The sequence below is a fragment of the Anguilla rostrata genome, chromosome 4, assembly GCF_018555375.3.
Source record: "Anguilla rostrata isolate EN2019 chromosome 4, ASM1855537v3, whole genome shotgun sequence".
Taxonomy (NCBI): domain Eukaryota; kingdom Metazoa; phylum Chordata; class Actinopteri; order Anguilliformes; family Anguillidae; genus Anguilla; species Anguilla rostrata.
Window position 1 is genome coordinate 23,715,882 of NC_057936.1, and position 62,148 is coordinate 23,778,029.

At 40.2% G+C, this 62,148-nt stretch overlaps 5 protein-coding genes across 7 annotated transcripts; 2 read left to right on the plus strand and 3 right to left on the minus strand.

The window, feature by feature from the left end:
* Positions 1-548: 548 nt before the first annotated feature.
* lmnb2 (lamin B2) lies at positions 549-12,647 on the minus strand. 2 transcript variants are annotated; one of them, XM_064331587.1, is made up of 12 exons: positions 12,215-12,647; positions 10,054-10,190; positions 8,493-8,649; positions 7,691-7,816; positions 6,591-6,761; positions 5,986-6,111; positions 5,403-5,623; positions 4,163-4,394; positions 3,804-3,911; positions 3,286-3,409; positions 3,017-3,111; positions 549-2,606 (listed from the first exon to the last, which is right to left on the minus strand). In XM_064331587.1, the coding sequence occupies exons 1-12, from the start codon at positions 12,434-12,436 to the stop codon at positions 2,565-2,567; spliced, it is 1,761 nt and encodes a 586-aa protein (XP_064187657.1). In that variant the 5' UTR covers positions 12,437-12,647; the 3' UTR covers positions 549-2,564. The 2 variants fall into 2 exon arrangements, with proteins under 2 accessions (XP_064187657.1, XP_064187656.1); XM_064331586.1 differs by having other exon boundaries at positions 3,017-3,115; positions 3,290-3,409; positions 12,215-12,646.
* Positions 12,648-13,241: 594 nt separating this feature from the next.
* On the plus strand, positions 13,242-15,431 carry rpl36 (ribosomal protein L36). The gene is made up of 4 exons (XM_064331593.1): positions 13,242-13,395; positions 13,980-14,074; positions 14,250-14,384; positions 15,296-15,431. Exons 2-4 carry the CDS (start codon positions 13,982-13,984, stop codon positions 15,383-15,385), a joined length of 318 nt encoding a protein of 105 aa, XP_064187663.1. The 5' UTR covers positions 13,242-13,395; positions 13,980-13,981; the 3' UTR covers positions 15,386-15,431.
* A 911-nt stretch (positions 15,432-16,342) lies between these two features.
* lonp1 (lon peptidase 1, mitochondrial) lies at positions 16,343-25,081 on the minus strand. Its single transcript, XM_064331585.1, has 18 exons — positions 24,411-25,081; positions 23,801-23,889; positions 23,584-23,703; positions 22,795-23,059; positions 22,521-22,582; positions 22,246-22,375; positions 21,195-21,278; positions 20,811-21,031; positions 20,443-20,581; positions 20,017-20,195; positions 19,832-19,919; positions 19,366-19,488; positions 19,164-19,280; positions 18,730-18,870; positions 18,290-18,455; positions 17,782-18,002; positions 17,351-17,515; positions 16,343-16,941 (listed from the first exon to the last, which is right to left on the minus strand). Exons 1-18 carry the CDS (start codon positions 24,987-24,989, stop codon positions 16,792-16,794), a joined length of 3,039 nt encoding a protein of 1,012 aa, XP_064187655.1. The 5' UTR covers positions 24,990-25,081; the 3' UTR covers positions 16,343-16,791.
* A 1,012-nt stretch (positions 25,082-26,093) lies between these two features.
* larp6b (La ribonucleoprotein 6, translational regulator b) lies at positions 26,094-28,726 on the plus strand. 2 transcript variants are annotated; one of them, XM_064331588.1, is made up of 3 exons: positions 26,094-26,338; positions 26,847-27,060; positions 27,314-28,726. In XM_064331588.1, the coding sequence occupies exons 1-3, from the start codon at positions 26,232-26,234 to the stop codon at positions 28,448-28,450; spliced, it is 1,458 nt and encodes a 485-aa protein (XP_064187658.1). In that variant the 5' UTR covers positions 26,094-26,231; the 3' UTR covers positions 28,451-28,726. The 2 variants fall into 2 exon arrangements, with proteins under 2 accessions (XP_064187658.1, XP_064187659.1); XM_064331589.1 differs by having other exon boundaries at positions 26,097-26,338; positions 27,332-28,726.
* Positions 28,727-28,823: 97 nt separating this feature from the next.
* vmac (vimentin type intermediate filament associated coiled-coil protein) lies at positions 28,824-33,873 on the minus strand. Its single transcript, XM_064331592.1, has 2 exons — positions 33,022-33,873; positions 28,824-32,484 (listed from the first exon to the last, which is right to left on the minus strand). The coding sequence occupies exons 1-2, from the start codon at positions 33,210-33,212 to the stop codon at positions 32,133-32,135; spliced, it is 543 nt and encodes a 180-aa protein (XP_064187662.1). The 5' UTR covers positions 33,213-33,873; the 3' UTR covers positions 28,824-32,132.
* Between the last annotated feature and the right edge of the window lie 28,275 nt (positions 33,874-62,148).

Consider the following 62,148-nt stretch of genomic DNA (forward strand, 5'->3'; position numbering starts at 1 on the left):
TTTTGTGACCTAAACTTTACCATCTTTAGAGAACAATTTGCAAAAATACTCACATTTATGTAAACACATTTTGATATACCATAATTCTATTAAAGTCATTTAAGAATGCAAAGCACTGCATTTGAAGACATACAAAAAAAGAAAGAAATTCTGTTTCCCAGCCCAATGTTGGAATTATGAAGAAAAAGAAAGCTGCACTGCATTCATTTTAAGGTTAAGGTTTTGCTACCTGCAATAAACAAGTTCAATTATGCATCCAATTTGTAAAGTTAAAATGAATGGTCCTGTTCACCCATTTAAGTCAGTTGCAGCCTCATTAGGATACTATATACTGTGGAAACAAAATCCCCAGTTTCTTTCAATTTTCAAGCCCTGAGGTCTTATCCTAAAAGGTCTTGTTTATTGCAAGCAGGATCCAAGGCCCATGACATACTGGTGCAGCTGTTTGACAATCATATACCATTTTCTTTGGACAATGAAAAAATACAACCATGCTGCAACCCCAGTTATCTACCATGATGATGCCATTATAATTGTATGTGAAAATATTAGCCTTCATTAAAGGTCCTTTATTCAAACTCTAGGCACAACCATACATTCATAGATGCAAACCTAAAAAAAAGTATTAAATAACCCTGGATCTTATTTTCAGGAACGTACTACTGAAAATTACAGCCAGATGTTCATGTTTTTGTCCATTTTCAAAAAAAAAAAATATTCTGTGCATAACTGCTTGTCTGAGAAACACAATTTTACATTTACAAAGATATAAATTCATGATTAATTAGAACAGAGAACATACAAATGTTAGCATAAACAGGGTGGAAAGATGCATTTACTGGGGATCTCCTCCCTAAAATATGTCAAGCTAAGTTAAAATGTTGCAATAGTCAAAGCAAATCTAATTCCATACTATGTACTTCATGAGTCGTTTATAACACTGGCCTATTCAACTGGATTAAAAACAACCAACCCAACAATGCATTTTATAGAGGAGGCTTATGTGCCATTAACATAGATCCAAATGGCCTTTTTAGACTTTCTACCAGCACGTGGGATGAAAAAAGCAAGATGTGTTGCACACTAATCAGAGCAAATTAGGACTCTTAGTCAGGTTAACATTCTTGTAAAATATAAAAAGCATTAATTATACCCATGCACTTAATTCTGCATTGATTAATAATTCAATGTTTAAGTGGGATCTTTGGCATTAAGCCATGTTATCACATTTATAGCAGTATCTTTTTTCTGATATATACCACTGTAGCCAATATGAAGCACTGCCTCAACATATGCGGTTGGCATTTTAGATGCTTTAGATTTTTATATTAAAAAAGCATTTTAACACTGCATTTTAACATTTTAGAAAATGTTAAATGTTTTGTTAAAAAAAGCATCTTAACATTCTGCTTTAGAACAGAAAGTGTAATTTCAGTCTTAAATGTTACATTTGGAGTGCTGATATAACAATTACAGGTTGATCAAATCTACATATTCAAGTCTGCATTATGGTTGTATTTGAATCGCTGAATGAATGGAAATATGGAACCTGAACAAAATATATATTTTAGTTAAAATTTCAGCCAATCAACCATACACAGACTGCCTACTGATGATTCCACCCTGTTTAGATGAGCAAAGCCAAACTAATAAGACACTACATTGAGCTTCTATGTAATGGCTGTCAGTTAAAGTCCGCAAAGTTTAAAGAACTAAAATAAAAATTAAAAAATATATCCCTAAGCCACCGTTTAAACTGCCCAGTGCTTTCATCTGCTCCAGATATGACCACATCCTTTAAGAAAGGAAACTGACAAGAACTGGAATGTTGTGAACTTAAAAACCCCACAAATGACCAAAATTTCCCCCTGAAATGTGACTTTTAACTGAAGGGGGAAAAAAATAAGCATTTTACAGCTGTGCTGTCAGCATCTGCTATATCCAGACTGCCTAGAGGCAAACTGCCTTGCAATGCAGTGTTAGAATGCTTGACATATTTGAGACACAATGTGGAAGTATGCCTTCATTATAGAAAGACATTTACAATAAAAATGGCCTCAAGGACAACCCGATTGCATAAGTCCTCCAACTGTAAGCCTAGGAGAAAATATTTAACACCACAAATTTTGCAGTGCTTTTCAACGGTGTCAGTCGCAGGGGTCCTCTGAATGGGCCCGGTCCTGTGTAGAAGGCAAGCTCAACGGTTTCATTCACTCTGTCCAGCTTTCCTTCAGATGTCCCAGAAGTCACTTCTGTCTAATTAACGTTTGATTGGTTAGAAATGACAGCTGAATGCAGTGCCTAGAGGTAAACTAATTCCTTCAGGGGGGTGGGGTTAAATCTGGCTAAAATCTTTTAAATTTAAGCATAGCTACCATTCACAATTAAAAGACTGTTAAAAACAAGTCCACTCAAAAAGCTGGGCAGATTAATTTGCTTTGGAAGAAAAAGGATTTTAAAATATCCCCAAAACTGAATAAAATGTTGAAATGTACAAAAATATTTAGGTGGCTCTCGAGGTGGGGGGAGGGCAATTGTAGAAAAACAATGCTGAAGATCTGCTTTCACATGATTGAACATTCTCTGGATGATGTTTTTGGATCTCCCTGAAATAAGAAAAAGCATAGTATTTGCACACAGCCACAAAAGCATTACTCTTCAAGGCATAAAGGCATTTTAACAATGTGGCGTAAGAGGTGAATAATCCTTGTAAACATGAAAAGTACCTAATTAAGAAAAATTAACAGGTCATTAAAACTCGGGGGTTGCAATTGTGGTTGGAATAAGATCCAGCATACACAGAGGAGCCCAAGGACCGAGTTTTAAAACCACTCATTTAAGTGTTAAACAGCACAACCAATTAATCAAAACGCACTATTTGAGAAAGTAAGATGGGAGACAAAAACATTCACGCAAGACCTTTAAGTACAAGAGTTAAACATTTTCAAGTGGCATGAGAACCCGAACAGCAGGCAGGCCAACTTAGGGAAGTCTGCGCATCAAAAGGAGGCTTTACCTGCTGATGGAAAAGATCTTCCTCCCCAAAGTCTGCATCCTCATCATCTCCATTCTCCACATCCACCATGGTTTTACTCACAAACCTCTTGGCCACTTCCTGGAACAGTGCAAAAACAGCCACCATTGACCAGAGGTTCTCAATTTCCTGCTTCCAGTATGTTCCACCTGAAGCCACATGCTGGAGAACATTCCCCCAAGAACGGGAACACCAGCACTGTGCTATATTGCCCTGGCTTTCTTAAAAGTTGGCTCTGCATTGGTAGGGACTTGCCTCTCCATCAGAGTTGACCAGGTATGTGAGGATGTCATCTCCTGTGCCCCAGGAACTCTGACTTTTCCACAGCAGGTCTGTGGGGGGACTGTGGGACACTCCAGCATCTGCACTCCAGACCTGGGAAAAAAAAAAAAAGTGGTGGGGGGGGGGGGGTGGAGTTGAGAGTATGCAAGTCTATATGTATGCATACATGTAAACACACACATATACAAACACTGTATACTGTATATATCAGTATGCTATATAAAGGCAGTAGTCTCACAAAATGTGGAGGGAACAACAGTGCCGGTTTAATAATTACAGCAGTAGGACAATGCTGTTCGATATTTGAGCAATACACATTTGTATGAACTGCTATTGATGATATCAGTATTAGATAACATATCATACTTAGCCAATAAATACTGCAACACATCCAGAGGCTTTGTACAACAAATAAACGTGCAAATAACAGGATGCATAAATCATGTACAGAAATAGAAGTTCATTCACACTAAGTGCGTTTGCTTACTGTGACAGTCTGGCCAGCCTTCAGGACATATTTAGGACTGAACTTATAGGTCACTTCTTCTCCTTCTCCAATCTGCCTCTTCAGTCTCCAGTTGCCCAGTGGCTGATCCTGCATCCATAAATAAACAAAAAAAATAAATAAATAAAAATGACATAATCAAGGTCAATGGAAGCAGGGAACATAAAAACACTGAGGTACAAAGTAGTTCATTTTCCTGCATATTTTCTTAAATCAAGCTGGCATCCTAATTACACCCTAAGGCCCTGTTACTTTAGCAAAGGGTCTCTGCTATGAAAACAGAATGCACGTCTGCACTTTCAGCAACCGCACTCGTCCCAGGAGCGATGCCGATGCCGCACCTTCTCAGAGTCGTTCTTCAGGGTCACAGACTTTCCCTCCAGGTCGATCTCCTCGATGGTGATGCTGCCGGTGGCCTCCGCCTCCTGGCTGATCTGGATCTTTGGGAGACTGATGGCCGCCGCCTCCACCTCCACGCGCTTCCTCTTGCTGCGCGAGGAGCGCAATGAGCTGCTGCTGGCAGAGGCGCGGGATACAGTAACGCGGGAGGAGGGGCTGGGGCTCAGCTTCAACCTGAGAGAAGGGAGGAGAGGGGGCATGTCAGTCTTCACCATTCTGCAACCTGTATGACGGACTCAACTGTGTCCATCTCTACAGATCTAATGAATCTCTATGAAGACAAACTAGCAGATGGCTTACTCAGAAACTTGTATGATGACACCATTCAACAATACGTGAAATCGGACACGGAGATAATAAAAAGAAGGAAAGAAAATATCTGTGGCAAACAGGTTGGTCTATATGCCTGCTGCCAACATCTTCTCTGAGTCTGACCTAATTAATTATTTTGTCACTGTTCAATGATGAAGCTGCATGATCATCACTGCATGATGCTCAATCATCACCTTTGGTCACACACCCAAGCAAATTTCATCAAAATAGTAATATGGACTCCGTGGTGTTTTTCAAAACTTGCCTTTTATAATATACTGAAGTCAGTAAAATATTCCTGCAACAAAGTTTTAAAGCATGTGATAACACCAATTGGGCTGATACACTATGTTGAATTATATGCATCTTCTTGACCACTGCAATTGTGTGATCAGTGCAGACTGCAAAATTGTCTCAACAGGACAAATTCTCAATGTGACAAGGGAACAAAAGACTCATGACAGGACTGTCAGGCTGACATCGTGCTAATCTGTGTTGAGAGTAAATCACAGATGTTACAAGACCAGGACATTCCAAGCACACAAACAGGTGCTCGTTTCCATGTCATACCACTGAGACATTACACCTACTCCACAGGACGATGTGAAAATTTGTACTGTACCCAGAAATGAAACACATAAATATACATTTAAACAAGACTGAACAAGTACAGTGCATGTGCAGGAATTTGAAAACGCTGACACACACCATAAGGAATGTGTGCTATTCTAACAGGTGGACCTGCTAGAAAATGGCATTTTCACATGCATTAACCTGACAGCTACCGAAAATTGCACAACTGTCAACCGCCTCGGTTTGGTGAGAGGTGACTGATCCTCACTGACTGCGAGTATGCAGACCCTCCCTCACCTGTCCTCCTCCCCCTCCAGCAGCTTCCTGTAGGCATTGATCTCCATGTCCAGGGCCAGCTTGACATCCAGCAGCTCCTGGTACTCGTTCAGCTGCTGCTGCATGCAGTCCCTCATCTCGGCCATCTCGCGGTCCTTGGCGTCCAGCTGCCGGCGGTACTTATCCCGGTCGCTGGCCAGCAGGTCCTCCAGCTCGCGGATGCGCTCGTCCGCTGCGGCGGCCTGCAGGCACATAAATGCAAGGAAACAGAGGCTTAGATGCCACACACAACAAAGAGGCCATGAAGGGCAGCTTATTCAGAACAGTAAAACGATTTACTTTGCACATTGTCTTTAGTGGTGAGGGCTAGCTAGTGGAATTTATACATACATAAAATACAGGAAACAAGTCAACATCCTTGCTTACATGAACCCAAATGTAAGAGCTTGGCAGTTATATAAAGGTATGGTGCAGTATACAAACACAATTTGTCATTTCAGATGTTCTCAGTCAAAACGACTTACAAAAGAACATTTCACACTGTGAGCAAACACCTCCAGAGCCACAGACAGGAAGAAAGCACTCAAACCCCGGAGGGGCGCACCTGTTTCTGCAGGGCGGACAGCTGGTAGCCCAGGCTCTCAATCCGCACGTGGGCCTCCCGGAGCTCCTCCCGCGTGGTGCTCACAGCCTTGTCGTTCATGTCCGACGACACCTTCGCATTGTCCAGCTGGGGAGAGCAGGGAGGTACAGGAACAGCATTATACATGTGTGAGATTCACTCCTCTGCATGGAATTAATGCCAATATGTATACACAATCACAAGGAACACCACCTTGTGCACAGTCTAAGCATGAGATTAGCAGTTACAAATGACTATGCAAAGCGCTTTTATCTAACTTCTGTTATAGCTTGAGATATGGATATGTCAGAGGCACAATAAAATGTTTGGTGTAATTTAAAGCCTGAAATTAACTTTCTTAGGCTTACATGGTTACAATTCCTATCTCTGATATGTGGAAGACATTACAATAAATTCTTCCTGTTTCTGTTTGTTATTGTCAAGAAACAGTGGGCAGAAGTTTGTTTGTGTGTGTGTGTGTGTGTGTGTGTGTGTGTGTGCACGTTCAAATCTATTAATTGTATGTACCTTTACCTGTTTCTAGGAACAGTACAAATTAAAAGCCTTCTCCTGGCTGTTAGCAGTACCTTAGCCTTGAAGGTACGCTCCAGCTCCTCCTTGTAGATGGAGACCTGCTCGTCATGCTGTCTGCGCAGGTCCTGCAGTGCCTGTGCAAGCTTGAACTCGTAGTCCTGCTGCATCCCGCTGTCCACCTCCACCATGCGCTTCTCCTTGTGACGGCGGGTCTCGCGTACCTCCTGCGGAGGGACCCACGGTGTCGCCGAGAATTAGTAACTCAATAACACCCATAAGGACCAGAAAGGCTAATCCACCCCCCATCTGAATGCTGCCTTTCAAAATCACGAAAGTAATAGCCAAGTGCACTGCTTATCCAATTAATCTGACATCAATAATACACATTAAAGGGGTTAATTAACATACAGTAATGCAGTATTAAAATACAATATCTGTGCTTCACTGGAGCCCTGAGTGGGATTTTTTTTTTTCTGGCACAGAACATTTCCGACTGTGACCACAACATACTTTTTCCTGTCCTGTGCTTACCTGCAATAGCCATCTGGGCTCAGCATTAAACTACAGAGCTAATTCCTCTTAAAATCCCACAGTTAACGCAGCTACTTCTTTTCACAATGTAAACATTTCCCAGAAAGGGTGTACTGCCATTCATTATATAACAAGGGAATTTTCATAACATGTGGAATTACACTGTTAAGAGTACATCAACAGCAAAATATTCTTAAAGGCTGATTTGTGTTAGTTTTACAAATATCTGTCTAATACAAAATGGGGAATATGCTAAACAATTGTTGCTAAAGAACACAACATTAGTTGCATAATCTAATTATAAGTAAGCTAATACCTGAATAGAGTGGCATTTTCATGTATTTTCCTCAACCAGCTCAATCTCAATCCAAGCAGAGTAACAACTGTTCCCTAACTTGTACGACTGCAATTCCTCAGCTTTAATCCAATGGTACCACACCATCCTACACTCACCTCCTCACAACACAAAATGAACAAGAAAAAAAAAGTATTTCATATTCTCACACTTCAACATTGCACATGTTCCAGTTATGTCACACAATGGCCAGCACTCTCAATCTCAAAACCATCACATGGTACCGTCATCTGATTCCAGGAGACTCGCCACAAATTAGACACAAACCTCCTCAAACATGCTTTTCCTGAACTGAAGCTCCTCGGACAGGCTCTGACAGCGGTTCTCCAGGTCCACTCTCATCAGAGTCTCCGCCTCCAGCTGCTTCTTAGCAACCGCATGCGCATCCTCAGCCTGTCAAAACATGTGACATCAATACAGCCATTGATAAACATACAAACTGAGTCACGTTTCACCAAGCGTCATAAATAACCGGGCTCGTGTGTGAAAGCTCCCCACTAGAGGGGTGTGCCGAAACACTGATGCATCAATGCATCGCAACGCAAATGTTACAATACAACCACATTGATGTGACTTGTATGAATCGATTCGCATGCCGATATATCGCAAACTTTCATTTAGGCAGACTTACGTACTGAAGTTAAAAAAACGTGTTAACTTTAAATGTTACACTGTTTGTTATTTCAATTATCTCTTGAATGTCGGTTCAGTGGGGAGGAGTGTGGGGGGATGTAAAATCTAATGGGCACATTCACATCACAGATAATCATGTCGCGATTTATTGTCATTAACTATATCATATTTTTATAAATTAAGATAAATCATATTGCATCATATCATTCACAGCATCTCTACCGTGTCATAATCAAGTTGTATAGTAACACCACCACTTATGAATACTCTTGCTTTAAAAATTTAAAATAAAACTCGTAACGGTATACACCCAGTATCCAATTCTTACCATGGCCATGAATTTACTATACTGTTCTTTATCTACCCTATAAATCTTTCCAATGCCGCACACCCACAAACTCAGAGAAGGAGGCCCGATTAAAAAAGCAGCCCATACCTTAGCGAGCTGGGCCTTAAGGTCAGCCAGTTCGGCCTCCAGGGCTCCATTCTCGCTCAGCGCGGTGTTGAGTGCGGCCTCGCTTTTGTTGTACAGAGCCTCCAGCTCCTTAATGCGAGCCTGGGCAACGGCCAGGTCCCCATCTTTCTTCTTAAAGCTGGAGAGTTAAAGCAGAGTAAGAGAAGTGTGTCCTTGACTGATTGCATCACAGATTAAAAAAAAATAAAAAAATAAAAAAAAACCAAGGCAAGTGTTACAAAGACCTGAAGCACGTTTACAGTTTATAAGAACCACCATCACCCGATTTATTCGTGAAATGACTACAGCAAAGACGGAGGTGCCCCAATTAGTCAGAAGATGTGATTCAACACAAGCCCTTTGCATGTCACCAGCCTCACCACATCCTCCAACCAACTTCCAACCATGCACCCACACAACCTGACAAACATTACAGACAATGCACTACAAATGTCTTTTTTTTTTTTTAACGATAAAAAATACCATGGATATGGCACAAACGCATGGATACAACACGAGGATGTTTATTTTCGATGCATTGACTTTACTACAGCAACCATACATCTAAAATGCAGCACTTCAAGCCACACTTCCTGTCTGCAGAGGTTCCTAAGCAACAAAGTAAACAGTGGTAAACACAGTCAAGCTTTTCCCTCCAATTCATTTTATCACTGTACTCCATGTTATACTTTCAAAGCATTGTCACACATTCTGTTTAATTCAGTCCACAAGTGCTTTGCCTCCAGCCACAAGTTCAATTTGAAATCTGAATGTCATTCAACACTTCCATTTACACCACCATCAGGAAGAATGAAGAACAGTATAAAATTAAAAAAAAATTTTTTTTTTTTTTTTTAAACCCTACACCACTCAGATTCATCACAAGTTTCAAACTGACTTCATATTCAGGGTGCATTACTTTCAACACCAAAGAATGTGACACTCTGAGAACACTCTGACCCTCGCAGACTAAATTTATGCATTCCACAAATTGGAATTCCAAGTCTCTCCCTCATGACTTCCGTCAATGAGTCCGGTGTGTAAAACAATAACCACATAATTTGCTTGGGAGAGACATACGGAGTGCACTCTTCCACAATAACAGAGCAATCCATATTCATATTCAAAACCAGAACCATTTTTACATGGTTACAATCACAATATAAAAATAATACAGAAATGTATTATGGCATATCATAAAATTCAATATAAATAAATATTAAATTCATCAAATTTGTTAATATTTGGTTATTTACACTGCATGCAAAAAATGTTAGAAGTCACAAATACTAGATTATACAATTGTAAACAATCTATGCAAGTACACATAGACCATGATTTCATAAACTATAAAAACACTGTACTGTATGCATGCATCACTGTGCCCTTTATCCTGCACAAGTTATATTAGTTTCTCCTGAACGGAAAGGGCCACCATGTTGATTTCAGCCCTCATTCCATGGGCAGAAGGGGGTAAAATGGGGATCAAAAATGGACCATTTCAAAAGCCAAGCCTGCAGCTCCAGATGAAGACATTACTCACTTCCTTTTGGCCTCCTCCAACTCAGCATTGGCCTTTCCAAGGTCAATCTGCAGCCTGGCTCTCTCCCGTGCGGTCTCATCTAGGATGCGACGAGCATCCGCCAACTCAGACTCGTACAAGGCTTTAATCCCAGTTACCTGGAGGGAGGGGACAGAGCACCAATCAGTTAACTGTCATGTCTAGTCATTTGCACCACATGCCCCTCCCGTTCGGTCAATTTGCTGCAAGGTTAAATTTCCTCACATTAATAAAATGCCCTCTAAAACACAGAAATTAGTCAAGAGAAATGCAACCTTTCACTCAAAAAATAAATAAAATAATAACAACAACCTTTTGATTCAGATACAAAGAAATTAAATGGGAACTCTGGTGAAATTAAACTTAATAAATGTGGATGTGTTCGAAAAAGATAATAATCCAGTATAATCTGCAGCTGAAACACCAGCATGCAGCCATGTAGAGACTTTCTAAGCATGACGGCTTTCATATACTGACAATGTGACATCAATCCAAAACAATATCATACATCTGGTGCATTTAAATCAAATGGAGATCTCAGCAGAGAAATTATAGACTGGCGAGTTTGAGACAAAGGTTTGGTCAAAGGAAACAAATACTACTATTGCTTTGATGCACAGGAGTTCGATCAACAGTCCAAAATTCAAATTTTGAATAATGCCGCCCCCTTCTCGGGCAATGCGCCTCTCCCCGTCTGCTCACCATTAACTAAGGCCAACCCTCTCCACCACTGGAAAGTGGGCTGGGTCTCTCTCTGGCCTCCGTTTTCACAGTCAGTGGTGAATCCCAAGTATCCCAGACTCGGGAGACCAGATTTAAAAGTGAAAGCTTCAGTTCCCATCAATCGCGATTTGTTTCCATTGCATTTTCTCTACACTGTGCAGCAACGTAAAACTCCCGCAAGGAACTTACGCCACCGCGTAAACAATTAGGAAGCAATAAGCTAAGCTCACCCAATCTTTGATTACTTTTATTAAAATATATTCCATTATTATTAATAATAATAATAATAATAATAATAATAATTAATATAATAACGTAAGTAAATAATATCAGGTAAGTTACGTTAGTCCAGCAAGCAGGGCATCTGGTTACCAGACAAGCGACAACAGAGTTTTCCGCAGAGCTGGAATTGATATACGGAAGTTAAAAGTTCTTAAATTAAAATTAAGGAGACACTATCAATATGTAAACAAACAAACATTGACCTTTTGTATTTGGATTTAAAACACCAATAGCTAATTTCCTTTTAAAACAATTTAATTATAACTGCACTGTTATACTGTAACGCTACGTTAGTTTGACATCTGGTTACAATGAACACCACATGCGGAATGAAAACCAACGAAATAAGATATGTTAACTAAGCTTGGGTACTAATAACTAGTATCAGGAAAATTAATAACGCCATCGATACTGTTCCATAAATAAGCTTGGAAAAACATAAGGAAAGCAAAAACGTTAATATCACCCAACAATAAAATCCGACTTGTTTTCAAACAACAGTAGAAATTAAGATGTTGGCTACCCAGTTTGCTAGCAATACAATGAACAGTAAAATGCCTGACGAAGTGCCGACTATCATCGCCCAACGATGCCGCGCAATTTCGAACAGCGTTCATGAGTGTCGTGTTAAGGGTAACGCAAGCCGGCCATGATATAAAACTTACCGTCGCTTTGGTAGTGCTAACTCCCGACACGTTTAACGGCTAATAAGCTACATAGCTAGTATATCGCAAACTACGATTAGCGAAATACATTACCTGCCTATTAGTACCGTTAGCGAGCGACCAACGCGGTATAACGCACGGCCCCAGCAAAGGGAAGCAATGAGCTAACCAAGCACAGCAGCTAACGTAATCAAGTCGAAAGTGTTACGAAAAGCTACAGCTAGCCAGTTTCAAAGTTAGCCAGTAACGCCAGGCGAAATATGGGGCTAGCTAACATCCAGACATAAATAAGCTTGAATCCAAGTAATAGATGACACCAACTGACGGAAGCTGGCTAACGTATCTTAGCTGAAGTAGCTACATAACGCACAATCCCAATCGGCTAGCGCGAACAAACTCGCAGCAAGGTCAGAGCATGTGAATTAGCCAGCTAACAAAAAGTACCGCTAGCAAGGTAATACCAGCGAAATTACCTCTCGGGTCGTGACCTCTTCCTTCTCGGAGACTTTCACCATAAGACGGTCATTTTCCAATTCCAGCGATCGTACACGGTCGATATAAACAGCCAACCTATCGTTTAAATGGCTTAGTTCCTCCTTCTCTTGCAGGCGCGAGATACGCGTCGGGGAGAGCGGGGTGGTCGCGGCCGCCCGAGCACTCCCGGTGGCTGAGCGGCTGGGTGTTGCAGTCGCCATCACAATTTTGTACTAAATTTTAAGTATAAATCACGACTTTGCTTCCAACTAAGCAAATAAAGCTGTTTATCTGCTAAATGTACGTTTTAACGTGAAAAGCAGTATGACTTCTTAAAATCTTAATTCATTCGTTAGCCGCCTGCTCAACATAGGGAACCTAAACTCCGCCCGCGCTGTGTAAATTCCGTCTACTACATTTGAAAGAGCTTGCCAAAGCAAGATGGCCGTTAATCACGCCTTCCGCGCCAAAACGCGCTGCCCACATTCTCTGGTAGTTGTAGTCCTCTCACAATTACCGTAAAGATATGAGGCGGAAGAAAGCCACTAATGAAATATATGAAAATATCCATTGTTTCACGAACATCTACAGACATTTTACAAAATGAATTATTCTTTATACTGTTAATTGCATTAAACAAACTCTTACCCATCATAAGCATGTTTCTAAAGAATTGACCTTACATAACTATTCAGAGTTTCATATCAGCGCATGCACTTTGGCGTCTGTTATTTGCCAGAATTGTGTTTTTTATACATAGATCTTAATGAATTTAAGTCATATGTTATTGAAGGAAAGCTTTCTGATAATAATTCAATTCACACTTTGACAAATACTTGACTTTGACTTTCACATTTTAACAAATACTTTTAGGATACAGACGTGCTAAAACAAGTGTGTTTTACTAAGTCACAAATTGCAAAAATATGTTTAATGCATACAAGCGTTCATTTGCATGTAATAAAAAAAAAACATCCAGACAGAGATTTAACGAAATCGTTTGTTTTAACACAACTCCAATGCCTCTGTACAGTTTGGGGTTTATGCGCTTTATTTAATCCCAACCAATAGAAGGCGCTGTATGCCTTTCTTTCTTTTTTAAACACTCCGAAAAACCCGGATTACCCAGCACGCAGGCTCTGTACGGTCCTTCCGGTGAATCCGCCATTAGAGAAAGCAGGTAAGAAAAATGGGCGAGCGATTTTAAATTACAATCTTTCTAAAATCAATGGCATCTTCTCAGTTTAGTGCAAAATAGCATTGTTGCTAGAAAGCCCGTATTACAAAGATAAATATTAGCCTAATATATCTTATAATAATCACGATACGACTTCAGTGTTTTCTGTCCATGAGAAACATCAGCAGGCTTTTGCTAGCGGCATTAGCCATTCTTGCACCATGTCGAATTTGTTCCTGAAATGAAGTCGTTATTAACTTAATATTTTAGCACAAGAGGCTTGGATAAGAAGCATTTCTGTGCTTCCTTTTAAATCTGTATTATCACATTCGTGGTGTAAGCTGTATGTCCCGGCCAGCTGGTCTTAGGTTAATCAGTCTTTGGTAGACAACGTTATAGTTAACCAATTACCATTGCTAACTGAAAGCATCGAAATCATTTTGTGGTTGTGCTCTTCATTTTATATGCCATAGCTATAGTCCTCGTTGGTGTCTTAAGTTAGGTGTAGTCTATGCTAGCCCCAGCTTGTTTCTGGCTTTGTGGTACTGATGGCATTAAGTTAATGTTGTAAAATTTCTCGTTTTTAGGCATGGCAATTCGGTACCCTATGGCCGTTGGCCTTAATAAAGGCCACCCAGTAACTAAGAATGTGGCCAAGCCCAAACACAGCCGTAGGAGAGGGGTGAGTATCTGGCATGGGGCTCTAATGGGAAATCTTAAATGTATGTAGTGAAATCATTGTCATGAAGTCCCACTGTCAAGGCCAAATACTATCATGTCTTACTCACTTTTTTCATAAGAACAGCAAAAATCAAATCTAAAACTGTCAATTGACTTTTGTTTATGTTGTTCTTCAGCACCTGACCAAGCAGACCAAGTTTGTGCGCGACATGATTCGTGAGGTGTGTGGTTTTGCTCCATACGAGAGGCGGGCAATGGAGTTGCTGAAAGTGTCCAAGGACAAGCGTGCACTGAAGTTCATCAAGAAAAGGGTATGTTACCAACTTGATTCCTTAACCACAGCATCAGATGGCTGATTTTAAACTGTGAAACCCTCAGATTCAATGATTTTTATGGTTTTACCTGCCTAGCAGTATGGTCCAGCAAGGCTAGACCATGTCTAAAATTCCTGTGTCTAGTTCAATGGTCTCCAACCCTGGTCCTGGTGAGCTACAGAGTCTGCTGGTTTTCATAATGACTCTCCACTTCTTGAATCAATTAGAGCAGTTGACTGTTAACTCAACTCACCTGGTGTCTTGGGTCTCAATTGGGTCCTGATTTTAAGGTGAAAACAAAAACCAACAGACCCTGTAGCTCTCCAGGACCAGGGTTGGAGACCCCTGGTCTAGTTTTTCTGGGAAGCATTTTTGCTCATCGCCATGGTTTCGCATTCGCTTGTCTAATTTGGGAAAGTATACATTAGCTATCTTGCTTCAATTGGATTTTATATATGTGGTCAAATTCTATTTTTGTGATCAGGAATAAGTTTTAAGGACTAAGATGATTGATATAAATGGTTTTGCATCACCCTGTGTTATCGCTATTTTAGGCACAGACTTAAGTGCATATAACACATCTTGCACATGCTAAGGTTTTATTTGTAACTGGATCTCAAACTATCAGTGTTAACGGCATGGAGGCTTGGGACCCAGGTTCAGTTTGCTTTTTTTTGCGATGGGAGGGTGAGGGGTGCAATTCTTATGCATCAGAACAGTAACCTTTACAAAATGTAGTGCTTGTTGCTGTCAGAGGGTGTTTGGGGCTCTAAACAATAAGGGCACAATGCAGGTAGATTTAAGACCATAGAGAAGTGCATGCTAGCGGACCACAGCTTTTTAAAAGTATGATGAGGGGAATGGAGAATACATCCTGTCTGACAGTTTGCTCATCCTTGAATCTGCAGGTGGGAACTCACATCCGTGCAAAGAGAAAGAGGGAAGAGCTCAGCAATGTCCTGGCTGCTATGAGAAAGGCTGCTGCCAAGAAGGAGTAAGCCTGTTGTACTGGGGAAAAAATAAATATTTCTATTTCAAAAACAACTGTGTTCTCTATATCTGTGATTGATTTTCATCTAGAAAGCATTTTAAGGGGGACCAGGTAATGTTGACATACTTTTATTGGATGTTCATAGCAATGCCAGTTGTATATCAAGTTTCACAACAAACCGCAATTTAAAAAAAATAATGGTAATTCCGCAAAATTAAAATGCTTAACCATTAGTATGGCCTGCCCTACCTGTGCATGATCCTCTGTATTTTGGAGATTAGAACCAACAGATGCCACTTACAGCTGCTGCAGGCAGACTCCATGTGCCTGGTTAACTGAAGAGTTTGTCTTATGCCATTAAGCAAGGTGCACCTGATTCAGTTCATTTCACCCTACCTAGAAGATACTACAGGCAGTTAGATAGCATGCACTACCGAGCAGGGCAAATTTCTAATTGGCACTGGTATGGTCCTGAGTTTTGGGGCGCTTAAGCTGGTCTGACAAAATGCCCACTACATTTTAGGTAACTCAGTCTAGTCATAACCCAGCAGGGAAAACAATTTACAGGGCACAGGCTTTCTGGAAAGAGATGTTCATTTTTTGAACTGTGCATATGGACAGTGTTGGGTACATTTATAGTCTTTGTGGAGAACAATTAAATTGATGTGTAAGCTGAAGATGAAGACAAGATGTGTATTTTAGTGACCTTAAATTTAAGACCTTTTAGACCATTTAACATTTTAAGGATCTGCGGCCACACATTTGGATTGGATTCTAACATGTATGAATCAACTTATACAAATTGCACTTGTGACACCTGGACATACATTTGAACCAGAAAAAGGTCTTGATACCCATTTACACAAAATACAATGGTCAGCTTTTAAAGTTCAAAAAGTGGAGGGAGGGGGGAGTACCAAGTTATATGTTTGTTCAGTTCTCTAAAAATAAACAGCATCAGACATTACATTTAAAAAAAAGTTTAATTCTTCGTTAATTTGGGCTGCTTAGCAGCAATGCCTTGATCCGTAGTACTTCTGGATCCATGATTTGTGGTCTTCAGAATTAAGCAACCCTCCCTCTACAGTCTGCTCATATACACATCTAAAGACGGTTCTCTTCTTTACTGTGGTCCACTTTGGCTGTCCACATGCCCAAGCTCAATCAGGCATGGTGTTTTGAAGCCCACCAATGGTGTGGAACCACAAGCAATGGAAAAAAAAACTGAGCTAATGTACACCCTGCAGAATTCACTTGGTGGCAATGGGAAGCGAATACACAGTGATCCAGTTCAAAGTACTGGATCTCCAGGATTCCTTCCCTCCAGGTGATTCCACTGAGCACCATAGGCACAGAGTGCCTGCTCAAGCCTACATCGCATCAGTACTGGTGACATACCAAAGACCATAGGGGTCACTGTCTGGGGAAAACAATGTTGTAGATCTGGTGGTATTGTTCCACAAAGTGCACCTCCAGGCCCTCTGTGATGAAGTCCGGGAGATCAGAGAAATCCTTCTTGTTCTCTGAAGGCAGAATCATGCAGGTCACACCAGCTCGCTTTGCCTGCAAAGGGAGAGTGTGACGATTTGCAGGTTAGTAAAAAAATAAAAATAGACAAATACCTTTAAACTGTTAACCCATTTTCCCCTGACAAGATTTGCAACCAACTTAAATTACACTTTGTTAAAAAAAAAATTCAAACAGAATGTGTAAAATGACTTGTGTCAGAAAAAAATAACCCAGGGGTACAACCTTTTACAATAACACATATAGTGAATATTCTTAATGTTACACTGATTAACCCAGTATATACCAATTTACAGAACTATTTTCCTCATTCAATGAGAAAAACTGGAAGTGTACAGTTCCTACTGAGCCTGTTACTACACCTTTGTAGTGTGTCACAGGAGAGCTCCAATTAGAACAGATACCAACTGTTAGCACCACATCTTTTTTCATCCCACTGACTCACAGCAATGGTCTTCTCCTTAATGCCACCCACAGGTAGTATCTTGCCAGTTAGAGACACCTCCCCTGTCATGGCCACGTTTTGCCGTGCTGGTGTGTCGGTGGCCAGAGAGAGCAGAGCTGTAACAATTGTGCATCCTGCGCTTGGCCCATCCTTAGGAGTGGCACCCTGAGGAGACAGTGACATCACACACTTGGACGAGCAGAAAGGTGGTAAGAGTCATTAGGACTGATCTCAATCAATTTTCTTGTTAATCAAAGGAACAAGGACAACAGTCCGACATCCATTCACATTACTGGAAAGAAGGTAACATTTCTATAAGTTGAATAAACAGACTTTAAAAAACCCAATTGTGAGCCTGTTGTCACAATAGCATCCGAAAGTGTACCGAAAGCACCAGTGTTGTAAAAGTATACTCCATTCATGTTCCTCACCTCAGGCACATGCAGGTGTACGTGGGATGCCACCAGGAAGTCATTGTCAGGCTGCTCCTTCATGAAGAAGGCGCGGGCGAAGGTGTAAGCGATCTTGGCGCTCTCCTTCATCACGTCTCCCAGCTGCCCCGTAAGTTCCAGCGAGCCCTCCCGGGGGCCATCTTTGTCCCGCATCTCCCGTGGGCGCCGCAAAGACGTCTCAATGAACAGTGTGGAGCCACCTATGGGGGATAGAAAGCAGAGCACTTGAAAGCTGCAGTTATGTATCATACAATTTATATATCCTCTAGTAAAGGTATGGGTATTATTTAGAGGTTGTTATCAGAACCTCAAAATCTGCAATACTAAAACATGACTCATGAACACGACTTCGACAAGAATGCAACATGTAGTTTTGGATATTTTAGGCACTTGTCTGTCAGCTTTCATCTCTCACAACGATGGCAGTTTGACTGATTTAACAATAAAAAATGCTTAATGAACTCGATGTCATTCACTGATCTCTCACCCATAGCTGTCCATGCCAGGCCCATGACCACTCCAGGTGGTGTGACATCATACATCCTGTCCACAGTGAAGATGGGTTTCCCCACATAGTCCTGGAGGTTATTAACTGTGACCTGCACAGAGCTCTCCTCACCATTCACAATGCGGAATGCCGCCTTTCTGAACACCTTTGAAGAAGAGAAACATTAGTGCGCTATAAACTTGTCCAGAAGGTGCCATTTGGGTCCACTGGGATTTGGAAAAGTGTAAATGTGTATGTAGAAAGTACAAGTGGCACTTTTATTTGAACCCACATTCAGAGAAATGGAAGGAAGTTCAAATGCACTGTGTGAAAATATATTAAGATGTACGCCGTTAGAATTAAGCCTGAAAGCTTTTTCTTTCACAACGGAAAGATTCTGATTCTGTCATGTATAATTACTCCTGTGGGGCTGTTCTGACCTTTTCCACTTGTTTCTGCAGGTTCCTGACACCACTCTCTCTACAGTACTGTCTGATAAGGACGTTCAAGGCCTCAGATGAAATGCTGGTCTTCTGCTCATCCAGCCCACAGAGAATTCGCAGCTGGGGTACCAGGTACCTCTGTCAGATAGATGGGTGAGGACAGAGATGGGACACAAAAGCAACACACTGGACCCAAAATGTGTTACTGACACGTCAACATTCTACATACAGTAAAGCCGGTTCACAAATGAACTGCATATGCAACTAATATATGTGGATCGACCAATCCAGAATTTACTCATTATGAATCTGCATTGCTAGAGGCCTTTTCATACATTTTGACATAGCACCCACAAAATGTAAACTTGCTTATACGTCTATAGAGCAGTGCATGTTGGAAACACAGTCCTGTCCTCCTCAGTGAACTTTACCTCGGCGATGGCCAGTTTCTCCTGGGCCACATATCCAGACACATTTATCATCTCCATACGGTCCCTCAGTGGCTCAGGGATGGTGTCAGTCACATTGGCAGTGCAGATGAAAAGTACCTGGAAAAGACCGGTTTTGATTTTGTGTGAGGTGACTGCCACACTGTCTGCTCACGGATGAATGGGGACTATGTGGACTACACACCTTAGACAAATCAACAGGCACGTCCAGGTAATGGTCAAGGAAGTTTGCATTCTGCTCTGGATCCAAGAGCTCCAGCAATGCAGACGAAGGGTCACCCTGGTAACCGCGACCGATCTTGTCAACCTGAACAAACAGACATGCAGCCCACGGCTCTTCTCAGACTTCATACTTTCATAAGTTATTCCTGCATTGCCCTAATGGGCACTGAAGTACTTTAACCTTAAGCCTTCAACTCCAGTAACACACACGAAGAACCAACCAAATACTTAAGAGCTGTCAACAAACGACAATGACTACTTGAATCGCAATATCCGTGTTAATCTTTGTCTGCCATGTTCATGTTAGACATATTATAACCTAATGTTATTTGCTTGACTTTTCTCAACTTGTCTTCGCTAGTGTGTCTAGTCTTGTCAGAGAAAGGAAATTTCCCTTGTGTCCTACCCTTCTGTGTACCAACAATTACCTCATCAATAAGCACCAGGGGGTTTTCAGTCTTTGTCTTCTTCAGGCACTGAATGATCTTCCCAGGCATTGCACCAACATATGTTCTCCTGCACGTCACAAAGAAATAAAAGCAATACCCCAAATGATTCCTGATAAAATCTGCATTGCACCTCTTTTTGATAGTGCACCCGAACTAATACACACCTGTGGCCCTTTATTTCGGCCACATCCGTCATGCCACCAACGCTGAAGCGGAAGTACTTTCGGTTTAGTGCTTGAGCGATGGAGCGAGCGATGCTGGTCTTTCCAACGCCAGGAGGCCCGTAGAAGCACAGGATCTTGCCCTGAGTGGAGCCTCGCAATTGGCTCACTGCAATGAATTCCTGTGTGAAAAGGAGATGCAGGACATCACTGGACCACTTTATCATTTGGGTATGTTTTCCTACAAATATATTTTTGAACTTCTAATACAATATCCCTTAATGAGTTCAAACATAGTGACTTCAATAATAATTCAATCCCGTGTTCCAGTCTGACAGGTACTGACTAAGATCTTGGCTTAAAGATAAACAAAATTCACTTTGTTAATTTAATCAAACTGAAGCCATACCAAGCCCAAAACCTGCTCACCAGGATGCGCTTTTTGACATCATCCATCCCATAATGGTCTTCTTCCAGCACCTCCTTTGCCCGGCTCAACTCTAGGTTTTCCTCACTGTTTTTGCCCCATGGCATAGAGGTCAGCCAATCCAGGTAATTCCGCGTCACACTGTTAAAATCCAAGAACCATCATGGAAGACAGAAGGAAAAAAAGCAATATTACTAGAAAGTAATATACATTTGGACAGTTTGGTGTAATTAGTGCCTGAAGTGAAATGTGACCCAGTAAAGCTTATAACCTTGAGAACATGAATAAATGACCTGCTTGATCAAATATATTATCTAGTGCACAATACGAAAGCAGACAGGAAAGAAGGGGGGAGGGGAAGGCCACTGACTTGAACTCTGAGGAATGGCTGTCCAGCAGGCTGAGTTTGTTCAGCTCCTCGTTGATGACATCCATGACATGCTGTGGCACCACACCGTCCTTCAGCCGCTCCCGAAACTTCTCCTCAATGGCATCCTTGTCTTCCTTCTCCAGACCCAGTTCCTTTTTGATGATCTTCAGTTGCTCTTGCAGGAGGTACTTCCTGTGGGTCTGCTTGATCTTCTCTTCCACCTGAGGTACACAGGGATAACATAACATGAGGACCAACCAACAAACAGTTGCCTTTCATTGATCCATCACAAACAACCCAGTAAAAAGGGGCATTACCAAACCTTGAAGATATCCACTGAGGCTCACTGAGGAAAAATCAGAAGCAGCGACAATCTGCACATACCTCTCTGCCCAGGCGTTGTTGTAGTTTACTAAGCTCATACTCCTTCTTCAATAGAGACAGAGCCTTATACAGCCGCTTGGGAATCTACAGTGCGGGAGGGAGAATATTCAGACTGTGACTCGTAAGGCTGGCTTTACATGGTGAAACTTTCGTGCAACAAGTTGCATATAAAAAAGTTGCATAAAACTGAAATCGCATGCAATTTGACAGTTACACAATACGATTCAAAAATAATTAATAAATAAAGTCTCATGCAATATAAACATTCCACACTGTGTTGTCATTTTGTATCATTTTGATGCCTCATTCACCAGAACAGTGAGGGGTTAGGTGTCTTGCTCAGGGACACTATGACACGCCCAGGGCGGGGATCGAACCGGCAACCCTCCGACTGCCAGACAACCGCTCTTACCTCCTGAGCTATGTCGCCCCCCTATATAAATGCAGTCCATTTACCATTCTATTACTTGTATGAACTTCTGAGTTGTTTATGGCTGCACTGGAAAACCAGAAGAGGGCTATTTATGCAATTTCGCCTGTTGATTTACAACAAGATGGTGACTACGTACAGTCCAAAACAATTAAGTGTGTGAGGGTTAATGATTGCTTGCTCAAAAGAGACCAGCGGTTCATTTCACACTTTATTCTTTTGTAGCTTCTGTCCATTCCTTTTTTCAACGATTTCAGTGTAAACGTCTGTCGGCTCTGGGTCGGCTCTCTGTGACAAGCTTTGATGCAATACGTTTTCTGTATTTATATATTTGGCTGTTGCATAAAACTAGCGTCACAGAGTTGAAATGTTTGCAACTTGTTGTAAACAAGCTTAAAGTGAGTTGGAGGGGGCAAGTCAAGTCACAATACAAGTCAAATGCAGCAAAAGTTTCAAGGGACGAAAGCTGTACAAAAATTGCACCGTGTAAAGCCGGCCATGCATACAGTGCTTACATGCCATTACTTCCTTGCCTTTGTTATTCTTCGATGTGGGGAAAAACAGATATTTCATAGTTTAAAAAGTTTAACAGTCATAAGGGTACCCCCCTGGCTCACTTACATTAGTCTCTTCCAGAACGTCCTGCAGTTCATGCGATTCTGCTCCAGTCAATGCAGCTCCCATGTCACTCAGGTAGATGGGATTATCTACTACCCTCTGTCCAGCCTGCATCATCTGAAGAACTGACTCTCTGGGAACATGCAAATTACATAAGTTACATAAGGCTTAGGATGTACAACTTAGATTCTTACTGTTCATGCATACTGTATTTATTTACTTATTTATTTAAGTTCAAGTACAGAATAGAACTTGAATTCATTTATCAAAAATAGTACCTGTAAAGTGGATTAAGGGCAATGATGTCACGAATGGTCTTGACAATTTCTGCAGTCAGAGCCTTGGGAGATAAGCAAAGCCAAATATTATTTGGTTAACCTTCACTATACAGAAAGTAAAAAGGAAAGTCAAAATCAGAGTCTATTTATTTGCTGAAGTGAAATTTAGGTACCATCCCTGTATGAGTTATTACATATTGGAGGAGTTACTTCAGAATAAAACAGAACCATAAAATTATAATTGGGACTCGTATGATTGAACGGCAGGCAATACCTTGACCTCTTCTGTAACCTGGAAGTCCTCATGCTGCACATTATCTACTTCCACCATGAGTATCTCAGGAGATGTGGGGGGCACAGTCACAGCTTCAATCACAAGCTCCGCCTCCTGCACACGCTCCTCCATGGTATCAGTCAGTGACGAGCCCTCCTTACGTCGTTTTGGCTTGCGGCGTGGAGCCTTGGACTGCTCGGCCTCCAGCGGGGTCCCAGAGGGGGGTTCGTCAAGGTCAACCGCGAGTTGCCTGGTGATGCTGATTCTAAGAAAAACAAAACAGAGTTAAAGACAGCTCCACTAAGAAATTTAAAATAGATAAGACAATGACACCCCATTCCTAAACTAGCTCCAGTCCCAGCATCATCCTTAATCCCAAGTAAAAAACGTCAACAAATGGAATTGTGGATGCATTACTCCACAATTAAATTGATGGTTCATCCTTTTTTTGCTATCTTGCCTGCTCCAAAACACCAATTGTGCATTAATTGTTTCCAGAATTTTGTGCCCTTAAATTTGAGCCCTTTGTATTTACAAACGTGTATCTTTTATGGACATAAATAAGAGACCTGTCTCTACTTCGTCATGGGCAAAGCATAATCTGCATTGTGTTCAGGCATGACAAGTTGCTAAAAATTTCCCCATAAAGCAGATGTTGACACAAAATAAAGTATGTTGTAATATTAAAGTTAAATATACGTGTGTTCAAACTTGCAGTGCTACTTATACATGTGTACTACTAAGATACAGTATGAACTGTACCCCTCCAGTCCATCTCAAAGTATCTACCTGCGGTGACCCATGACAATCATCCGAAGTTTATCACCCAAGTCCTGCATCTCATGGATCTGCACAAAGGTACCAGTGGTGTAGATATCATCCAGGCTTTCCACCACGTCGGACTCGTTACTGAACAAGAGAGAAGGAATAGGAGATGTGATGGTAAAATTAATCAACCTGAACAAAGCAAGTTACTAATAGACGAATGAATGCATAATATCCTTACGCATCGTCCCTCTTCAGGAATACTCCTGCGTAGGGCTGGGCTAGACGGACTTTCCTTCTGAGTAGGTCCACCAGTTGCTTATTCTTCACCTGATATAATTGCAACCAAAAAGAGATTGTATCCTTAGTTTTCCGATAGTATATGAATGTACACTTACGCATACACAGTTTTTGGAAAAGTAAGAAATGTTTGACAGTCCAATTACGGTAGCTCTAAAACGTAAATAATAATAATAATAATAATAATGGCCACCCAATAATGTCAGAAGCTCGGATCATTGCAATACGCGAATTTGTCTTATTGGTGCTATGCTAGAAGAGAATATTATTCTTGATACAATACTTGTTCATAAGCTTGCAAGACACCTTGGCAAAAGGATGATGAAATGTGCAGCAATTCACAGCGGTTTGAATATGCCGGTATGGACAGCTAAATTACCTTATGCTGACGACATGTAGCCGGAAAATATATTCTAGCCATGGGCTATTACCCAACAAACTTTATGTTACATCAGTTAGTGTGTTGCACGAGCTAGCTCCCAGGTTATGGCAAGTTACCCTTTGCTAACTGAAAAAAGGATGAAACGAACTCATGCAGCAGGTCTCATTACCTCGATTATTTTGATGAAACGAGGGAAAACCGGATTTCTGCTGACAGCGATCAGTGGCACGTTGGGGAAAACTTCAGGTACCAGCATTGGTGTCAGAGCCGTCATTTGTGGGGGCGCGTATGCGGCTCCTCCATCGCCACCGTCCCCTGCTTCCTCTCCCCCAGAACCGCTGCTCCCTTCTCCGTCTTCCCCCGGAAAACTACTGCCGCCGCTCCCTCGGTTGCCAAACAGATACCTTCTCTGGTTAGAGTTTATTAAATTTCTACATCCTATATCTGTTTCCCCAGCCCAAACACTTAAGACCTTGTACCATTTACTAGGATACGCGAATCTCCTCGCTCCTGTCAATGATGCAATACTGTTACCAAACCTGCCCCTGCCTATGGATGGTTTGCTAGAAGCCCCATGTGTAGAATACAAACGTTTTGCCGCCAACTGCTCGCTGGTAACGAAAACATCACTCCGGAGAAAATGTCTTGTGCCTGTGTTTAATGCCCAGGGTTTGTTTCTAAATAAAGTACCAGCTCCGTCCCTATACCCTTGTCTCCACGCTCCCAACATTCTCGTGCAGGTGGCCATATTGTATCTCGAGTTTTCCACGAGAAAGAGAAACTTCCGGTAGTACTTGCTTACGATTACACTAAAACCCAATGAACTGTCAGTTCAGTGCTAAAACCCCGCCCCTCTTACTCGCGGAATACACACCAACTCATTTTATATGGGGGAAGCACAGAACGGAAGTTGGTAACTATTGGCGACAAGATTGATTTTTTTACCTCCGTAGGACTACATTAGCGAATTTCGAAATAAAATAAATATAATTATTTTCACATTTTGGATTCCATTTTGCAAACAGAAATTGTATTGTAAATATAAGAAAATCCTTGTTGTTTATTCCCCCATTTTTGGATTACCAAATACATAGCCAACTCTTTCTTGCTCTTCGGGACTGTTCTAGAATAACTTATTAGGGTTAGTTAAAGGTATAACGGTATATTTAATAAATTAATATTTATAATATACATTTTTTCTGGTTTCCATTCAATAAAAAATTTATTTTCTCTTTTTTGGAAGCATGACATTTATGGGTATAAGTGCTACAAATGAAAACTAGCCATTTAGCTTAAGCTGGCACTCACAGTAGATGACATGCAGAAATCTTGACTATCGCGCAGAACGTTGCATAAACATATTGAAATAAAAATAAATGCATAAAAATGACGAGGATATAGGCTACAGCAGGGACGCATATAGCATACAGCTGTGCTATAACTCCAGAAATAAAATAATTTCACCAAGGATACTTACAGCTGTCTGCAGCTGTCACTCATAAAAAGGTCACATTAAATAAATTATTCGAGATTAGAGATCTCAAGTTGGCATGAATTCCAGAAACAAAACTTTATCACGTTTATTACAAATACTACTGCACAATTAAAGCCAAACCCACATAAGCACAACATTAACATAAAGCTAGGATAATTATTTAGACAATTCATAATGATCGATTTCATAAACGAAGTATTTCTCAAATGAAATAAATACAGTAAGGTGGTAGCTTCATATACATAAAATGTTTCCATGAAATGGTATGCACCAATTGACAGAAGCTTATCAGTGACTAATCAGGATGGGAACAGCTGGTTTCGTTCACTGAATTAATTATGGACACCATTAACCAATAGTATACATTTCAAAATAGAAACCGCTTGTGCGGAACTTAATATCGTAGGTCTACCAACCTGGAAAAACGCTCAAGAGAAACGGTAATGTGAAGAAGCATCCATCTCGTCAAGTTATATTTGTCGTTCCCTAGTCCCTATGTTCTCAGGGTCGGAAAGAGATGTCCTGTGCGCCGGGATGAACAGCTCCGAACTCTTCAAGCCACACTTATTTCCCGAGGACGGGTTATACGACAGCATGGATGGGTGAGTGATAGCCTACGCAATATTTAGTTATGTATGATCACGGCTAAAGTGGCAAATGAATGTCGAACTTAATGCAGAGATCTACAGTCCTACATTACCTACCCGTGACCAAAATGTTCGGACGTAGGAAATGTACAAGTATGGTTATAGATGGTGGACGGAGAAAATTGTTTGGAGTTTAGTTTTTGAACTGACTAGTTTTCATTGCAGTATGAAGTGACTATAACTTTGATGTGCCTTTCTGCGCCATTTGGGTGTTTGTGGATTTGAACTAAACTGGACAACTGAAGGAATGGTCATTTGGGGCCTAAAAACCGCACTTGAACATTTATTACATAACCTACTTAATCAGATCTGAATTCACCAGATACGTTTTGTTAGATTTAACATGGTTAATGCATGTAGAAGGATGATTAGAAAATCTTGAAACATTTAAATACTGAATTCTTGTATCCATTTTGAACAAGCGTCAACTAATGTAGTCTGTGGGTTTTGTTCTCTCTTGTAGAAGTTCCACTGAACTAACCGACATGTTTGAAGAAGATTGCCATGAAGGTGAAGCCTGGAGTCTACCAGTTGCAGATTTGCAGCATAAAATTACAGCTCAGTTGGAGAGCTACCTTTCCAATGAGAATTTGGCTGAGGATGCCTTCCTCCTTAAACACGTACAGAGAAACAGGATGGGTTATGTTAGCCTTAAATTGCTAACTTCTTTTAAAAAGGTACGGCTTGATATTTAGTGTTTATATTTAGAATAAAATATGAGTAGGGCTGCCCCAAAGGCCTAAGATGTTCTGCAGTTTCATTGTCAACATCCTGTTTGCATGTCCAAATCTAATGAACAACCAGTGTTGCCAGATTTGAAAACGATGAATCTGCCCAAAGTCATTTTACCTGCACAGTAACGTGAATGGTGCAAATAAGGCTAGTCAAACCGCAGCATCGGTCAGGAACAAGATAATCTAAAAAACAAAGTCTTTTCATGTGCTACAGATTCGGGAGCTGACACGAGATTGGCGCATCACCCTAGCAGCAGCCCGAAGCTCACAGCTGCTGGAGGTGAACGAGGAGGGGACAAAGGTGTGCCGGAAGGAGCCTGTGCCAAATTGGCTGCTGTGTATTCCCACCACTAAATTGCTGTTGGCCTGGAACCTGCTGGGTGAACACTCTGCTGAGGAGTCCAGTCGTGGGGTGGAGCAGCAGGGCCTGATGGAGACTGCCATGAAGCTTTTTGCCTGCTACGGAACCATCTCCTCCCTCCGCATCCTGCGTCCTGGCAAGGAGTTGCCTGCAGAGCTGAGAAGATACAGCAGTAAACACTTTGAGCTTGGTCGCAAACTCTGCGCAGTGGTGGAGTATGAATATTTGGAAGGGGCCCGTAAGGCTTACGAGGCCCTGCGGGAAGAGGGCCGGTTGAGCGCAGGGAGAGGAGTGCGAGTGGCTCTCCTAGGTAACCGGGGCACACGGAAGCTGAGCTGCAGCCAGGACCCCACAGAAGAGGAGTCTGAGGACCCTGAGGACGAGAAGATGTCTGCCAAAAAGCCAAACCGAAAGGCTAAACGCTACCCATACACCTTGGAGGATTCTGCTCTCTACAGCTCCTCAGAATCAGACTTTGCCCCGGCCTCACCTAAACCAAACCGCAGGGTCACCCGGCCAAAGGCTCTATATGGCAGCCCCCTTACCATCCCACTAGTGTCCTCATATCGCTCAGATCCTTACAGCAATCCCTTGGTTAGTCCCCTGGGAAGCCCACTCCTACCCCGCAAGCTGTTTGTGGCTGGCCACACTCCCTCTCCACTAGTTACGCCAGAGTTCAGTGGCAGTCCTTTGTCAAGTGGCCCTGGTAGCTTCGGTAGGAGCAAGTACTCAGGAGACTGCTCCCAGGACAGTGCCATTGCAGGGAGCCCTTGGGTCTGGCGCCGAAAGACTGCTGCCCAAGCTTTCTTCCCTGAAAAATTCTACCCCCACTCACCCGGACAGCTGAAGAGGCCCTGGGCATTGGTGGAAGTGGTGCGGCAACCAACTGGACCTGATGGCTCTAGGGGCTTCTACAACCATTTTAGAGGGGGAAAAACTGTTGCGACCACACTGACGTCTCAAACTTTTTAGATTTACTTTTGGTTATGGTGTCTCTGTCTCCAACACTTGTGTAATTAGATGGAGAAGTTGGGCTTTAATTGCATAACTCACTGTGATGGCACTTTTAGCATTAGGCTAGTTTCACTGTTGTTGTAAATGTGAAATGTGACATTAGAATTTGGGGTAAGAAGAATATGTATTAAGGGTCCAATCAGGAATTGCAACCATTGCTTGGCCTTGTGTGAAATGCCAATCAAGATTTTTGTACGTAAACAAAAAATAATAAAGATGACTTGATTCTATGCAGCTCAGCATTCTAAATTAACCCTTATTCATAGGGTGAATATTAATCACAGCCCTCATTAGGAACAAGAAAAGTTTGAGAGACTTAAAGCACACAAAATAAAGAATCACAATGTTCTTTATTTTATTATTAAAGCCAGTGTTAAATACATGTACAAATCATATCAAAGACAAAGATATGTCTTCAGCATGAAAAAATACCAGACCCTTTATCCAGATTTATCAACAGAAATTTTTTTTCTCGTATAGCTTTGGCTTAACGGTATTAGGGCTGGAATGTTGAAGTGATTTGTTTTCATTTGAACAATAACGTGAATATACTGTTGGAAGCCAACTTTTATTTGGCCAGTCACTGGCGGAACCATGATCAGTTAAAAAAAAAAAAAAAAAATCCCATCTTAAATTTTTATTTTTTTCATCTGGAGGTTGTATAACATTGCACACTCTCCCACTGTATGAATTAAGGCAAAAGGAGCAAAAACCAGCCATTTGACAGTTAAGTGATTACTAACATCCTGTGCTTGTGAGAATGTTGCCTTCAAAGTCATAGGAACTACATGGTTGCCTCAGTATGTCATGGAACAAAATCATTTGCCTAAAATATGAATGAGAAAAAGATTTGCATAGAAGGCGGATATCTTGGACTAATTTAAGTGAATTGCGAAATGGTGTCCTCATGAGCAGCACCAGGAATCATTCAATGTAGATGTTCAGAGATTGTAAACACTGGTAAAGAACCCAATTATGTTTCAAATGCTATGTAAGGTTTGGAACAAAAGTGTACAAAGTACAGAAAATGCAAATACTGCTCTATCAGATTATCCAAAGCAATTGCATGTTTGGTTAATTTTTACGAGGCAAGCTCGCTTCACAAAAATGTAAATACTGCAGTAGCAAACAAAATGAATCCTGGGATTATACCTAGCCTGTCCTTTAACACAACCTGGAAAAAACATTCTCCATTACTGGCAGTAACATTTTACTCACATTCAGTATCTTGGTAACATGGAACCATACTTGATATTTGCGAAAACAGACTAAAAATTGACAACACCCAAGGTTGATACAATGTTGTTCTAAAAAACAAAAAAAAAACAAAAAAAAAACAGGCAACTCTACAAATGACCTTTACACACACTGGTATTTTGTCGGTGCTTGCTTTATCCTGCAGCTGTATTATCTAACAGCCCGGAAACCACAGGAAAATAGATACCTTCTGCTTCCCAATGTGGAATTTGAGCCACGATGAAGCAAACTGCATTGGCTAGGAAAAAAAGCCACATACTGTGCTGAATAAAAAGATTAAATAGCTTCCTTTACATAAACAGTAGCTGAAGAAAAAGGCATCAGCAATTCATTTTCAACCCAATTCAAATATGTTTAATTGGTCTCCCACTTTATGCTGGTGGCATCTGAGCAAAATCATGTGTTTATACTATAGCTGAAAAACTGGCAAATGTATCATTTGCATAGACTGCTTCACCGAAGCAACTTCACCTGCTGGATCACCTGCATGAAGCTGGATGCAGGTGATCAGAGACCCAGCTCACACGCAGGGCGGCTGCAGGGCCCATGTGGTTGCCTTAGAGCTTGGTCCACATCCCCACTGATGCAAAGATAAATTGAAAATTGATTGAAGAAGATAAAATAGGACATGCGTCCTCTTGTTTAATATGTGGCTTGTATTTAATAAACTTTGAAAGTTATAAGATTCTATTCATTGAGCACCTTATTAATCTCACAAAAAAACTAAACAGACCTTCATTTCACAAAAACGCTTTGACTAAAGCGGAGTGCACATAATGCATTTGTACAAAAAGTGGCACAAATAATGTGAATAATACAGCCAGACTACATTTCTATATTCTTGCTTATACATCTATTAACACTATACATATAGCCTAATCACATCTAAATCATTGTGCTCAACAAATAAATCCTCACTGAGTGCCTATAAATAACAGCAACTGAATTCTGTAACTGCCAGACATGTTAATTAGAACAGGAGATAACTTTTTATGAGGGATTTCTGCCTTTTTAAACTGATTTGGACATTCTCATCCCTCATACTGTTGTTGCAAAGACAAAAAAAGGACAAAGCTTCGCTTTCCTTATGAAATCTTTAATTAACATATTATTCTTTTTAACCATTATTTTAAGACAACTGTAAAGATGACCTGGTTTTAAATTAAAGCTTTGGTGAACAATGGTTCTTGTCTCCCTGAAAAGAGCATGTTCATAAGAGTCCAGCGGATTGTTCTAAATAAATTCACGGTACCATTTTGTTTCTGAAGAGGGTCACTAAATGTTAAAAACTGTACCCGTATATCACAGCTTCTGAAAAGGCCTATGGTAGTTGCTGAAGTAAAGCTCCTGTGTCAGGCAGCACATGACATTTAATAAAGAGGATCTGCTTCCCTACATTCATCGTCGTCATCACCATCATTATTATAGTGGTTCAAGTTTACGTTTAAAGTTGAGAGGTTAAAATGTTTAAATATAGTCCCTGAAAAGTGCTTCAAGCTAAGTTTAACTTTTAAATCAACAGCATGACTAAAAATGAATGTATCTATAGTTAAACTGTTTATGTATTATATTTTCACATTAATTACTGTACATTTTACAGGGGTTTTTTTAAATAAAAAAATTCTAATTAAGAGAAAGAACTTGAACATTTGTGCAACCTAGCATTTGAGTATTTCGGCTATCTGTTTAAAAATGGTAACCATATGACAAGCAAATTGTTAACACATGTTGATTTTCATTTGTAATTGTACTTAAAGCATATGATCAGTGATGTTTAAATGTACTGAAAATTACCTGTTTAATTTGGGAGATGCTTAACCAAGACCACATTTAGCAGTTTACAGACAATATTTACAGCTTTGTTACTACAATTGGTCTTTCAAGGTTACAGTGTTTTATGTAACCTAATTAAAGTTTTGCTGTCAACAAGAGTTAGATAGAAGATGGGAAATAGAAGCATAAAGTAATTGGAGTCAGTCTATTCTTTTATGTTTAAGATTTTAAATCTAACAGAATCCACAGATTAAATGAACAGTGTTATAATGTACAGAATTTTCTAGAGGGTGTGTTCATTCACTCAGCTCAGTCATATTCTTAAGTCTCAGTACAAGACTGGAGGTCTCTACTTGCTTCAACATGCCACCAGTTGGGTTATACTACCCCCTTCCCTTTTAGAAGGTTCTCAGCATGCAACTCTCTGTTTATCCACACTGTTGCAACTTAACTTGATTATTCCTAAAGTAAACCACAGCTGATGGGTAAACAAACAATAATAAGCAGGGACCATCATCTGGCCTTGAAAGACTCTGCTTTGGTGCTCCGAACCTTTCGGAAGGTTCAAAACTACCCCTTCAAAGCTGACATTCAGGTCTGACACACCGTGTTACACGGTAGTTCCAAATACAATATCATCTACATCTTGGTCATCCATGTCATCCTCGCTGAGGGAAAAGTCCTTGTGGTTGCCAATGCGGCTGGGACTGCAGTTTGAGTCCCCGTCAGTGAGGGATAAACTGATGGCCTCAGTAGCACCGATGACTGGGCCCAATCGTTCTGCCTCAGCCATGTGCGACAGCATGCTGTCCAGCAAGGGCCGGCTCTTACAGATATTGTCCAGCAGTTGGCAGCGGTGTCGCAGCTGCCCAATCAAGACATCCCTTTCTTTCACCACGTTCTGGAACTTCTGAATGGTTTCCTCCGATTTACACAACTTCTCATGCAGATAGGCAATCTCCCTTTTGGAAAAAAAAAAAAGTTATAAAGAAATAATGTTGTAATAGCATTAGTATTCCCCTAGCTACAATGTAAATCATAAAAATAACACTTCAATATCAGTCACCTATTCCAAGTTATTTTATAATTAATGCACTTTTCACCATGCAGCTGGTGTATTTTAATCTTAATGAACAAGGTCACAAAATCATAGAAAGCCTCACATAATGTAGGCTACTATATACTAAATATCTGATAAAAGAGCCAAAAAGTGTCATATTGACACTATTTCAATGCACACAGTTATAACATCATAAAAACCCAATTCTCACAAACCTTGCACTCAATCATATAGACTCATGTTACAGCTGTCTATGTGAAAAGCTTTATATGGCAGTCAATACAGTAAGAAAAAGCTATGAGGAAAGTAAGAGTACATGCTAACACAGCAGCTGTGATTTCAATCACAACCTTACAGCATCACTTCAATTAATAATAAATTGTCAGTTCGGTGTTTTTCAGTAACAGTTGTGTTCCAGGCAGAAGTCCACTTTGCCTACCTATCCTTGACCTCCGCAATTTCCTGTGTAGCAGCCCTGAGTTGCTCGTCTTTTCGGATAAGGCTCTCCGCTTGCTCCCGCACAGTGTTCTCCGCAGCCTCCAGGCGCTGTTCAAGCTCTGCCACCCGCCTGTGCACGGCGACCAGGTGCGCGTTCGCCTCCTTGATCTGCACCGGGGACGGCAAGGACATGTCACACGAACTGTCGTGCAAACAACTTCTCTTCTTTCTCCGAGGCGGTTGCTCTGAAATTCCGTTAGCTTGTTTGGTCGATGGTAAGCTCCTCTTGATTGAATTTGTCAGCACTCAATGCATGCTATTTTGACAGGGGTGTCTGCTTATCATCTCATGTTGGAGTACGCCTGTTCATAATTAAAGCTTTAATACAGAGAGCATCTAAATGACTACAGCGATCAGAAACGAGAAATATCGACAGACTGACATCAAGATGTCAGCGTGTGCAGAGAATATTGGAAACTGATCAGCCCGTTTTACAGAGTATCTATAGCCAATATATACACGCAAAGAAAGACGTGGACAAACGAGCACAAATAAGACAAATACGTAACTCGCCGCTAGCTAGTGGGTTTGCTACCCAGCCAGTTAGATGCCAAGCTACCATTAGCTTACATTCACGGAACTGGTAAAATAAATAAAACAACCAACATGGTCATTATACTCCATTCAAGTACCCAGAACTACGATTTCACATCACATACATAAATATAAACTTTCCTATTTAGATAACTTGCATTACTAAATAAACTTTTCAGATAGCTTCCTTGAAACCTGTGGATTACAGACTCCGGAAACAGACCAGTTTATTTCTCTGCACCTTCTGCGCTTGTGCAAACGGTGCAACATTGGAGAACGGTAGCTGAAGACATTGCGCATGACTGTTAAGTCACCCGTTTGTGCATAAAGGAACGTTACCTTATTGTTGCTAACTTCGTTCGTTCTCCTGTTAATGAAAACACTTGCCAATATAAATTTGTAGTATAGATTAGACCGATACGTTATCACGGTAATATCCTCGTCTAGTTTATAAAAACAATAGCCTCCAGAATTTGTTAGAAATGAAATTAATCATTACGAGAAAGACCCATTGATAGCAAATAAAGGTTACAGTGACGCCCGCTGTTTCACAAACGTTTTGGCCGAAGTTAAGTATCAAACTAACTTTTATTTAGATATACTCGATAAATAAACAGTGAATCTACTAGGCCTACATACCCTTTTAATGCTGAAAAATGTCTATTTTTAGTAGGTGAAAAGCAGACTTGAAACACTTGGGAAATTGATTCCGACAGGACAAACCACTCATGATCCAAATATTTAGTTGCCGACCATCATTTTATTTTCTTTTTGGTTGTTTAAACATAATATGACTTAACCTACCTTTATCCGTTGAATGACGAACACCTTGTACTTGCCCTCGAAATACGGAGCAGCTAATTATTTTCATTTCCTCCAAGACTAACTGAGCAAAGTCCACAACTTTAGGCCTATGGGTAGGCTACGCAGTAAGCTAAAATAGAATTACGATTTTTTAGAATCTGTTGAAATCTATCATTATCATCTCCCCGATGAATGAAAGTGTGCTTTAACAACCAAAATGTGCCACATAAATGAGCGCACACAAAGACCATACTTTAAAAATATACTTTTAAATAATAGGCTATTTGTTAAGTTGATGCAGAGTTTTGTTACACTTCTTTGTCGACGTAGTTTTTATCTGTCAAGGAGCGGCTGGATCATTTCACTAGTCTGAGACTGCAGGTTAATGCAGCTTGTTTTAAATTATTACAAAACAGAAATGCTTTTATTCGTGCCACATCAATGGAAGTGATAGACTACAGTTGATTTCTGTTTACGGTTATCTCGGTCAAAATATATATTTAAAAAATGAATTGTTTTATTTTTTATTGAATGTCTCTTGCGGTGGAGCTGGTTTCAGCCTGCAATTCATGGTTCTTGAGAATAAGACCAAAGACTCATGTGTCTTGCAGGGTACAAAAATGAATTACTGTCTGAAAATATCCCGGATGAAACACCAATAGTTAATTATTTATTTTTTAAAATGTTTATTTTTTTAACAGAAGCACTGTCACTAACTCCGTTTACGGGGGGGGGGGGGGGCACAAGGAGCTACAAAAACGGCGGCAAGAAAGAACCCGACTATGGATGGAGAGCTCATCCCTGTCCCAGTGCAATAGTAACGACAGAACGAACATAGGCTACATTAAATAGGGGCTCTATCCAAAGAACTGTTGTGCGGATCTAACAAAGCATTTAATCAAATGGATTGGCCAGGTCGGCTACCCCTTGGTAGGTTATCTGCTTCAACTTTCTGCAGGAATGTTTATTAATTAATTAAAATATTTTCAAAACCAGGCTTAATACGGTTCTAGATACTATCTAGGGAAACCGAACACAATAGGCTTTACATGTAGGAAAATAGCAAGCATTGTTGGGATTAATGCCAGTTCTCGTCATTATGCTGTGTTATGTAACACAGTTTAATGTCTCATTGCTTGAGCTCATTGCTCGTGCGTAAATTAAAAAAAGACTTAAAGAAGATCATTAAGCATGCGACAGAAAGAAGCTTATGTCTGTGTTTAGGACTTTATAATATTCACATGTCTAGGATGAAAGGACAGGACCCGCGTGTAATCCGCGTATCTATCTGTAGGTGGCAGCAAAACGTCTATCAGTTCACCCTACCACTATCAGAAGAGGAAGAAGCGGCTCCGATCTGGTGCCCCCTGCTGCCCCAAGTCGGCTCATGCAGCACAACCTTTGCGGTAATCTACTACGCATCTGGGTTGCGTTTCACAGAGTCTCCTTAGCGCTACGTGCGTCGTAAGGTATACCTTAAGGTCTTCCTTTAGGTCTCGAGCTGTTTCCCAGCGTCTCCTTAGCTAAGGTATACCTTATGAAAGGTATACCTTTAAAAGGGTGGTCTGAGGCACTCGTAAGCTACAGCAGGGAAACGCAGCCCTGGTCTATAATGTGTAGCCACATAACAGCTCTGTGTGCGTGGACTACAGTATTGAAACAGCAGGAAATCAAAGTTTCACATTCATGTTTTAGTCAGATCAGTGTTCAAACGAAGCAATATGTTATGGAAGACTAAGTGTGATTTTTTACCGGCTAAGTGCAAGAACAGTAATGACTGCAGACGTCCCTTGCCGATGTCTTTGCCTCCTCATATCTCTTTATGATGATCAGTAAGGATGGCATTGTGTCCTCTGTCAAACTGAATATCCATGCCACCTAAATATGCTATATACTATCATTCAGTAACAATTTTTATGCTTCATATGCCACTTAATCGCCTACTCCTTAATAATGGTCACAATTCATTAATTCGTCTTCCTCATAGCACTTCTTTTACAACACATTTTTTTCATCATGGTATATTAATTAATACATTTGCCTAAATATATGATTTTTATTATTTGGTTCAAATAATAATGAAAAATAATTTTTAGAATAAATTATTGGCAAAATTGAGAGAGAGAACTTCTTACATTATAGAATGTTGCACACTGACATATTAAACAGTATAAGAAAACAGGTTAACAATGAATCGCACATAAGAAATGGGCTCATGTTCCATTTCATTAGCTGTTCGCTGCCAGTATGTCAATTTCTCATACTTGCTGGGTAGGGCATAACACTGAAACATTCTCACAATTTTCTGTTGTCACTCACTGCCCATTGCAAAGCAAACAGACAAGTTACCGGTGAACTGTTTTTGTAATATAAAAGGAATGCAGGCCTTTCTATTTTTCGTAGCGTGGCCTCTTTCATATAGCTTTGAGTGTGGAAGTTGTAGTTTGTATAACTAAGTTTTAATGTGAGATTAATTTCACATAAAGTATTCATCCACTAATTTAAAAATACATTTTACATTTCACTAATGTAAAAAAAAAAAACATAATAAAAAATAAAAACATTTAAATAGCTGCCAGATGGGGGCAGTGTTAGTCCACACATCAGAGATTTAGTGACAGCGCAACGGATTCAAAATGAATTTGGGCTCATAAAAAAACACAGCTAATTTAATTGAGAGAATCATCCGGAAAGACCCAGAGGTGGAAAATCAGGGGGCCTTGCTTTGCAGACACCCAAATCCACTGTTTACATTTTTGTGCATCTTACACATACTCAGAAATTTTATACAGCTGGAAATTTACTTGATTGACTGGATAATAACTTAGTCAGGTAATAGAAGGCAAAACGGTGCCCAAACCCACAAAACCTTGGTGATGAATCCAAAGGCTCAAATAGTCATTTAACTTCCTGCAGCAATGTTCTGAGGGTATGCACCCTGCAATGTTCTACGCATTTAAGCAGTGATCAAATAGTCCAAACCATCTGAATCGGGGAAAAGTGGGTAGGAAAAGAGTGCTGACAATGTAGAAATGGGAGATCCACGCTTGCCTTGCTGTAAGGGGAAACTGCCCATTTTGATAAAGGCTTGTGTTCTTAAAGATTGGCTAAAGGGATAGTTTGAGTGGCCTGATGTTACTTTACATTTGCAGCAAATTTAAAAGAAGCACAAACAAAAGAAAATGCAAAGGGTAAAATCCTGATAGGTTATCATGAATCAGCTTTTCACTGGAGAACTGTCTTTGATCACATCCGTTATTCTATCTCTTTTGATGCATGTGGAACTGGATGGTAGGTTGTCTTGTCCCCAAAACCATGTTTTTCCATCATCTTAATGTGTGTTCCTACCATAAACTGTCATTTATAAATAAATAGCTCTTTTAAAACATTGCATTTCTGTACATTTTGTGTTTAATTCAGTTTGCTAGTCTGGATGCCTCTTGTCTTTCACAATCTGGTGACAGCTTTAGGCTGGATTGTTTTCAGCTATTATTGAATTCTTTACTTTTTGGTGAACTACTTTTTGGTGAACTATGAGATAACTGCTCTCAGTATACAACTGGATACATTATGTGTAAATTTGGATGGCCTGGCTGGAATTAAGGGTGGATAAATATACCGATTTATTATTATGCTTTATAATACACACTGTCTACTCCATGCTACGTTTTTACAAATAGTTTTTTTGCATTTTATTTTGCTGTATGATGTGGGACCATGCCAGACTTGATCACTATCTTGATAGCATGTGTCATGTTCACCCTGTAGTATGAACAATAATTTAAATGCTACATGCAGTTGTATAACAAAAGTACTATTCATTTTTGTGGACTTAGTAGCACACTATAAACCCCAGTCTTCCCAAAGTAGCGGTACATAGATTGTGCCTGGGCATGGTGTAGTATGCTGTTTGGGTGTAGCCATAACAAGAAGTCTAACAAATAAATAGATGAAAAAACTTTTATTGCTTTTGGCATTGGGGAAATTGGTTGCACATGCACAGTAAAATGTTCAGTCTTAAACAAACTCTGATAGAGTACATTTGATCCCTCTCAGACTCATATAAAACTCTGTTACAGTTAAATGAACACACATTTTTTTACTGTGAGTGTGCATTGCTGTATATCATGTGTGGACATCTATTTTCTAACATCTTTGTCCAAGATAGTGTCGCGGTGCCAACAAGGCTTGCAGAACAGCCCTGATTTCCCTTGCCCCCACCAAATTCCTCCAACTCATCTCGGGAGATCCCTAGGCAATCCCAGGCCAGCTGGGAGATGTAATCCCTCCAGCATATCCTGGGAATGCCCTGGGGTCTCTTCCCAGGTGGCTGAGCTCCTCACCCTGTCAAGGAGTGTATGCTTTGCCACCATACGAAGAAAGCCCATTTTGGCTGCTTGTATGTTACGTTTTTACAAATTGTTTTTTTACATTTAATTTTGTATTTGGCTGCTTTTGGTCATTACCCACAGCTTCACAGTTAATTTGTTCAGTGTTAAATTAACTCTTACAGAGTACATATGGTCCCAATTGGACTTGTATGTACTCTGCTAGTGGCGTTAACACTGGAAATTTTACTCTGTGAGATTTGGAATGAAGACTGGCTGATAAATCAAGCCTTTTGGCTCAGCTCCTGCTTGGATGGATGGGTGGATGTAGGATAGATGGATAGGTGGATGGATGAATGGATCTATATGTTGATGTGGTATGTTTAGAATGATTGACTTGCCATAATTACTCTGAGAAAACATGAAGTAGCAGTCCCATTCTCTTAAAATCACAGGATGTGCATGGCTATCATTTCTATTAAAAGAAAGGCACAGAAACAATTTATGCAGCCAAGATTATGTCATACTTGGAAAGTGTACTTTAATGAGTCTCAGATTCCACTATGGCAAATGAAAGAATTAAGAACACTTGATACATGATTGTAACTGGAGCTTGTGCAGCTGGACTTATACTACTGTGCCTGCTCTCAAAGTGTACCACTACATCAGTATTTCATAACATGGAATGCTAAATTGTTATGGGTCACAAAATAGCCAAACATCAAACACTACCATGTGCCACATTTAGTGGAATTCTGTCTTTCAAAGGCACTGGAGTGGCAAGTGTCTGTGGCAGCCAGGAAGCATTGTGCGCATGTCCCTGGCGGTCGTCCCAGCTCAGGTCCTGTGTCGCGAAAGTTACGCTTGTGAATTGGGATGTGAGATCAGTGGTGGAATGTTTGCTGACCTTCAGAGGGCATCAGCAGCCATTCCCAGTCTGCGAGTCACCGATGACTAACGGCATAGGAGAGCCAAAGTCCCATGCCACCCAGGCTGGCCCCCAAATACCTCTCCCATCTCACAGCAGTAAATTGAGAAAGCCCCAGAATGAATCCCTCACAGGCAGTATATCCTTTACACTTGTCAGATCATGCATCGGAAATAATTGACCTGGGGTGGGGTGGTTTTTGGGCAGGTTTGTTTATCCTGTAACATATTGGGAAAGTATGGGCTGACAGGGGTGTTCTGGCCAGAGCTACACGTTGGAGGCCAGCAGTACAACTTTACTGGGAAAGAAGGATCTCTCCACACCTGTCCCCTGAAGGGGAACATGAGCTAATATCTGCAACCGGCAGGAGGAGAGAGCATTAATAGCATGAAACTTTCATTGATGTGCCATTACACAAATAAAGCAAATCATACACTGGGGTGTACTTACAAGCTATTGTACTGAAGATGTTAAATGCACCAGGTGATAAGGCACAGTACAGCTGCTCTTTACTTGGCTTCAAGGGACTTAAACCGGGACAGAAAAAAAGAAATTTGGGCATTCAACACTCAAGGCAATTACTCCGGTAACAGCCTTTTCTGGATGTCACCTTGCTGCTCAGCCATTTCAAACAGCTCCAGAAATCAGCCAAGGATCTACGAGCCACACAGGACTAGGAGGAGAGCAAGGCCAAGAGACCCCTGGAAGCATGGGCAGAAAGGGTACCCAGTAAGGAGGGCATGCGCATGGAACTGCTCCAAAAAAATCTTGCCCGGGTCAAAGCACACAGTAAGGAATATTCATGGTCACTACTTCCCAAAGAATATGACATTCTATTCCAAGTGACTGCCAGTGAAGGCCCTTCTCTCAGGTGCACAGCTTCACGGTCGCAGCTTCATCCCCATCTTAACGTCAGAGAGTTTCAGGCCAGGGAGATGAGAAGGGAGAACCAAAGTCTCCGATTTCATCTGTTAATGAGTGGGTGTAATGCATGCGGTAAAGATCCCTTGCTGGTTGTGTGTCTCAAAGAGAGCTGTGCGGAAGCCAGTAACTGAATTAGGTGATGAGTGCGAGGCGTCCTTTCACTCAGCTGTCCCTCAGTGCACATTAATCTGTCTCTTTCCAGGCACTTTCTCACTGTCACTTTAGCAATTTTGATGGATGAACACCTTGTGAATTAGCTAATGCAATCATGCCAAGGTCAATGGCAATAAATTAACCAGCTCACTTCCTCTGGAGCCTCTCCCTTCCGATGAACTTGAACAGTGGATAAAATTAGAGGGGTAAAAAAAATTGATCAGCAGTTCACAGCACATTACAAATGACTGTGTGGAATGGATGAAAATTAATGGATGCAAATGTTTGCCAATGTTTTCCACCATGAAAATCAAGGATGCCAAAAGGAAATTACATGATGCACATTAAGGTACAGTACGTATGTTAAGGGATACAGTACATACCCTGCACATTGCTTGGATCAGAATAGATTATACACTTCTGAACGTATTGTTTCTTTTCTCACCCATGAAGATCTTTTCATTTGTATCTCTGTTTTATTTGATGGCCACTGACTGCATGTCTGAGATTGCTTATCTCTGTGGGCCATATCTCTTTAGCAAGGTTATCAGGAGTAGCTGATGTAATCACCTGTTGACCAAATGTAACCCCGTGCCACCAGAGCAACATGTTGTGTCTTATAGGCATACAATGCAAGATTTAATGCAAATTACCCCACCCAATGTAGCTATCTGAATAGCTTGAGGTAACGTTAGCACCGTGAAATGAGCTACCATGAGCAGCAGTAAGAAGGCATTCGATTCAATTTTAGCTTAATTAATTCCATTATGTTGAACGTAATAGTGGTTTTGTTATTGGGTGCGCGAAGGCAGATGCATCAGCCGGGTACCCCAGGGTTTACCCACCTATTTTTACCACTGCAGCATGGGTCTTAATTCTCCTAACTGGGGCAAAGCAGGGGTAAGGCCTGTGCTCCCATTGTGATCTTCCCAGTATGGGAACTCATGGAGGTTTTCCAACTGGAAACCACTGACTTTTGATACAACATGGGAAATGATCCACATACACAGTGTTCTGTCTGTTACGAGAACCCAGAGGTTAAATTGAGTAAATTCCCATAGGAAATGTGACGGACCAATAAACAGTATGCAATCATCCATGCAGTCAGCCACTTTGTGTTTCTTCTAAAGAGTACTGTGGAACTCATGATGGCATACATAAACATATTCAAAGATAAGTAAGTATTATTCATTTGTTCCAAGCTTAACATAGCGACTTTTTTCGTTTGCTTTACATGAAAGATCCTGGCACCAGCATTCCAAAACAAGATAGTACCTACACATGAAAGGGTGCAGACAAGATCATCACAAGTGTTCCAGTTACATTCCTGTCTGAGCAGCATTGTTCCGGTGAAACAGATGGACTTCCTCAGAAGACGAGCAGCTAAGCCACACCAGGCAGGCTCTGAGGAACTTTGGCTTTGAAAATGAACAATATGTTGAAGGCATTCCTACAAAAAAAAAAAAAACTGAAACATTATTAATGAGGTATTCTCACAGATACAACCACAATGGAGCTAGGAGCCTAAATGGCAGTATAAATGGCATGTGCAGGCAGAGAAGCAGACATGCTTCACAGAAAAATACAAGAACTTTGTAGACCACCTAGACAGAAAGCCAAGTGCATACCTTGCATACTTTCACTAGTGTGGGAGCATATCATTCTTCAACGTATCTAGACAGATACTGTGTTGTATTTCTTTGGTATAGAGGGACTCATGGGGATGTAGATGGTTTGCATGTCAATATTAATTCAGGCACCAGTATAGACTACAGAGTTTATCAGAGGTTGCTGTCAAGTATGCCCATTTGATACAATATAACTTCAAAATGAGTTTACTAATTTACTGCCACATGCTATAGTTTGATCCCCTTAGGATGAATTAGCCACGGCAATAGAAAGCGCAATCTGAAATCTCAATCTGCATTTATCGTCTGCCGCTTCTGTTTGCAATCAGGCTCACCAAGGCTGATTTGAACAGTTCTCATGCTCGACTTCCCAAAGACAGGGTTTATAGTCTGGTGGAAAGCATTTAAAATACACTGCCTGTCAGGCATGCCCTTTCAAAACAAGTGTAAAAACCTTAAACAGACAGATTCTGACATCCATTTCAGGAAGCCAATAATATCCAGACAAAATTAACTTTTTGTCTAGATATACTAAATTGAATTAAATTTAATTCAGGGATTAAATGTTCAGTATCCTGAAGCAGATGTGTATAATCCTTGCCTTTTACTCAGTATCCATTAGAACATTCTTGCCCATAAACACCTAATCTGCAGTATTAATAAGACCACTGGGAAAGGCCACTATCCTTTCTCAGCCTTTGACGGGTGGGTCCAGTAATTTTTCAGGATCACGTCATTTATAGAATGACTGCGCCAGGAACCCAATGCATTGCACTTGAATCAGATTCAGACCTGACATGAGGTTTCGATAAATATATCATGTGAGAAACCATTTGCTCCTAGGAAGACAGCCCTCTCATAAATTTTGAATCAAGTTAGAGACAAGAGCCTTTCTTTATATTAGTCACTAAAACACCAAGATGTTTACGGCAGAAAGATTGTACTTTATTTTGATTGCCTTGAAGGAACAAATTGATATTGCTATCCATCTAAGATTTTTGATCATGGCATGTATTCAGCACTAAACATGATGTAAGCTAATATGAACTATGTTAACAGTGCTTAATATTTTGCTTGAATTTTTGGTGATCAGTGCACAGTCCATCACAGGCAATGTCCATACTTACTTCACAAATAATATATTAAAATAAAGTGATAGTATATAATGTTATTATTCCAGCTGGTTCGTACAGTCTTAAAATGGCATTAAAAGGTGAACAGGCTCATCGGTATACTGCATCATTGTTTTCTACCATTCATTTGATTGCATTATATTTCTCTGTTTGAGCTCTGAGATACCAAGAAAGACAGCTCGAGGGCAGCAGTGTGCTCATATCCATATCCTCTGACAAAGTATTTCCTTTGCTTAGGATTCAGGACCAGAAATCATTAGTGACAACATGAATTTTTCCTCATTTCTAGAAAAAATTCCAAGAACCTGGGAATTGTGAATAGCCTTAGCGGCATATGGAGTAAACGCTTCCCTTTTCAGTGACATTACTAGGAGAATTTATTCATTTTGGAAAAAAGTATTCAGAGCCCAGTTTTGGTGCTTTAACCTGTTAAAATTACAATAGCTTCCAGGAAAGAAAAAAGTAATTTCTTGTAGATGCAGAAATTCATTTTCTGAGCTGACGAAGTTCTTATCTGATTTTGTAATGAATCCCAAAGAAGCAATGGTGGAAGTATAAATTACAGTAGGCGTTTGCTCTAGCAATGTCCCATTTTTATATTCTTAAATAACTATTGCAACATAAATCTTTTATACAGTTGACATGGGAAATGTCTAGAATTTTAATATATTCCTGGGAGGAAAGGATTGAGAAGACTGTAAATGACCATTATAGTTCTGGAGCCAGGGTCAAATCAATATGAGGCAATAATAACAATTATTGATGCTTGCGGTGCATGATTTATGAACAATGTGTAGGGGTAGACTTATTCCAATACTCTTTTTCCAAGTATTTCATTCTGCACTTCATAAAATCTATGATCTATGTTACATGCCTTGGAGTTGTCTTAAATACCAGTTTTGAGTGACATGCATGGACAGTTAAGAGATGGTGAAGGGAAATATTGCAAAGAGGCTTTATCATGCCTGCAGAGTCCTTTCCACATATTTAGTATCACACTGTTGCCATGAATGTCCAGAGAGGCAGACACCTCAGGACGCAGCATGCAGGGGTCAATAATAGGGCCTGGTATTAATAGCTCTTACTGTCTCTCTGTCAAATGAAGAGATAACAAGCTGCCACTCTGCTCTCTCTGTCACTCTGTCACCCTGGCACATTTGAAAGTGACCTTCATACTTACGATATCCATGTTTGTTCAGAGCTTAGTTCCTATCAATACTTTTGAGATAATTTCAGTCATTTTACTGTATGGCTGGGCTATAGTATCTAATCATGCATGCCATTAATAGGCATTGGGCTGGTCTATATTTTATTGCACAGAATGATCTCAATGGAAATTGACCTAACAATCTCCTTTCCCACAAAAGCCAAAACAGAAAAATAAATGCACTGTAAATCACATTTAGCAAAAGAAAAATAAAATAAAGAAAATTTGAAGACAAAACTACATTTGACATTCTGAGTAGCCCTGGTTGCTTGCGTGAGGAGGAAGCTTGACATCATATGAGAGTCCAGATCCCTCAGTGGTCTTGTAAACTCCATCCCAAAAGCTAGTAAAAGCAAACAACATCCCTGGAAGCTGCTGAGTGCTTTTTTCCCCCACACACTGTCTCTTCGAACCAGAGGGGAAGCTTTTAGCGAACACTGATATTAGAGATATTCCCACCGCCTGCCACAGGACTCCCAATGAGGCCCCAAAATGCCAAACCAGCATATCCTCATGTCAGTCAGGGAGCATCATGAACACAATGAGGGCGTACCACCTCCGGCACTCAGCAAGAATGCCTCTTCAGTGCCTGGTTTGCTGGATTTATTGCACAGCCTGTCCTGGAGTTGTTCTGGTAGATTAGAGTGATGGATTCTATTGATTTCTCTCTGACGCACATTGGTTGATGCTGACTTGCATGGGGGGGGGGGGGGGGGCTTTCCAGAGAGAAGTAGGGTTCTCTAGAACTAATTGATTAATTTGTTTTAGCTGAACTTGCAGAGGTAGTGGCTGCGCCCCCCCCCCCCCCTTCTCTGGTTGCCATGTTTTTTTGGGGACTTTATTTTGTTTTGAAGCATTCTCAGTCAAGGGAAATAACTGTGCAAATCAGGTACAGGCACTTCTCACTAGAGCATCAGATGCTGTGTTAATTGTTAAGGAAAAAATCACAGATAATCATATGCAGCTGAAATGATTAAAAATGTGCATGCTGTTTCTTCACTTTTTATAATTAACTTTGTAAGGGTAAATTAAACCAAGGAAGACAAATCAATACAGAATTCAAAGCCTGTAAAAACTGCAAATCACTCCTTTTTTCCTGCTAAGTCATTAGAAAGGCTTGCTAGATAAAGGAGTGAAGTTGCTGTTACATTACATTACATTACATTCATTTGGCAGACGCTTTTATCCAAAGCGACGTACAAAAAAAAACGTCGCTTTGGATAACACATGCTGTGTTGTCCATGCCCTTACTGAGGCATTAGATAATGAACGCTTGTGAATGTGACTATTGCGAGCAGGCGCCCTCACTTGGAAGTCCATCTCCACAATAGTTAAAAGTCACTTGTTAAAAGCTACCTTCTCTCTACAAGTACAGTTACTTGGAAACCATATTGACACTCAGAAGGGTCCAACTGATGAGCAGTAATGTTAACAGGAGAAGCCCAGAAAAATCAAGAGGCAGTAGACAAATATCTTGTGATTTCTAGCAAAAGCAACCATTGTAAAATTGTGCCACAACTACAGGAAGAACTCAATTCTAGAGAGAAACCAGTTCCCCTGGCTACAGTGAAATGGCAACTATGATGTGCATCTACCCCTTCCCAATCTTTTTGGTCCAGTGTTGTTCTTGTCAACAGCTCATAGCAAGGGCTTTTTCGTAGATGCGTGGTTTCTCTTGCTAGACAACAGAACATATTTGTCTCATGCCTCTTGATCTTCCTGGTCTTCTGCTGTTAACATTAGGTCCCATCAGCTGGAACCTTCTGAGTAATTTACTAATTAAGTGCCGAGTAACAACAAAAGCCAGAAGAGCCTGCAGCCCGCCAGCACCGCGAATGAAGATCACTGCTCTGTGCAGATTGACTTTAAAATCATTCAGTCAGATTTTAAAGTGAGATAGATACGAAGGAGAACACAGGCAGAAAGCAGAAAAAAGTTAATTTGGGAGCACAGCTGATGTGTGGCAGTACACTCATATTGTAGATGATCAGTCATATCAGGGAGGCCATCAAACAGGCAGAATCTGTGGCACCAGGAGAGTCCAAATTTGTTATCAGATAAATTTATTATCAAAGTTTGATTGTTTAGGTTTGTGTGTCATATTCCAGAAAGACTTTGCAGAGAGTGTGATAGATTGGTGACCTATCTAGGGTGTATTCCCGCCTCTCGCCCAGTGCACACTGGGATAGACTCCAGCACCCCCTGTGACCCTGACCAGTATAAGCGGGTATAGATAATGGATGGATGGATGAATGGACTTAGCAGAGAATCTAGTGACTGTCAGCAAAGGCAGACCATTAACAAATGCCAAACCACCCACAGAGGAGAAGCTGTCCAGCAATCTGTAGCGTATGTTCACTGCCGTAACAGATTATTTCCTCACCCATGGTAGACAGAAATCCCCCTTTCTCCCTTTAGAGAAGAGTGCAACTCCTCTTCTTGGCCTGAATGTAATGCCTTAAAGCAGATCCTGCATGTCAGCAAACATGCTACATATGCCCATCATTTCTTTGAATGTTGATTGCATCAGAATATGGAATCTAAAAAAGAATTCCTTGCTTTTTTCCCCCTTGACATTGTCGGCAGGTGAAGGGAGTGATAAGTGTCTCTGGAATTCCAAAGCCCGATGCACAAGCCCTGAGACCACAGCGTGGTTCCTGCATCTGTGCAGAGGCAAAACATCCATGCACATTCCATTTAAGTGGAAATGAAGATTCTGGAGAGAACCGTTGCCTCAGATCAGATCTCAGTGCCAGAAGGGTTCCGCAGTGGCTGGTGATTAATGATGCCACGGTGCTCAGAGCAGTAAATGCTTCCACGCACCTATCATTCAGCCTGAAAATGCTGTCCTTAAGGGTCACGACCTCATACAAACACATGGCCCTGCGTCTGAGTGCGGAGGACTGTGTGAATCTGTTCATAAGGAAAAGAGAAGGTAGACATCAGGGAGGGCTAAAACTGTGGATTGTCCCAGGATGGGAGACTGATGGAGTGTAACATCACTCTCTATCACTTACCATGCATTTGGAAATTTCCCACAATAAAACAACTTCTGGCAATAATAGGGTTTCAGTACTCTTTCCCTGTGGGAATTTCATGAAGCAATTCTTTTAGTGAGACATTTTGGCTCTTACACCGCAAAATCATCCATTGCTCCGCAGAGAAAACCTTTTTTTGAAGTGCACGAGTCTTTACAAATAGTACCACATGGTGGCCATTTGTATCTTGGGTGGACTCCATTTAGTTTCCCTGGTGTGTCACTTTATCTTTGCCCACTGCTTCCTGAGATGTTTATTTGACAGACAATTAAGAAGCAGTGTGGTGGAGACAGTCCAAACATTTGCGGCCGAACCTTTTTTTTTTTTTGACAGGTAGGCCTCTTTCCTTAACCTCTCCTCTCAGTGGCCATTCAGGATCAGTGAAGTTTCACAGTACCTCTGGTTTCTGGGCGAACTGTGTCTCTCGCTCCACTCGGTTTGCATCCCCTGTATATTTTTACTAAGGGCTGATGGCGGGGATGATTAGCTCCTATTTCCATCCTCTGCTGCCAGAGACCCCTGTCTCCCTGACATCCAGGCCAAGCCAGAGGTCAGATTCCTGCAGTTAAATGACCTTGGGAGAGCAGCGTTAAAGTCCATTCTATAACTAACGCTTTGAGAAACAAATACGACTACAGATATGCCTTTCTCGTTCTTCATCTCTTCCTGCCAACTAGAATTTGGGTGTGCAATGGAGGCCCACCCAAAGACCACTAATGGCACTTAATTTGGTCTGACAAATTTACAGATGATTAAGCTATGGCTGTGTTTGTACGTCCTTGGAGTTTGCTTTGAATTACATCAGTAACCAAACAATTCTAGCACATATACAATTTCCACACAGCAGTGCATGCACTTTCCCTCAACATCCATTATGTAATTGTTTCCATGATTCCAAATGGAGAACAGTGTATGCATTTATGTTCACCAACTCAAGAATGACTATATGTTTCTTGAAAACTGCTTGCCTCAAAATAGAAAACCTATCAATAGTCAATGAACCGATACTAAGAAAAGATGTTTACAACCTGTGGCAGGCCATGTTACGCTGGGGGAATTATGTAAGAAAACGTGAGAAAAAACAAAAGGAAATCCACTTTGAGAACTGATTCTGCCATCTGGGGACAATATTACATTACAGGCATTTGGCAGACGCTCTTATCCAGAGCGACGTACAACAACCAACAATATGATGCAAGAAGCTTAATTCCTGCAATATTTGGGTTCTACCTAATACAGAAGCCTTCTGCTCAGCTTGTATGCTGTCTGTTGCAATGTTTTCCATCAAACGTCATTGCTCAGGTGTCTGCAAAAATGTATGGATGGTCAAATTTGCATCAAGGCACTTGCTTATTTAAAAACCTTTTAGCACTCTTTCTATTTTTGATAATCTCTTGTGACATAATACTCTCCCTTCTTGGCTGAGATAATGCTCTTCTGGAGAACTACCTCTCTTGAACAGTGCAATCTCTTATTGGCTTTCAAAGTTCCTAAAGATAAAAACATCACTCCTATTTTATCCATATATTTCCCTTCTCTCTTTTTGAGCTTTCAATTTTTGTTATTTTACTGCCTTCAGTTTATTACTTGGTTCTTATGTCTTCCTAACAACCCATATTTTGCCTAATAGGTGATGTTATCTGGCTTCTTTTTAACCCTACTTGTCAAAAATTGCATAAATGTGTTTTTTTAATTCATTGGAACAAATATCATGTTCTTTAAATTATAAAAGTTTCTATTCTATATTTTCTTACATTTTAAAGTTATATGAGCCTAGATGATGGAACATTGTTTTATGAATTGAATGAATGAGTGAATGAATAATACACGATAAGCATGTCACAACTGTGCTGCTGGGTGGCTCATTTGACTACGGCATCACGCTATTGTGAATAAATAAGCCCCACGTTGTCGGATCGAATCCAGACCGCACCAGTGCCGGCTGTAGCCAGTAGCCCCATAAGGCTATCACATTTTCCAGTGTACGGATTCAGTCTGTTTCCCTGCTCTCTAATGACCCTCACAGGTCAAAAGGGTGTCCACTGACTACATTCCAAAAGCCACATTTGCTATGGAGACTGAACTTTATGCGAGCTTGGCTGTGGGCTGTGATATGCAAAGAAGCAGGCTGGTGACACGACGTGTTTCAGAGGAGATGTATTCACTCTCCCGAATCGGCAGTGGAGATTGTGCATGAACCCGGCAACAAAAAATTAATTTGATATTCCAAATTAGGATGAGAATTGAATGTTCAGCCCTGCATTGTGTGCCAAATATTTATTTTAAAAGCAATATATATGTATATGTGTGTGTGTGTGTGTGTGTGTGTGTGTGTGTGTATACTGTATATCATATCTATAACTTTCATAATATTTGTGTGTGCGTGTTTGTGTTGATGTCAAAATTTCAGATATGTATGTGAGGATTTGAGTAACATAAATAACAATAATTATTTTATATCAAATGAGGAAATCTTTACATCTGTCAAGTTTGGCTGGTTTGACATATGGCATGACATAAATAATGCATTTTAAAAAATTTAAAAAAAATCTGTGCCACTCAATGTAAAGGCCTTCCAGGAGCCTATAGTAAGCAAACATTTCAACTTCACTGATGTCAATTCCTCAGTAATGACACAACAATTGCAAAACATCTATTCTTTGAAGCATACTCTTGCACTGGTCAGCAAGTGTCCAAACATAGGGACTGTGAGCATGCCAGTCTCTCTGGGAAACTGGAGACAATATTCAAAAATGTTAAAATAAATACATAAATAATAAAAAAAACAAACAAATACAAGATGAAAATACCCACATTCGATCAAAGTCAACAGCTTATACATCAAAGCCTGAGAGGGAAGTGATGAAAGATGAGAAAACACATACATAGGGGAGTTTAAGCTATTCATGTCAGTAGACCCCTTTGAAGGCTTCATTGAGCCTCTGGATTTTAAGCTGCACCTGTCTGTCAGCACATACAAACTGTCAGGGGCGATGTGGTCAACTGAACAGCACTGCTATCTGATATATGCCATTCATACAAGTTCACCCATGGACTGCTGAATCTCTAAAGCCCCGTCTTCCACAGGTTAAATAGCACTGACCTTGGCAGCAGGATCCAGGAAATGACACGATGCAACACCTGTCAGACACCAAGCAGCCCATCTCCCAGGGGCAGATGCATCTGATGCCACAACATGGAAAGAAATGTATCAACATTTAATCCCTTGGATTTTGTGTGTGTGTGTGTGAGAGACAGAGAGAGAGAGAGAAAGAGAGAGAGAATGACAGATTGAGAGAGAGAATGAGCGTATGTTATATTCACTTACCATATGAATAAAGCAATAAATGTAACTAACTAGTAAATAAGTAAATAATTGTAAATAAACGTGTAACTAGCTGAATGAATGCCACTGACCATCACAGGGCACGTCATAGTATTTTTATAGTGAGATTCCAATAAAAATAGTGGCCCTTGTTTTTTCATTGTGCAGCTTCTCAGTTTCAGTGCAATATATCCATATTATTATTCATGGTACACTGTAAACATCTTTGCATTTTGAAAATAATCTTTTTGAAACACAGAGGCAAGAGGTGGGAGCCAAGCAGCCTGCTCAGCTGCTTTGGTCACATGTTCTAATCGCAGCTCAAAGCCTTGCAACCTCTATGAGGCTTCAGAGAGCCTGGTCTTGCTCACAGGCATCCAATCACCACCCAGCAAAGGGACCAGCTCCAGCACTGAGACACAATCCTCCTCTTCTCAAGATAAACATCAAAGACCCGAAATATAAACAGCTTGATGACTAGTGTGGAATTTATTGAGAAATAATGGAGTATTATTGCCGCAAAGATAACAAAGAAAAATTAAATAAAATCACTGGGTAGAAACCATAGTTATAATAGTCTAAACATAACTTGCTGAAACTCTGTATTACTGTGATGAACATTATTCATTGTTTCCCTCAGAAACAGTAAACAGATAAGTTTGTTTTGTCTGGTTTTTAGTATCAGTTTCCTTTGTATGAGACAAGAGGCTTAAGATCTACTATATTTATCCTTGATTAAGGAAATAAAAGACAAGTGCACTTTAACTCAGATTGTAGGATAACTTTTATTAGTTGTTCTGTATCACAATGAGGAATACCATAAAATAATAAACATCGTAAAAATAATTCTGTAACTCTTCTACATTTATTTCTAATAGGAGCAGTAACAAAAACACAAGGAGAGCAGAATTTCACAAACATGCAATTCTGCTCTCTCTCCCCACACCACGAGCATTCTACTGATGAATTATTTACTGAGTGCTGAGCATGAAGAACCCAATACATACAGTAACCCTAGTGCAGAGAGAAAGAGAGAGAGAGAGAGAGAGAGAGAGAGAATAAATAAGGGCACTCAGAAAAAATCTGCATATCTCTGGAGTGATACTACAGCTGTTGTATCTGAGAGAGAGTCTTTTTGAGGCACCTGTAAGCCAGCCCTAGACAGGACACCTTTCCCTCTGTCTACACAGCATTCAGTCTTGTGAAGGGAACAACTGGCTATGTCGTTTACCTGTACAAGCATTCATATTTATTCTCACTGATTTATAAGGGACCGTGGAGTAACACCTAACCCCTAAGTTTTAATCCCTGTTTTGCAGATATCTCCCGCAGCCAATTTTATGTCTTCATTTTAAGATTCACATGGCTATATATTTCCAATTAAATGATACATCTCCAGAAAATGACCTACTTTTATAGCCTAGTTTTCATTCCAGATTCTCCATCACTTTTATACGGTCTACTCCAAACATAAATTCAAAAACTATGTGTTGTGTCTTCATTTGACGTAAACACTGTCACCCTAAGTGGAGTTGGTTAACGTTCTTGTTAGTCGAACTGCCTTACTAAAAGGAACCCTCAGTGCTATAAATACCACTAAATTGAATATCTCCTATGCCAAATGGTAAATTACACTTTGACAGACATAAAACATCTCCATTCTGCAATGTAACCAAATGTGAAATATGTGATAATTTATCCAGGAAGGGTTTTTTCATTTTCTCCTATGAGAGCCTTTATAATGAGGAAACTACTGTGTATTGTCTTCTTGTGGATTTTCTTTGGGGAACCTGTTTGAATGCAAACTGCCTGTGTCTGTGCTTCTGGCTTAAATGCCCATATTCCTACATATTTTCGGGAAAAAAGAATTATATGTATTTCAGTGTAATAATGAATAAATAGGTATCATTTCTGTGTGGTTTATTATACAAAGACAACAGTTACTGAAATTACAGATTACTATTCATTGCAAAATGAAATAAAAAAAATAATATACAGTTTAGCAACTTTTCACAACTATATATAATGAAATTCACATCTCAAATCCACAATAATGATCCCAATGAAAAGACTTAAAACAAAGGTAATGGGTACCTATATCCATGATAAATAAATAAATGAATACGATTCTGATGTTATTGTAAAAAGTTATATTTGACAAAACTCAGGCACAAATAGATTTGTTGATAATGAAGGCAGAGTATGCATTTCGAGATGGCTTTAGCATAGATCATCTTTCAGGGCCCTGTTCTGTTTAAAGACTGGGCTCAGGACCAGGACTGCAGCTGCACAAATCTCCGGCTGAGAAGTTAACATGATCGCCATATTTCACTTCGCTGTCTATCACAACGGTATAAACAACTGCAGATAAATCTCAAGTGTCAAACAAGCCTTGAGAACCAAGCTGGATCAAAATCAAAGCGTTTGTCTCCATTTTATCACAGTCGTGGCATTTCCATGTTGCCAAGCCATGTTTTGTCAGATTGGCCTTGGTCTTGATGGTATTCTTAATGCTTTAATTGCATGCTTTATACACCCATGGATGAACATAACAAGAAATAACAGGCACTAGCTTTCCAAAACACAGGCACATATCACATCATGATATTTAAGCAGTGCACACAGTTTTAGTTTAAAAATGTAGAACAATAACACCAGTACCGCCACAATAACCGCCAACTACTACAACGACAAAAGTATAAATGACAACAACGACGAGAGTGACCAACTAGTCAGGAACTAATGAGGACATTGACAGCTTTTCCAGGTCATCGTATAAATCCAGTATGAGAACAGAATGTGACTTCAGCCTCTGCCACAGCCGGCACTTACCTGGGACATGTTCAAGTGTGGCGGATCTAAACCCTCTCACATAAACAGTGACTGGGACCAGCTCCACAACTCCAGCTTCAAGAATAAAACACCGTGAATACAGAACAGAACCAAAGAACAGCGGTGGAACTGACGGTGATAAAAGTGGTGGTATTTCTTTTTTTTTATTTGGGAGCAGGACCTTCTTTCCCTTTCTCTACCTTTTGAGGTGTTGATGAAGCGCTATTTCTCAAGACTGGCCAAGAAATGAAAAGTCTACCAAGTCTGAAGAAAAACAGAGGCATTGTTTTTGATTGGAATGGTACTACTTCCTGAAATGTTTTAAAATATTTCCCATTCACCATGATTAAAGTTAAAAGCTTGATCAAAAAGTTTTTTTAGTTGTAGGGCTACAATTGAACTGCAATAAAGACAGCTTTACACCATGGTCACCTTTCGCACCAGACTGATAGGTTGATATATATACAGTATAATGACAGTTTTTCCCTATCATCCATTCTGGGCGTTGTGATTAACATAGAATGGAATGGACCAAATAGCTTAATAAAATAGTAGGCTAATAGAGCTACGCCTTTGCATGACATCAAATCAGACATTCTCTCTTCTGCACACATTATTAAAAAATGATGCTTTGCTATGGCCAAGAATCCACCCTTTGGAGTATTAAATTGTGAATGAGAACATTATTTTCTGATTGGCAAAGATCATATTGGCCATTTCATTTCACTGTGAATGCAAAAGCAAGCCTAAAAGAAATAATAACAGGTGTTGATTTTTCATTCATTATGACTTGGTCAATAATGCTGCTAGTCCAGCACAACATACTTTGTCTAATAAGAATTTTGGAATCAAAAACTGGGATTTAGAGTATAAGCCAGAAAAGATCAAAAGTGTGTGACATATGGCCTGTACCAGAAAGCCAACTCCATTTCTGATTCAAATTGTATATGTTATTCACAGAGATGTTGACATCTGTTGGGGTTTGGACCTATTTTCTTGCTCTGAGGTTTTCCTGTTTTCATTTTAAATTCCACCTCTAATTTCTGATGTTTCGGTTTTAAGGCTTTAAAACCGAAACATCAATAGTGTAAGTGTAAGTGTTTAGGCCACCCATACGGTGGCCTTTTCAGCCACCGTACACCCATGACCTAGGTCATTTTCCCAGTTATGATTTTCTGCTTGCTAATTCAGATTACACAAACAAATAGGTATGCTGATATGTTTTTTTTATTTTCTGGGGTTGCAAACAGACTGGAGACCTATTCTATTTCTACTAAAACAATTATTTGATAGAAATTACTTTGAAATGACATTTTTTTTAAATAAAAGGATGCCAATGTTCAATGCAAAGTAGCACACAAAAGAGTATAACATTTGTATCATTACTTCAACAAGACAGCAAAATTCTTTTTAAATGGTATGACATAACATTTCATGCCTGCTTTTGTTGCCAGTACTGCAGTGTGTTCAGCAATGCACTATATCATTGACACAGATTGTGTGTGATAAGGTTATACAGACACACTATAAGTAACACCTTTACTTGGGGAGGAAATGTAAACCATATGGACCACGTTTTACACAGATGACCTGTGTTTGCTCTACCACTTTCACTCGAGAAAGGTTCTTCAAACAATTGACTCAGGGGACCAGTATATATGCACAAAGGAGTACTGAGGAAGGAAAAACTGACTGTGAAACTTTGCATCTGTTAGTAAAATGTTCAGCTAATTTCTACAGTGTAGAACCAAACTTCCTGCGATCCTGAGAATGAATCACAGTTTGGCACATGTGACCAAGATGGCAGGCTAACCAGCAGGATGAGGAAAAGAGTCTCTGAGGACATCTGGTGCAACATGGCTGAGGAAAGCTTTAAAAAGAGCCGCACAGGAATTCACAGCAACTGCACCGACCACATGTGTCAACCTGTCCCACTCTCTAATAGGCATTAAAAAAAGAGCCATCCCCACCCACTGTGCCCCTCCATAACAGCACACACCAAAGCAGACTCTGCAATCACTCCCTGACACATGGATTCAATCAAGGAGGGGGCGGAGGTTGCACAATTCTAAAGCCACCCAAAAAATGTGTTGAATAACATATTGAATAATATTTCCCATGCATCTGTCATATATAAACACACACACACACACACATATAAACACATGCAGAGTTTATAGTTTGTAACAGTACTCAATGTTAATGTATGGGTCAGGACATTCATGGTATGTCCCTCTATTGTGCAGCTGATTGCTTTGAGAACTGGAAGCATGAAAACACATGAGAGCAGTTTAATGTCCTCATTGGGCATCCCTGGTCTCGCATAACTGATCACACTTAACAGGAAGTGATCAACATGGTGAACAGATTGAATATCTGATGGTTTTAAAGACACTGTAAAGTTAATTTCAAACACTCTTCTTACATCTGCGAGACAAACACAGGAATATGCAAAAACAATATTTCTGTAAACATTCTGAAAAACTGAACGCAGGTTGTATATCATTCTGGCCTAACAGATTAAAATAAATGAGGTGCTGATTGTTCCCATATCCACTAAATTAACAGCATGTCAGTGGTGAGCCTGTAAGACAATTGTATAAATCTCTCATGTGGAGCACACCATGATTCAATAAACGCTGAGACTGACTCGAAGTGCCTACAAAACTTCAGATGTGAGGGGCAGCCTCGTCATCCTAGAAGCACTTTCCTGAGCTGTAATGTGCAGTGCCGTGACAAAGTAAAAGTTGCCCCCTTCCCGATTTCCTCTATTATTGCATATTTGACACACTGAATGGTTTCAGATTTTTAGACAAAATATAATTTTAGATCAGGGGAACCTGAGTAAATACAAAACACAATTTTAAAATTATTTCATTTATTTAATGAAAAAGTTGTCAAACACCCATATCGCCAATGTGGAAAAAGTAATTCTCCCCCTAAACTTAATAGCTGGCTGCCCCAGCTTTAGCAGCAATAACTGCGACCAAACACTCCCTATAATATGATATGAGTCTTTCACATCACTGTGGAGGAATTTTAGCCCACCCTTTGCAGAACTGCTTTAATTCAGACAAATTGGTAGGTTTTCCAGCATGAACTGCCACAGCATCTCTATTAGGTTCAAGTCAGGACTTAGATTGGGCCAACATTTTTATATTGTTTCTTTTCAGCCATTTTGATGTGGACTTGCTTTTGCATTTTGGATCATTGTCTTGCTACATAATCCAATTATGCTTTTGCTCAATTATGCTTTTTCCCACACTCTTATTGTGAAGTCATGAACACAGATCTTAGCTGAGACCAGAGAGGCCTGCAGTTCTTTGAATATACTTCTGGGATCTTTTGTGACTTCCTGGATGAGTTGTCACTATACTCTTGGAGAAATGTTGGCAGGCTGACCACTTTTAGGAAGAATCACCACTGTTCCAAGCGTTCTCCATTTGGAGATACTGCCTCTCACTGTGGTTTTGTGGAGTGCCAGAGCCTTAGAAATGGCCTTGGAACCCTTACAAGACTGGTATATTTTAACAACTTTTTTCTCATCTCTTCTGGAATTTCCTTTGATCATGGCATAGTGTACTTGTAGAAATTTTGCGGTGACTACTTCACTCTGATGGTAAGGTTTAAGTGAGGTTTAGATTTAACAAGGCTGCCTGCAATCAAGCCTGGCTGTGTTCAATCAACTGAATTTAATTATCAATTAAATTTGGTTAATTGGTTGATTGAGTAACTATGGGGGCAATTACTTTTTCTCATGGGTTATATGGGTGATTGATACATTTTTTATGAAATAAATAAAATATTTTGTGTATACTCGGGTTCCCTTTTGTCTAGTATTGCATCTTGTTTAAAGATCTGAAACTATTCAGTGTGACAAAATATGTAATAATAGAGGAAATCAGGAATGGGGCAAATACGTTTTCAAGTATCTTTCAATGGTATCTCATAAAATCCTAGTGATATAATAAAACTGTGTACTCAAACAGGGATAATGGATTAAGAGAACGAATCTACAACAGAAACACACTGCGAACATAATGAATGAACAAATCCAACCCGAATGACAGAAGCATGTTTAAAAATATATCCCTGGCACAGTAAATACATCAGCACAACCATTGCTCCTTATGTGAAATAGTCCAATGAGTTTTAATGCAAAAAAAAACCACAAAAAAAAAACACACAGGACTGACAATGCATACCACTCTTTCACCAGACAATTACTAAACAAATGGCTCAAAATGATTTAATATTACCTTTGTCATAAATATTTGTACGTTCCACAGTATACATGACCTATTCCCTACATGGGCTTCTTGTACTGAAAAGATAAACAGAGGATTTTCAACAAGGATTATATGTGGACAATACTGATGGCCAATGATAATTTTTCCTTGGATACTTTCATTTTCATGTATAAAAATGGCAGAATACAAAAGCAGACTTAACAAACACTTGCAAAATATCCAAGAAGAGAAATCATCTTACAATTATATGAATCTAAACAACAAAGTTGTAATGGTGTGAGTGGAGAGTTATGAATATTTGAGGTCTGAATATTTGATAGCTAAAACTATAAAAATGACGACACATTTACTTAAGAACCTTTTTCTATATAAAAGTATCACTGCTGAAATGTGTGGGGAAAATTGGCTCTGTGTTCAAACCACTGTAGCGATAATTTATGAGGGGTTATCAGATATCTTCATCGTAAATATGCCACACGTATTTTTTTTTTTAGATCTTTCTCTTCTTTGCTATTTTTGCTATTACTTTTTTGCTTATTTTTTGGCAGTTTTCTTTTGGTAAAGTGTCAGCTGAAACAAACCCCCGCATTTTCTACTCCTTTTGGAGAATTGCTGTCACATTTGTGCTGATTTTCACACTGCCTCCTGTGGTGTACATATCCAGATGATAATGCCCGGCTGTATTTAATTCCCTGGAAAGCCAGATGTGCAGAACTGACACTGGTAAGTAGGTGGATACCTACATAATAATGGGCCATCTAGCCATGAAAAATCATTGTTTCCCAGATAGCAAGCAACTCCAGGCTGGATCAGGGCTGATTCTGGCCCAAAGTCAGCATAGCCGGAGCAGATTCGATCCAAAGTTGCTTGCTATCTGCGTTTCAGAAAACAGGTAAAGCATAAAATGACCTGCACCTATTGCCAGATCAAAAAATATCTCTGCATTCCATTCAGTGGACTGGAGTGAGTAAATAAAAATGTAAGTTAAATTAAGTAAGATCTGTAACACTTTCAAGCCAACCATGCTAACCGTCTCCACGTACTGCTAGAAGAACTTGAACCAACTAATACTGACCATTTCCATTTGAAAAGAAACCAGCTCATACACAAGGAATGATTGATGCAAAGAACACCACAAAGAATTTCTATGACTTTAAAGGTATTTTTTTTAAATCACGGGTTAATGTAATGTTAATTGTACTGACAAGTACAAACTGGATGGATGCAATCTATGTTGCATAGTATGCGAGCGAAAGCATGCTGCCCTCTGGCATCGCTGTTGTTGACCCTGGGATCACTCAGTCATCATGGGGGGGTCCCTGGTCCTGCAGGTTTTATACAGGTTTTATACAGTAAAATAACAAAAAAGAAAAATAAATCCTAAATTTAAGATAAATTTTTTTGTGGCAAATTTTAAAAAGAGAAACATTTGCAAATGAATAGGATGAATTTCTCTGCCAGGGTGCTGCTGGAGGGATCTTGCCCCAGCCTGCTTGTGAGAACATGGAGGGGAAATCACATGTTGGTACAGAAGCCTTGCATGGCTAACAATAAATAATTAATTCACTCATTTCAGACACAGTAGTTCCACACAAGCGCATTCAAAACCCCCATGTTGTGTTGCAAATCCAGGTGTAGTCGACAAGGGACCTGCAGGCTCTTTTGTTTCAGGCATTTGGACCAATTTATGAAGTTCTGTGCATTGCCTTTTACAGTTAGCAATTCACAATGGGCCTCATTCACGAAATGCATACCATCACATGGCTGTTTCCTTATGCTAATCACATGAACAGGTTGCGCATAAGATTTACAAGCAGTCAGCATTCATCGTTTCATACACTTGGGATATGCATAAAAACAAAGGTCTGCACATGTGTCATGCATCCCATATTGGTTTTTCCTAGGAACATTTTTAAGAACAAAAGTAAGAATAATTTAATAAAAGTTCTGTGAATGAAACTCAATATTTTTAAGGAGCCTCAACAACACAAGGAAGAGGATATTATCGACCAAATTAACCTGCAAATTTGGACACTGGATAAAATTCTCAAGAATACATCACATTCCATGGATGCATTCACTGAGCAGCAGAATGTGCAGTAACAAGTTCAGTTCAAGGCAGTTAATTATGTTATTATTTTTTTAGGAAAGGAAGCTCATTGGAGCATAACCCTCACAAGGGAAGAGACACCACATCATGGAAAACAAGACCAAAACTTGGTATATGGCTGGACCTAACACACGTGATCCGGCCGACCAGTAGTGTAACTTCATGAATCGGCCGACCAATGGTGTAACTTCATCACTCAGTCACTCAGTCAGTCACAGACATTCGCGTTTGTAGGGCTGACCCTGCTGTTGCAGTCCAGCCAAAATTAATGAGAAGGGGAAACCATTTTATGAACAAAATAACTATGCCTTCTGAAATTTGGCTGAAACCAGTCTGACAGCTGTGGCTAACATCAAAAGTAATGAAAATGCCCCTTGATATAGTTTTAGCAGTATTTTAACCTGAAGAGAATGTCCAATGCATCATGTCCATCAACTCATTTGCATTAACATTTTCACCAAAAAAATGTTAATCAAAAAATAAGGCCTGGAAATTCACATTCAAAACAAGTTAAATGCATCTTGCTGATATCATAACTAAAATGTCTTACATATGGAACAAAGATTTAGGCAAATTTGAAAAATCAAATATCTAACGCATGAAAACTTGTACAAGTGAACTTTGACACAAGACAGATTGTTGTCTGTTTAAAGAAAATGAACAGATTCCTTCATTCAAATGGGTTTAACAACTGCTCTGCCCAACAGCCCACGTGAAAGGATGACGGGGATTAGAGAAACTGGGCACCCTTGCCAAGTGCCTCTTCCTCTTTAGATCTGTGAGGACCTCAAGCAATCTTTGGGTAGGTATGAAGCTAGATGGATTACAAGAGGGAGGATATATATAAATAAGGGGTGCTATGCTCCAGAATCACTCCCCTCTGTCTAAAATATCTTTAAAATAAATATTTCTGCTAAGACCTGTAACTTCATGCCAGGGTATGATGATGGCAAGGGTCTGTTATGGAGAATGGTGTATAGATTTCAACATAACTGGACCCACCAAGCACCACACGGCTAATAAAAGTTCCCATAGCTCTAGCCCTAAGCTACATCTTTTATCACAGAAGCTGGAACCCTACTGTATCTGTGCAGAGACAAATATGTGACATGTGGAACAAACACGCCTCCACATGCCCAAATCAATAACTAGCAATTTGTTCAACTAGCTGTGAAGAATGGAAATTGCATTACATTTAGTGGTAGACAGTAAGGCCAGTTAGACTGGCATAAGTTGGACACAAACCAGCAACGTGCGTTCTTACATATTCTCAGTGCAGTTTAATGTGTAACATCAGTTTGGCAAGATACAGAAGGAACGAGATGAAAGGCCCTTTGCTTCAAGGAGAATGTAAAAAAGCATTGTGACTGGAAAACAAAACATGCAACCTTTTCCATTTATCACAATGATGCCATGCTACCTGTAGATCTTTAAGATTTCTAGCTTGCCCTCAAAGAATGGTACCTTAAAAATGAGTGTTAGAGGTTTGTTCCCCGCATCAAACCATTTTCACTGGGAACACAATGAGCCATTTCAATCTGAGTCAAGCCTTTTTACTTTCACGGAGGAGAGCCTGTTGTAAGCTGTGTTGACTGGCAGCTGCTGCACAGTTGGCAGGCTTCTCTTGCCCTGCACTGCCAGCGGCACAGTTTTCACTTGTTTACTGTGTGTGTTAACAGTAAATTTCATCATCAGTGCACCTTCATGTCTATTCCTCTCCACAGGCTTCTTCAGCATATTAGTGCAAGTTGGAATGTGTTTGGCTTTCAAAACCCTTTTACAGGCCCGGGCAGTGAACTTCATTTGTAATTTGAATAGGCTGTGGATGATAATGGGATATACATTACATGCAAAGTGAGTAAATGATCACACAT

Coding starts and splice junctions, on each gene's coding strand:
- vmac (XM_064331592.1), bottom strand. CDS start 33,212: ATGTCCTTGCCGTCCCCGGTGCAGATCAAGGAGGCGAACGCGCACCTG. Junction 32,485..33,021: donor ATTGCGGAGGTCAAGGATAG/GTAGGCAAAGTG, acceptor TTTTTCCAAAAG/GGAGATTGCCTATCTGCATG.
- larp6b (XM_064331588.1), top strand. CDS start 26,232: ATGTTCTCAGGGTCGGAAAGAGATGTCCTGTGCGCCGGGATGAACAGC. Junction 26,339..26,846: donor TTATACGACAGCATGGATGG/GTGAGTGATAGC, acceptor TCTCTCTTGTAG/AAGTTCCACTGAACTAACCG. Junction 27,061..27,313: donor TGCTAACTTCTTTTAAAAAG/GTACGGCTTGAT, acceptor TAAAAAACAAAG/TCTTTTCATGTGCTACAGAT.
- lonp1 (XM_064331585.1), bottom strand. CDS start 24,989: ATGGCCACCTGCACGAGAATGTTGGGAGCGTGGAGACAAGGGTATAGG. Junction 18,003..18,289: donor CCTGGCATGGACAGCTATGG/GTGAGAGATCAG, acceptor TATCCCCCATAG/GTGGCTCCACACTGTTCATT. Junction 16,942..17,350: donor TTAAGGAGAAGACCATTGCT/GTGAGTCAGTGG, acceptor CTCCCTTTGCAG/GCAAAGCGAGCTGGTGTGAC.
- lmnb2 (XM_064331587.1), bottom strand. CDS start 12,436: ATGGCGACTGCAACACCCAGCCGCTCAGCCACCGGGAGTGCTCGGGCG. Junction 7,817..8,492: donor TTAAGGCCCAGCTCGCTAAG/GTATGGGCTGCT, acceptor ATGTTTTGACAG/GCTGAGGATGCGCATGCGGT. Junction 6,112..6,590: donor AGCGTACCTTCAAGGCTAAG/GTACTGCTAACA, acceptor TGCTCTCCCCAG/CTGGACAATGCGAAGGTGTC.
- rpl36 (XM_064331593.1), top strand. CDS start 13,982: ATGGCAATTCGGTACCCTATGGCCGTTGGCCTTAATAAAGGCCACCCA. Junction 14,075..14,249: donor AACACAGCCGTAGGAGAGGG/GTGAGTATCTGG, acceptor GTTGTTCTTCAG/CACCTGACCAAGCAGACCAA. Junction 14,385..15,295: donor TGAAGTTCATCAAGAAAAGG/GTATGTTACCAA, acceptor TTGAATCTGCAG/GTGGGAACTCACATCCGTGC.